This window comes from Malania oleifera, chromosome 8, assembly GCF_029873635.1.
Source record: "Malania oleifera isolate guangnan ecotype guangnan chromosome 8, ASM2987363v1, whole genome shotgun sequence".
Classification (NCBI taxonomy): Eukaryota; Viridiplantae; Streptophyta; class Magnoliopsida; order Santalales; family Ximeniaceae; genus Malania; species Malania oleifera.
Genome location: NC_080424.1, coordinates 107,408,532 through 107,480,620, shown reverse-complemented (window position 1 = coordinate 107,480,620; position 72,089 = coordinate 107,408,532). Strand labels below are relative to the sequence as shown.

The following is a 72,089-nucleotide window of genomic DNA, read 5'->3' as shown; positions in this document are numbered from 1 at the left end:
GCTTTGTTTTGCTTGAACTTGTAATGTAACGACCCGAATAATAATGGGATTTAAATAATAAAGAGGAAGGGAAATGGAGACAGTTACAGAAGGAGGAAGTCGACTTCGTCGACGAATACAGGGAATTCGTCAATGAAGGTATTAGAGAATTCGTCGACGAATACAGGGGACTCATCAACGAAGAAATACCGAGAGAGGTTTGAGCCGACTGAATTTCGTGGATGAAATCATTGAAGGATTCGTCGACAAATGACGTGGCTCGTCGACAAAATCCCCTGTCTATAAATATCAAAAATCCAATTTTTTTAACTTCTTTAAGAAGCCAACTCTCTCCTCTCTCTCTCTCTCCCCTTCGGTTCTCTCTCTCTCTCTCTCTCTCTCTCTCTCTCTCTCTCTCTCTCTCTTTCGTCGATTTCAGGCCAGATCTTCGCTAGATCGACAATCCGAAATCACCACGACGCTCCTAGGGAAATTCTCTCCAAATCTGTTGGAGCGGATCGTTGGTGAAAGTGAGGTGGAAACCATCCCAAATCCAGGGTAAGAATTTCTACTCAATATTTGGATTTTTGACAGTTGAGGAAAGTGTTATACGCTTAGAAATACTGAACTTTAATTCTGGGAAATGTTGTTTCCAGAGTATTGAGTTGCGAACCCTGCGTGTACAAGACAAATTTTCTTAGGGGCTTTTCAGGAATCAAGTAAGGGGATAAATTAAGCTAGTTCCTTTTGAGAAAATGTATGTATATATAGTATTTGATTTCTAGAAAGTAAATATGTTTATATATATATGATTTATATTTGGGAAAATACTGTTTAAATGATGATATGTTGAATACGTGAAAAATCTGTTCAGTGTGGCATGAGTATAAAACGTTGTGAAATACTATTTTCTGGAATGGGATTATGATACGGATTTTTATAATTGGGAAAACCAGTGTATGGGCCGAGATTTATATATATATATTTGCTAGCGTACGAGCTATGCTATGATGTGATTTGCCAGCATACGAGGCTGTGCAATGATATGTTTGCTGGCGTACGGGCCAAGCTATGATAAAATGTGTAATATCGGCGTACGAGCCGATGATTTTTATGACACACACACACACACACACACACACACACATATATATATATATATATATATATATATATATATATATATATATATATATATATGAAAAATGATATGATTGATGTGAAAATTTATGATATGAGATATCCATGTATCACAGTTTCAGTATATACTATATGATATCAGAATCTGGTTGGCTTGGTTTAGACTAGTACTTGCACGGTACCGATGCTATGTGTCCATGGTCTTTGTGATCATGATATTTGTGTTAATGCCGCTGTACAAAGTGGTGTGAGATTGGATGGTCAATGTGATTTTTAAGAAGTGTGTGTGATCGTCCCTGATGTACGGACCAGGTCAGGCAGACCCATCGGATTTACAGACTGTACGTTTGACTTGGCAGTGGTCGACCAACCATTGTCAGGTCCCGCCTTCGGGTCACACAACCCATTCATGTGGGGGTAATACATGACAACTGCCAGCTAACCTACCAGGGATGTTTTTATGTTATTATTATGATATGAGATGAGATATGTTATGAAAATGCAGTATGTTCTGCCATGTTATGATATATATATATGTTTTCCCAGATTTGACAAAACAGTTACTGAATATGTTATGTATGATATGTGTATAACACGGAATACTCATGTTGCCACACACTATTATTAGTTTATTTCCCTTACTGAGAGGTGTCTCACCCCTAAATTTTATAAATTTTTTAGGAGCCCCTGATAGGAGAGCGGGAAAAGCCTCGCTGATCTAGAGTTGTTGTCTGCCCTTTTTGAAGGGTGAGTTTTTGTAAGGACAATTAGATTTTGTGGGAAATATCCCTAGATCTTATTTTTGGGATGTATATACTAGATTACAGTGGATATAGTGACTCTGATATTTGTGATAATGAGATGGATGTTTTTGTATTTATAATATTTTTTTTTGTATTTATAATATTGAGATTATATCTTGCTTACTATTTAGGCTTCCGTTTTGTGTTCTGATATATCTCTGGTACCCATGGGTCCAGGTAGATTATGGTCTGCTGAGTTGGAATATGTGATATGGATTTTGATATTGTATTTTTTTTTTAAATGTGAAAATTAAGCAAGTCGTCACATGTAACCCTGTTTTTTTGGCTGGATGTTGGTGTTGTTTTTTGGGAAACCTTTAATGTTTTGTCTTTTGTTTCTCCCATTGATTGTCTTGTAACCACGACATTCCTCCACAAAGAGTGAGAGTTTATCAATAAATAAATGAAGGTCCCATCCTTCTTTAAAAAAAAAAAAAAAAAGCCACACACTATGAAAAATAGGAAGGGGATGAATCAAATAATAAACTACTATAATAAGGAGAAGGACCCAAGGCGCATTATAGCTCTAGTTGTTGGGCGCATTTTAATACGATCATACAGGTCTTACATGTTTGCACATTTTTTTTGTCTTTTTGTCAGCCCAAGATTAAATTTTTAAAAAGCGCGAAAAGTTCCAAACGGAGTCTTAAGAATTACTAGCTTTTTATTAGTCTTCATGGTTAATTAACTATTGATTAATTGTGATTTATGTATTTACTAATACATTATGGAAAACAGGAAGGAGATGAATTAAATAATAAATTATTATAAGAAGGAGAAGTTCCCTCGGCGCATTATAGCGCCGGTCGTTATCTAGGGCGCATTCTAGCACGATCATACGGGTCCTGCGCGTTTGAAATATTTTTTTGTCTTTTTGGCAGCCCGAGATTAGATTTTTAAAAAGCGCGAAAAGTTCCAATATCGCGCGAGGCATGCGTGGGCCTGTTCGTGGGTCCTATAACGCGTATTTTATGGGTCTGGAAAGCACGGCCCAGGACAACGGGAATGACGAGGTGAGGTGGGCCTACCTGGCCCACTATCGGGCCCACCGACGAAATTCTCCCACTGCTCGTTGACGCCTCGTCGGCCAATTTTAAAGGTGCACTAGATCCGCGTGATCCCCTAAAATATTTTCTTCGCTCTCATGTGGTGCGTTAGTAGTCTCTTTAAGACTTTTAGGTACTCCACGTGGCAAATTTTCACTGGCCTGTACAACAATTAACAACTACAATGATTATTTATTTTTTTAATAGATAAGATAGTAAATACGAAATAATTATTAATACTAAAAAAACTGTTTTCAGGTTATATAGATTATATTTTTTTTTATAAAAATAAACTAAAATGAGACATTTATATCTGTTTATGGACATTGCAATGTAACATTTTTTAAGATTACAAAAGAAATACCGATTTTAATTATTTGAGATATTTAATTCAAATCTCTTTTGCTATTTAAAATTTGATTTCCCTTACACTTTTTTAGATTTTGAAATGCTACTTTTGAAGCTATCTTTAAGGCTTGACTTTTGGCATTACTAAGTCCACGATTTACAATGTGAATTAATTAGTAAAGTTGTGTAAGTGTACTTTTTTATGGATCGACATAACGAACAAGACGTATTAATAAGGAAATTCAGTCATGACAGCTAAATAAAAGAGAAAAATCATTCTAATTACGTAACATTGTAATAATATAATATGATAAATTCTTTTTGTTCTATATTATATTATAAAGTGTTTTATTTATTTGTATATGCGTTTTTTTTTTTTTTTTGTTTTAAGTACATCTCGAGAATGAATATTCTTCCCAAAAAAGAGAGAATTATTGGCCACGAATAAAAACTAAGCAACGTGCAGGACATCTATTTTTGGTTCACAGTTATTATAATTGACTTTGTTTCATAAATAACTATTTTAGATTTTGATTCAAATAGTTTTTCAATTAACCCGTGTTTTATCTCCTCCTCTCTCCCTCGATCAAAACGGTATGAATTGAATATAAACAATTTAGACTATATTTACATCTAAAATACAAAAACGAGCTTAGATCTTGTGTGATAAAAGACCTAAATGGTAGATTGAAACTTGGTCAAGTTTTTACACTAGGGTTGTCGGTGAGCTTAGAAAACGAGTCAATTATTTTTTTTTATTGATTTAGGGATTCAACATGAACACTTACATCATGGTAGTATTCTTTAATTCAATTAATCAGTGCTACATTTTTCAAGTAAAAAAAAATAGTGCATATTTTACAAACATTATTCAATTTTCAATATTAATTTCATTAAATTGTTATAAGCCTCTGATTTGAGGGTCCAATGGTTCATTTCATCTCCTTCAAGTGAAAATTTTAAAATTTTGTGCATTGTATTTGGGAGTTTGAACAAAAAATAAGTTGATAGACCCTTTGGATACTTAATTAGTTCACCGGCATCACAAGCTTGTCTTTCTTTTTATTTTTCGACTTAAATCCAATATTTAATTTTACCTGTAAATGTTGAACTTGAAATGTAAATTGAACTTTATTCATCTCAAAATTATTGAATTCGAGGTCAAACTCGATTTTGTTGTAAGTTCTTAAAACTCAAGCGTCGACTCAATTAAGTTAGTGTTAAAATAATAATAATTAGAAAGCTCGTTAGACTTTCTAGTAGTATTATAAAACTCGAACTTGACTCGTTATGCTAAATTTGTTTCGAATTCGAGTAGAATCAAGTCAAATTGAGTCCTAACAAATTGTGAGTTGGCTTAACTCACTTACTGTTGGAGTTTTTAAGATTTCGATTATAATATAAGGTTGTCCCAACTCAGAAGTTTGAAAGTAGTGGAAATGGGTTCATAAAACATTTCCTATTTTCTTGATTTGCATTTGCAAGCTTGGTACTTTTTAAGACCTATAATCAGGAATTACTCTTTTTTGAATTTTATAATTAATTTTTTAAAATAATTGGTGGCTACGAATAACTAATATTTTAAAATGCAATTTAAAATTTAAATGAAGTAGTCATATCTATTTAAAAGACACAAATTTTGGGTCTCGTTTGGAATTCAGAAAATGTTAAGGAAAGGAAAGGAAAATATCAAGTAATCATCATTTTCATGTTAGGCTATCAAGGAAAATGAGAAAGAAAATAAAAAATATATCAAATTTATAAAAAAATTTTTTGATTATACACATCACTAATATTTAGTTTTTCATAATTTTTAATCATATTAAAACAAATGTTCATTTTTTATAATATATAATAGAGAAGGAAAATGAGTTTTTCACTTTATTTTACTTTTCTCACGTAAATTCTTTGATCCAAACAGACCCTTAGAAAACTTAAATCTAGATTTACACACATATTTTACATAAATTTGAAATTTGAAATTTGAAACTTATTTTTGTTTAAAAACTCATTCGGTTCGGTTTGATTTTTATTTTCGTTGATATTCGATTTTTCAGTTTGCTTTTTGAGTTTAATATATTTGGTTAACCGATTCAACCAAATAGTGTAAATTAATAATTAATAATTAAATATTTTATATACTAAAATTATATATATTTACATATTATATAAATAAAATTTGTATATGTATATTATTCATATTTTTATATATTAAAATATTAAATTAGTTAAAATCGGTTAACTAATTTAACTGAAATTCAATTTGGTCGTTTTTAAGTTCGGTTAATATGAAATTTCAATTTAGTTCGGTCAATGAAATTTTTTAACAAAAAAATAAAATAAAATTAATTAACCAATTTAACTAAAATTCAATTCGATTAATTTTGAGAGGGGTAAAATCTCAATTAGCCCGATTTAGAATTACGTGCCGCCAATGAATTCTTATAAGTATTTTTTTCTTAGGGCAACACGTAGAAGCTAACCTAGGAAAAAATACACGTCGAAACTAAAATTGAACAATTAGGCACACGTAGAAGGTATGAATCATGAACCCTAAATTGTTGACTAATAAGCGTTTTCCTTGTTAACGTAACTGAACGAGGGAAGAGTGAGAGCGTACACAACTCTAGGAGTCTAGGGAGCGCACTGAGTGCACTGCGCACCCGCCCCACCACCCCCACACAATATGGCGATAATCATGACCCGCCGAAGTCGAGAAACGGACGTTTCTATCCATATATCGCCCATTTCCAAACGTATCATGCAGCTTAAACACTTTGTCCTGGCCAATTATAAGGCGCCAGGTGGAAGAAGCTGGTGCGGGGTGAGCAAGATCGGAATAATTTAATTACTGAAACACCACTATATCTTTTGCTAAGCGTCGGCCAGGAATTTTATTTTTTTAAATAAATAATCTTTTGAAAGGTCTGTCTTTTACCTTTAATTTTAATATAAAAAATTAAAACATTAGATACAGGAAAAATAAATATTTATTTTAATTTTATATTTACCTGATGACTAAGTTTCAATTAAGACATAAATGAGGATAACCACAGTATAACTCCGTCAAAAGTAATGGTATATTAATAAATAAATGGAGGTGTTGTCCTTTTTTAATAAAAAAAAAAAAAGAGGAGAGAAACATAAAAAATGAATTCAAGGATGTTCAATTTGTAAAATTCTTAGGTATTGTAAGTAATGGGCATAGAACACTAGTAACTGATTCAGTGTAGGCATGCTTAAATAAAAAATTATTAAAAAGATACTTCCTTGAGGTTTAGTCAATATTAACCTCTCTTAATTCTTGAGATTTCAAAAATGTCACAAATCTCTTATTATTTGTCAAAAAGACGTAACTTTTCACTCTAAAATTATCTTTTTATAAAATATAAGGTGAGATTTGTGTTTTTTTGAACAATCCCAAATTTCTTGAAACTTTATAAGAGCTTTTTGAAAATTTTGAAATTTCAAAAGAGATGAGTATCTTTTTGTCAAATTTTAGGAGAAAATTGTTGGCTTATATAGGTTTCATCCCGTTTTGATAATGACAAATTAAAACATCTAATTGTGCTATTAAGTGTATACATAGATATTAATGCATTAAGCACAATACAAGATGCAAATTGGAAAGCATGAAATACACGAGACGATGTTATTTGGCTATAGACATGAAGCATATTAAGACCAAACTTGAAGACTATGACGATATTTTTGGAGCTTATGAAGTCCAAACTTGAAGAATTTAAAGAATTTATTTCATGTATTTTGCAAATAGGACCTATGTGAGTATATTATCATTGATTATATGAATAAACTCATAGGTGACCTTAGTTGGACCCTAGACACTCTATATTTCATTGAAAATCATTTTATAAATGTGTAAAAATTATTCAAAGTGTTAAAATCATTTTTGGAATGAAAAACCTCAAAACAAGATTCTCTAAATCTACCCATTTTTATTTTTTTTCAATTTTTTTTTTCTACCGCCACATCAATGAGAGATTTTATCCATCAATAACTTATTATCTTCAAAAGTGTTCAACATGAAAATTGTGAGATTTTTTTTTAGTTTTCTTTTGATACCTAGATCATCCATTTTGAAGTTTTATAGCAAAAGTTATACCCTAAATACTAAAGGGTATTTGCAGCTGAAATTTCCCAGAAAGTCGAGCGACCAACCAGAAGTTCGGGTGACCGAACCAATAGTTCAGTCAACCGAACCAGCACTTCAGTCAAACGAAGTGCTACTGACTTTCAGAATTTCCATCTCCAGGTGGTTTGGGCGACCAAACGTTTAGTTTAGTCGATCGAACATCGCGGCAGAAAGCCGCAACAGTTAGAAAACAACTAGTTTTTTAAATAATAAAGTATCTTTTAAAGTCCAACATCCATAAAACGGCTAGTTGACCTTCTTGCCTATAAATACAAGTTTCTAAACTGGTTTTGATTGATGAGAAAAGAGGAATATACATTTATCACACAAATCATTCTATTCAAGCACTTTGCTATTTCTAGTTCATTTTTTAAGTACAAACTTACTCTCTTGCTCAAAATCATTCTTGAAAAACCTTCTAGATACTCATCGACCTTCACTCATATTCGTTCGAGAGTGTATTAGTTTGATATTTCTTATTGTACCCATTCGCTCAAATGAGGAGCACTCTTTGTACACAAATCTAGTTGATTCCATTTGTAAAAGCATCTTTGTCTGTTGAAGGAGAGAAGTGACTCGGCCTAGTGAAGGAGTGAGGTGATCCGCCCAAAAAAATGAAAGAGGTAACTTCACCTACGTAAAGAAGAGAGGCGACTCCGCCTATTGAATGAATTTTGTAAAAAGTATCTCCACCTATTGAAGGATCGTGAAATCCTCAAAACGGAGTTGCTTGAGACAGGGACGTAGACACTGATCGTCGAACATTGTAAAAATCTAGTGTCACTCTTTCCCTTAACTCTTTTATATTTAAGCTTATTGATATTGATATTTAACTGCTAGGAATGCTGCGAATATTATATTCATTGTGTTGTTTGGTCACTCGCTGAAATCATTTTAAATACATTGTTATAGTTAAGCATATTTATATCAATATTAATCTGCTATGAATATTGTCAGTATTGGTTAGTCTGATCACTTAATGAATCATAGCATAAAGCCTTTCATAAGTTAAACATATTTATTTTGACATATACCATTGTTATGCATACTGTTGTTATTGAGTAATTAGATAACTTGTGAAAATCAAAATAAAAATTAATTAAACTTCCGCAAACATTTTCAACAAAAATGTCCGTGTCTTTTGACCTTAAAAATAAACAATGTACTTATGTTACATTTTGAATAATTTATTACATTTTAAAAATTAAATGTTTTTTTAGCAACGTTATGAGGCACACCCGAAAATTCATTTGAAAATTTTGGTCGGAAGTATTGCTGGCAATGTCTGTCATGTTTCATATGCCCTTCTTTAGTCCTTTTTAAATTTTTATTTTATTTTAATTCAAAAAACACATATTTGAAGTCATTTACAATTGTTGTCCGTACGATGTGAGATTTCACATTTTTCGAGAAATTTGATTCATGTCCTTCGATTGAAAAGAGAAGAAGAAAAAAACAAAGAGGGGTAAAAGTGGAAGTGAAAATGAGAGTAAAAGTGAACCCCCCCATTCATCCAAATTTAATCCTAGTTTGACCGGCAAAGAACCCAAAAAAAAAAAAAAGTTTAATCCTATTTTTGTAATTATCATCATAGTAAATTACCCATGTGAGTAAATAATTACCACTACCCTCATGATGTTATCATTATTACCGGGCATTACAGGATATTCTAAAGGTTAGAGCATGAAATTATTATATTAGTAAAAAACATTTTTGTAGTTTAAGTTTGGAATTTTCATTTCACATGTCTTAACTTCGAGTTTTAGAAATAGTGAAAGAAGATCTTAGTGGAAAATATATTTTCCCTCGTTTCAACTTTTAAATTAGGTTTAGATGTGATGACGAGAGGTTGACTTTTTTTTCTTGATGAATCGTAAGGTTAATCCTGTGCCTCTCTCTCTCTCTCTCTCTCTCTCTCTCTCTCTCTCTCCAACAATAAAATAAAAGCACATAAAATGCAATTAAAACAAAATAATAAATGAGCTATCACGAGTTAAGTTTGTTCAGGACATTACACTTGTTTGTAACCGTCTGTTTGTATACAGAGAATGAATAACCAACATGTAAATAGTAATGTGACATTCTTAATCCTATTTCTTGGTTGGAGGAATAATGTGATATTCTTTGTCCTTTATGTGTGAACTGTGAGATTGAATTATTAATATTATTATTAATTCTAATAGGCATAATTACACGATGTAGGATATTATTATGTACTTAATCATGAAATTTGAACTCGAGACCTCCACTGACCATGTATATGAATATTATTTTATGATTGTGTTACGTAATTTTTCATTGACTTTACATTGAGAATTCTACAATGATTTTTTTTGGGGGTGCAAATGAAGACTGTGAATTAAATATATTAACTTGCTGATGTCAGACAAATGATAAGATTTAAATCAAAGCTCTTTTCCCCATCATTATAAGATTTAAATTTGAGATCTTTAATTGGTATAGAGGTCTCGTCCTCAAATTGTCGTGATGACCCTCATATGAGAAAATAATTATTATTTATAAATAAAATGTTAATTAAAACCCTGATTTTGGGCATCAAAGTTTAAATAACTTAAAAATAAATGCAATTAAATTTAAAAAAATTCCAAGCTAAGTCAAAATAATACAAAAAATGAATGGCAAAACCATCATTAATTATGTAAGCTAATTATCCACTTTCTTTGACCCTCTTCATTATTTTTCTCTACTTTATTTCGACTCTCTTTTGAGTAACTACCCACTAAACTTCTTTTAAACACTTTTCAAACTTGTCATTAATGTGCAATTCATTATCTCAAGTTATTAAAAAAGCTATAATAACAACAATAATTTATCTATATTATTACTCAAAGGAACTTATGAAAATTTTCAAACTGTATTTTTTTTTTAACGTTTTTCTTAAAATGCCCCTCCTTTTATAAATTTAAAATTAAGATAAAAATTTCAACTAACAGGCAACTTGATAAATTAATATTCCTAAAAAACTACGTAAAACCCTAATACCCTCTCTTTATCACAATTTTTGTATCATTTTTCTAAATTTAAAACAGTAGAGCATACGCCGACTACTACTCCCATGAAAATACAAACGTCAAACATAATTTACAACACTCAAGTCCAGTAGTATGTTAATTTTCTATTACAAGTAGGATCCACTTATACCCATGTTTTGTGCGAGTAGGACCCACACTCCTGATTCCATTTGTATTAAAAATTGGGAAACCATTAACTTCCCTAAGTTGAAATCTAGTTATGTTTAGGGGTGAGCATAATTTGGGTTTAACCGATCGAGTTCGATTGGTTCGGTTTGGTTAATATAGAGGTTCGGTTCGGTTCAGTTACAAATTTGGATAATTACGAGTATTTGATTTTTGGTTCGGTTAGAGATTATTGTTAACTAAATATTTCGGTTAATTAACCGAATTTGACCGAACTGACCATTTGCACACCCCTAGTTATGTCCCATGTGAAGCCCACTCTGTGAGTAATTGGAATAGGATGTTGTTTCGATCTCGAAAAATAGAGCACAGACCTAAAAGGATATTAATGTAAAATGAGAGACAAGTACATTAATAAAAATTTTACGTGATAGTCTCGTGATGTGTAAGTTCATATATGGTTGCCTAATTTCCCAACCCCACAAAATTAGAAAGATACATCAAATCTTTATTAAGGATACGCTTACCTAATTAATACGTGTGAATTAGAATTTCAGATATTTGAATTTCTGAAGACATTGGAGGTGTCTTTGTCATTGTGATCACTAATAAAGAGAGCATAGTGTGAGATGTAATTTCTCATCTAAAGTGCATGCATCCCTAAATCCCTAATCTACCATATATGCCCTAGTTGAACATGCATGCCATTTGGCTGCAGCCTTTTCTTTGTCTTTTTTGTGGAAATTTGTGAGTGCCCAATCTCTAAAAGAGATTGGGTTTTATTTCATATTTAAAATTTATTGTTATATATATTAATTAAATAAACAATAATGATAATGTAAAAATACTAAAGGCCTATGCACTTGTGAAAAATAAACAATAATTTTAAAATAATATTTATTCAATAATTATAAATATTTTTTTTATTTTCAAATATTTATTTAAACTTATAAATAAAAAATAATATAGTGAACGAAAAAATGAAAATATACAGAAGCGGTGAAAGAATTTGGCAAGAGAATTAGAGTTTTATGTGTCTGTTAGGTTTCTTATCGTTTAAATTTTTGTGAGAGATAAAAATGGGAAAATAACCTCCAATTTTGATTTGATAGACAAATTTAAGACATATAAAAATAATTACCGAAAACTCAAATGTGTAATTCACTTATTTAGTGAATTGATTTAGATATATAATTTCTATTCAGATGCTATTTAGACCAACCAAACGTTTCTTTAGTCATATCTACTTTGCAATATATAATAGTTCATATAACACGTTGAAATATTTAATTAATTAAATTGTAGAGTAGACATGAATAATTAAATATAAAAAACTAGTAATTTATGAAAGATTAAGTAAATATACATGAAACATGAATTATGTGTGGAGGTTCGAAGGATTCGATCACTTTTTTGTTTATCTTTTACTTCAAAAATTATTTTATATGAGTATAAGTTGAATATGACGAAAAATATTAGGTAGGTAACCCTAGACTATTAACATATAAATATCCTACAACTAACACAAACATACTTTTTATATATATATACGTACACAAATTTTAAATTTTAATATAAAAAATTATTGTTGGATAATAATATTTGCTAAAGACTTCCAATAATCCATAGTACGTTAAAAATGATTCATTCTTTTAGGGTCCATTTGAAATTCAAAAAGTATTAGGGAATTGAAATTAAGGAAAATATCAAAAAATCCACATTTTCATGTTTGACTATTAAGAAAAATAAGAAAGAAAATAAAAAGCACACTAAATTTATAAATAATAATTTGATTTTACACATAATTAACATTTAATTTTTTCTATTTTTTAGTCATATCAAAATGATATTTAATTTTTGATAGCATTTAATAGGGAAGGAAAATATAAAATAAAATGAATTTCCTCCTTATTTTCCTTCCCTTTCCTTTTCTCACATAAAATACTTGATCCAAATAAACCCTTACAAAACTTGAATTTAGATTTGCACACATATTTTACATTAATTTGCCATATCCCAAAATTTAAAAATTTCTAGTAGCATTATAAAATAAACAACATAGACAATAAAAAATAGTCATCTTTATTTAAAAAAATTAAATGAAAATGAATACTCCATTCACAAATATAATAGAATTATTTTAGTGGGAAATGATACAACTTGCTGTTTGAAGATTCTTCTTAATTGAAAATAGAATGAATTATTGATGAACATGCAATGCAAGATTGGTTAATTAATCATGAAACCGCGTAGAATAGCTTACTAACAATAATTTTATCATTAATTATATATACCTTTCAAAAATATAACATTACTTTTATACATACATATATATATATATATATATATATATATATATATATTAAAAAATAAGATAAAATATTAGGTGCGCGAGCACACAAGATTAGATTAATTAGTATAAGCGCGTTTGACAAGTACTCATGCTGGCCATGCATTTCCTACCCCTTGCTCCCTCCATGCATGCACCTAAATAATAATAATAATAATAATAATAATAATAATGTCTCAAGGGTTGGCCAAGGTTCGGGTCTTTGAGAATACGATTTTTCATTTTAGATAATATTTTGATATTTAAGTAGACAAGGTAGAAAAACGGATCCATAATCCCAATGAATTAGTCAAATATCAAAATAGTCTCAAACACCATCTTCCAAAATAATAATAATTATTATTATTAGATTATCACTTTACCTAAAAGTTTAAACTATTAGATTGTGGGCCAACAATATATTTCAAGTTTTAACACTCCCCCGCACATGCAGCCTGACAATACGTAGAGAGATAAACACACGATAAATATCGCCCATTATAGGAAACATAATAATTGTTTTAAATACCACATAATAAATGCGGACAATATCACTATTACTTAGGACTTCCTAGAAATTAACTCTGATATCATACTAGATTATCATTTTAGTTAAAAACTTAAGTTGTTAGATTGTGGGCCTGCGTATATCAAACTTTAATAGTAATAATAATAATAATAATAATAATTATTATTATTATTATTATTATTATTACAACAACAACAGGAGAAGAAGAAGGAGAAATTAAACAAAATAGAATGAGGTAAGAATGGGGTAAATCTTATATCTTTGTTAATTTTAACCCTAGTCCAAATAAAGGACACTTCAAGTCAAAGTGTGTCTAAAAAGTGTTATCAGATTTATTAATTTTATGGATTAAAATAAAAGAAATGTATAATTTAACATTATATAATTTATCCTAAAAATTAGTGTATTTGCAATTATGTACCCATAATTCGACTCATTTAACAAGTGGTTCGATTATAAGTTAAACAGGGTCGGATTTGGTTTAGCCTCATTCATTAAACAAGTTAAATATGAAAGTTCGAACGAGATTGAGTTTGACTCATGTTTATTTGTGTAAGAACCCGAATCGTGATAACTGGGTTTAAATATATAAGAGAGGGGCAAATTGGGAAATTGGCATATTTCGTTGATAAAGCCAGAATTCGTCGATGAAACCTTTGTTCTTCTCGTCGACGAAATTCAGAGAGTCGTCGATGAGGAGAAGCCAATGAGTCTCGAAAAAACCGGTGATCTCATATTCGTCGACGAGGCCACCGATTCGTCGACAAAGTCAATGAAAGATTCGTCGACGAGAACACCATTTCGTCGACGAATTGGGCCGGGTCAAAAGGGTTATAAATATAATATTCTTTACTTTCAAGTTAAGAAACTTCAAATATCTCTCTCTCTCCTCTCTCTCCTCTCTCTCTCTCGCTTTATCTCTCTCTCTCTCTGTCACTCTCCCTACTCTCTCTCTTTAGATTTCTTCGTCGATCGTTAATGGAATCGTGAATTTGAAGTTATCACGAGGATCATGGAAGGATTCACTACAACTTCTACTGATTAGAATCTCGTTTCAGAGATTTTTGGGTTTTGGCAAAAAATCGAGGTAAGGCTCAGTTTTCATTTCTGATCTGGTAGTTTAGTAGAGAACGGTCTTGTGAGTATATTATGTATTGTGATTTGTAAGTTTTGAAACTCGGTTCACTGTTTAGGGGCCTTGGATTTCGGGATTTGGTATTCAAGGAAAAGGTAAGGGGAACTATGTTTATATTGGTTATTTTTGACCACTCGGCTCCGTGCACCGTGTTGGTCACTGTCTGTAGTGTTTTGGTACTCATTTGGAGGCTCACGAGGAAAGGAAAACTATGGAGGTGTCTTATTACAATTTTGGAAAAAAGGGGGGCGAGGGCTTTGTGCATCCCCTGGTTGTGTTGAACACCGAGGGTCCGGGTATAGTTCATTTATCCTCTGTTCTTGGGTGTCGTTGTCTTTTTGATTAGTTAAACTGTATTTGTTTGGAAAAACCCTGATTTAGATTGCTTTGCTTACCACCTGGGTTGGGTGTTTGTTTGGTATCTGTGCATGCATATGTGTGTGATATGTTGAAATGTTAGTAGGCAGGGTTTTTCGAACTGATCCAGGTATTGAGGTGGCCGGCTCTATATCCGAGGGAGGGGCGTTTGGTTGTTCGTTATAGCTTGCGCCAGTAGGCAAAGTGTCCGAACTTTATATCTGAGGGCATGAGGCCTTAACCGGAAATTCAGGCCGAAAGTTGTGGGAGAAATCAGTTAGCGATTGCGTTACGATGCCATGGGAGTCGGAGGGACTAGACAGTGGTGCCGGTGGCGCTGTGCTTCGAGGGTGGCTAAGGGCCACGATGGATTGTCGTGACCGGCTCGGGCCAGAAGGGTGTTTTTTGTGACAACATCGCGATGCTGTCAGGTGTGTTGTGTTGCGTGTATGCACGTGTAAAATAGACTGGATTACATTCAACTTACGTGTATGTTTTGCATCCTGATAACCCTCAAATGCACCCACGATAACCTGTGTTAGTCCTTACTGAGATGTGTTCACCCCTATGACGTACATTTTTAAGGTCCTTGTAAGTAACCAGAACTAGCGGTCCTGGCGTTAGGGAGCATAGTGGCCGGTGTGTTGTTACTGGTGTAGCGCTTTTGTTGAGTAAGTGTTAGGATTGATTTTGATGAGTTTTGTGCCATTTGGATGTGTTGGGCCCCCGTTGTAGTTTTGATAGAAACCAGATTCAGCCGTGGAGAGACTCTGGTACAGGTACTATATCATTGGTATTATATAGAATGACTTTTTCCGCTTGCGTATTTAGTGTGTGTTTGTGATGTGTTGAGATGTCTAGGAAACCCCACTAGGTCGGACACTCTCCATTATCTTCTCTTTGGACTGTTTCGGATACAGGGGCCGTGTTGTGTACATTTCTCATCCTTGATCCCTTCGGGTTCGGGGCGTGACAATTTGTGTATAGGCTTATGTTATATATTATAGAAGCTTGTGAGTGGACTCACTTAAAGGTGTTAATTGAAGTGGTGATAAAAATGTCACTTTACAACTTAACTTAATCTACTTCTCTTTTAGTTTTGATGTTTTCCCCTTTTTCGATTCTTAAATTTCCAATATGACAAACTAAATCTTAATTTTTTAATTTTCTACTATGAATGCTTGGAGTTATTATCTCTGGCAAAGGATGATGACATAATAATAGTATCATTGCACCACTCTATGTTTAAAATTATTTATGTTATTTCATAAATTTATCAAATAAGCCTAAAGAATTTAAGTGAATAAGTATATTGAAGTTCAATTTAAGCTTAACTTGATTTCAAGAACTTATACTAAATCTATCTAAAATCTGGTCCGTTAATTATAAGTTCGTTACTACTTGTGATTTCATAATGTCTGCGTGTGGCACCAAAATTTATATTTAATGTACCATGTTAGGTTAAGTTATTCTTATTAAATATTTCAACTCGGCATTTTTAAAATTACAAATAACCCAATATATTAATATTATGTTATTTGAAATTAACTCAAAAAATACTACGGAATTCATACTTTTATGTTCGGTTATCAAGGAAAGTGAGAAAGAAAATAAAAAATATATCAATCTATGAACAAAATTTGATTTTATACATCATTACTATTTAATTTTTCCTAATTTTTAGACATATTAAAATAAATTTTTATTTTTATCAGTATTTAATAAAAAAGGAAAATACAAGGGAATACGAGTTCCCTCGCTATTTTCTTTTCCTTTCCTTTCCCCAACTAAAATCCTTAATCCACCTGATCTGCTTCAAGGTTTAAAAATGTTTCAAAACATCGTCTAGATTTAATCACAAAGACATACAAACTTTCGACATAAAATACGCATTTTTAATTTTGAAGAAAACCAATAGAATTTTTGAAATTTCAGGAAATATTAATGTCTTTTTTAACAAATTTTAGGAAGGTACTAAAAATTATTATTTTAATAATTTTTATTCATCAATTTATAAATCATAACTATAAACTTATCTATCTCATATCTGTTTTTTTTTTTATTATTACATATGAACTCTAACCACTAATGAGCCCTTCGAACCCCCTGGTACGACACCAAACCTATGGATCAACGTTCTCTGCCCCTAGGTCTCGTTTATCAAGATAAAGTTCGGATGTGGATACGACTTCTGTATATCAGTTGGACGTTCGGCCAACCCGATCCTTGGAACATATCTTCATTACCATCCACGGTCCCCGTTGGCTTACAGAGAACTTTCACCATTTACGGTCCCCGTTGACTTACAGAGCGAACTCTCACCATCCACAGTTCTCGCTGACTCACAGAGTAAACTCTCCCTATCCACAAGTATCGTTGATTCCGTGAGTGTATTAACCTGAAATTGAACCCCCGATGTTCCTTCTTACTTACTGATGCATTTTCATCGCGCCATGCCGTGGAAGCTCATATCTGCGTTTTTAACTCTATGCTATGTTCATGTTGTTTCAAAAATTAATGGTGAATATATGACATTCCATGTCTACCCTCCAAAGGGATAAAAGTAAATCTAAAAAAATTACTAAACAGTAAACTTTGACAAATGAATGGGCGCATATTCCTTTTGCCCTCGAATTTACCCACCCCAACAAGAGAATGAGAAAAAAAAATAGAAATGAAATAGGGTAGGTGTACCTAAAAAGATAAGACAGTGGGCTCCATTCAACCTCCCCTGAGCCCCAGCGCCCTACCTTTAACGGATAACAACGGACACCGTACCCTATATCCCTTGTTTGCAACACACGCCACGCACCCTTCAATTTCACTTTAATTTAATCTTACCCCCCACTTAACTACTTAATTGATTGGTGGGCCCCGAAAGTTTCATGTGCTATGAAACTTACCCTCTGCCGGGGCCTCTTCTCTATTAGGGTCCCTCTCCCTCGTGGGCCCACCCAACATTGGCAAAAATTAAAAATTAAAAAAATTAAAATACGAGATTAATTCAATGGAATAATGTTTTTTTACGTACAATCGTAATTATCATAGACCCACACCCGCTAAAAAAAAGTTGAGGAAGTAAAGAAGGTAGAGAGGAATTTGGGATTAATAATAAGTTAACTTCATTTTATAGCTCGGTTTAATAGACCCGACTCATGCCTTTTATTACAGAATATCATGAGTTATGTGACATGTTTTTATTTGTGATCTATTGGAATTAGTGTATTTTTTTTTATAATAAATTTTGACAAATCATGTGATGCCACATCACTCAATAAGGTGGCGTTTAGGATTTTTTTAGTACTTAGACCTACCCTTAACCTTTAAAATAACTCCTAAGCACTTTTAAGTACACTTATTTACCTTCTTTAAAATAAGTAAAATAAAATAATTTTATTTTAAAAATTTTCAAACATTTTCTCTTGTTACACGTGTAACGGTTTGTACGTATGAATGTCGTGACTCTATAAATATAAATAACTATTTATGTTCAACTTTGTGCAATTTAATGTCTTTTGAATTTTGAGTAGCTCTATGTAAAAAAAATTATTTACTAAAATAGAGTTGTCAGAAAGTAAATAACTTAGTTAAAGTTTTTAAATGTGCATTCCTCTCATTCATCAATAACCTACCCGACGAACCAAGGTGGAAGACCGTTGCATGTGTCCCTTGGCTGGATTGACCAAAATTTCCAATCGGTTGATTTGAATCTGTGACAACATCCGATTAACCTGCCCGGCAAACTAGGGGGGAAGGCTGCCGACTCGTGAGGTTGGTGCCACATCGGGGGGTCCAAAGAATGGCTCGTCAATGGCTGGAGTCCTCATGATAATAAAAAATAATAAATAATAATAACATCTCAAGATAGTGTTATTATTTATGCTCACTGAAAGAACCTTTTGGTAATTAAAACCTATTGAATCTTTGACTTTCATATCTAGTTTTTAATTTTTTTTAGAAAAAAAAAATGATTAAAACGTTTTCATTTACGAGAGACGAGATTAACATGCTTTCGAAATAAAAAAAATAAAAGTGTTTATTAATTTATTACAAACCTAACTAATAAAATTTTATACTTAAAAAAGATTAATGAGAGCAAATGCAAACTACTTCTTCTGACTTTGCTTATTAAAGCTATTGCCCAAGACAATCATTAAGGAAGTTTCACCAACCCATTGGAGCCCTAATGATCTCATTCTTTCCTTCTGACTTTGTGAAGGGTGGAACTTTGAACTAAGTCAACAAAAATTTAAACTCTAAAGTAATACAATTAGTTAGCAATTCAAATGATCTTATTCTATTTGTCAACCAAAAAAGAATGGAGGTGGTGTGCATACTCCATTGACTTTGCAAATAAAATGATGAAAACAATGAGCAAATTGCTTTTTTTATTTTTCAAAATTCTATTATAATCGACATGTTACTAATTATGATACATAGTCAATTTTACGAACGCATCATTAATTCCTTTGATTTTTTTGGCAATTTAAAAAAAAAAAATTTCAGAATTTTAACATGTATTTTTTTTTTTTATATTTCATAAAAAATTTTGAAAAAAAAAATTATGACCAATAAGATACCATAATCAATAATAAAAAAAAAGGAATAACCATAATGTTTTTTTAAAAAAATTACAATAAACTTGTTGACATTTTTTTATGAAAAAAGTAATATAATACATTTTTTTTTAGCAAAACACGCCGATCTCTCCTAAGGTTTGACAAAAATATAAAAGCTTTTCATGAGCACGTGCAGCCCGACAACACGTGAAGAGATAAACACATGATAAATAGTATCCATAATAAGGAAGTTAGAACCCAGAACCTCCTGTAACCAACTCTGATACCATGTTAGATTACTACTTTATCTAAAAGTTTAAGCTATTAGGTTATGGGTCAACAATGAATATCAAGCTTTAACATGCCTTGAGGATTCAAAAATGTCACAGACCTCTTACAAATTTCAATGGAGGTCCATGAAATACTTGAAATATTAGGGGAGGTTCTTAGAATTCTTGAAATCTCAGAAATCTATCTTTTTGTTAAACTTCAAGTGAAGTCAGTGTATTTTTGCTCAATATTTTAAAAAAATAAATACAGAAACATCCACATATATATATATATATATATAATTTAATTTATTAATGTGTTTCCTTATATTTTAAATTTTTTTTCCTCTTCTACTCATAGGGATGGACAAAAAATGTTTTTTCAAAATGTTTAAGTGAAGAATAATGCTGTGATGGTGATTCCTGACGGATCTGCAAGCCCATTCTTTTATACTTGGGCTGGATCTGGCTACTATAAGTTGGGCTTCAACCAGTCCAGTATTTTGTTACGAAAAGAAATACGACAGCCCAAGTGGAAGTCGGCCCAAATTCATGCTGAATAAGTGAATATTGTTTCTAGAAGTTTCAAGCCCAATAAATCCTGGCCCCAAGACCACGAGAAACATAAAAATTAAAAATATTTTATACCAAATATATATATATATATATATATATATATATATATATGTATGTATTAAAGTTCATTATAATTTATCATTAACTAACGTAGCAAATGGTAATGTATGACAGCAAGAAATGGTTAAGGATTTATTTAGTATTATTGTAAAAAATTATGAAAAATAAAAATTAATAATAAAATATAAAAATTAGAAGCAGAAATTAAATTCTTGTTTGAATTATTTTCAATAGTTAAAAAAATTAAAAATCTGACCAAACACATGAGTTTGATAAAACTTAAAATAGAAAATGAAATGAAAAACGGAAAACAACATTTTATTATAATCCTAGTTCTAAAATCCTTTCTATAATTACTATAACTTCACTTGGAACTTGAAAAATATTATTAACAAATATTAAAAATAATTCACATACATATATATATATATATGACTATCAAGAAAAGTGAGGGAAAAAAATTAAAAATACTAACTCAATAAACAAAAACTTGATTTGATTTTTAATAGTATTTAATTTAGAGTAAAAGTATAATGAAAAATAATTTTTTTTATTTTTTTTTATTTTCTAAATCAAGAAAAATTCATAATTGAAACAGACTATAAATATAATTTTTAGACTTGAGGCCTCATTCTATAAAATACATCTCACAAAATTGAAACTTAAAGTATGTTTGAATGTTCAAATTTCTTCGATACACATCAAATGGGAAACCATGATATTATACTATTCTTATAATGAATGCATTCATTCAAAATAGAGTAAAAGACACTAACCTCTCATGAGTTTTGATAAAAAGACAATGACCTCACATGAAATTTCAAATTTTCAAAAACTTCATTGGGGTTTCAACAATCTCAAGGACCTCCCTGAGGTTTGTCAAAAAGATATAAATTTTCTTTTATATTTTGATAAAAAAATAAGTTTTTTTTATGAGAGATTTGTATCTTTTTGGCAAACCTTATGAAATGTTTGTGATATTTTTGAAATCTCAGAGTAGATTTGTATCATTTTTGACAAACCTCAAGGGTGGTCCATGATATTTTTGAAACCTCAAGTTAAGTCTATGTCTTTTTGTCAAACCTCATGTGAGCCTCTTTTACCCTTAAAAATTGTCGCGACGTCCCGCACCCTACTAGAGAAACACTCTCTGACAAAAATGTGGGTACGACTACGAACTGGGCAAAATGGATGTGTATTTTGAAAAATATATTTTCGTGAAAAAGCAATGTGTGATGGAGTCGCCACTAACCTTTTGTAGTGCGGTTAGAACACTTAATTGCTACCCCTACCCTGTTAGGGGTAGAATCGGTCGTCGTCACCAGAGTCAGGTTTGGGAGTACGGTTACACAAGGAGAAGGTATTAGCACTCCCTAGGCGCCCGTTCTTACAAACGGTATCAGATTAACCAAAAATTATCCCAAAAATAAATATAATAAGCCTTTCGAAATTACTCCCCTTCAAAAATCGAAAGAATGAAAATATTATATAGGTATTCCCTTATAACAGGAACAATTCAATACTCTGAAGAGTCCATGCCCTTTGTTGCAATCATCGAGATGGAAAATCAAGAAAATAGGATACAAAATACGCACCCGGGGGTTTTGAAATCTGTAGGTTTTTCTAAATAGGAAAATACTATTCTGAGAGGTTTTTGAAGTTTGTTCGAGATGAAAATGATTTTCTGGGCTTAAAAATATTTTTGTGATTTTTTCCAAGTATGAAAACATTTTTTGTGATTTTTCAATATTTATCCTGAACTTAAAAATAGTGCAAATAAAAATCATGGAAATCGAAGTATGAAAATATTTTTTGAGATTTTCTGAAAATTTTGTTATTTTTGTGAATTTTCTGGGTATCTAAATAATAATATACAAGTGAAATGGAGAAAATCAGCGTGAACCGGTCAAACATTGACCAGTCCAGCGAGAAAACCAGTTTAAGGTCTTGGTCGAGATCATTGGGTTCAGAATATGACTTATGGACGCAAACATTGATGTTGAGCACACGGACGTGTGAATGTGTATATGTATGCATATGAGTTGTGTATAGATTTGGGTGTGAGTGCACGCGTGGATGAATTCATGCATGAACGTGCGTGTGCACGAATGAGTATGTGCATGCATGAATGTGTACGTGCATGTGGGTGGTGTGCATTTGTATGTGCATGTGGGTGGCGTGAGTGCAGGTTCATGTACGAAGGTATGAATGTAGCATGCATGTGCATGAGTGTGCGGATGTATATGTTGCATGCATGTTCGTGCATGAGCATGTGAATGTGTGCGTATGACTATGGTGTACATACATGAGTGCATGGATATGTGAGTATGTGTATGTGAGTGCATGAAAGTGTTGCATGGTAACATGCTTACATGTATGGGTATTAGTGGATGTTAGTGCGTGTGAACAGCGCGTGAGTTAGTGGGTGCATGAGGTGCGTGCAGGTGTGTGAGTGAATGTGAACAGTGTGTGTTTTTTAGTGTGCAGGTGTGTACAGGTGTATGTGAACTATGTGTGTTTTTTAGTGTGTGTAGGTGTGTATAGGTGTGTGTGAACACTGCGTGAGTTGGTGTGTGCATGAGGTGTGCGCGGGTGTGTGAGTGAATGTGAACAGTGTGTGTTTTTTAGTGTGTGCAAGTGTGTGTGAGTAGGAAACATAAATTTGATAACTCACTGACAGGAATGTAACAAGCCAACAGAGATTAGATCATTCAAAACCCATACTCACATAAAAGAACTGTTGGAGATAATCCTGGAGCAATAATCACACACGAAGAAAGAAGCAAACACATTCACACTGGAACACTGAATTTACGTGGTTCGGTCGAATCGACCTACGTCCACGGGAGCACACACCACTGCACTATACTGGGAGAAAAATTATAGAAGAGTAGCCACACTGTTCTACTCAACCCTCTCTCTCTCTCACTCCTCAACTCTCTGCACTGCACAACACTCTGCGCTTACAGCACTCACACTACATACACATCTCTCACAACACACAACTGCACACACACGCACATATATATATACATAGGGAGGGGAAAAATTCAAAGACGGTTGCTGCAATTTCAGCAAAGTCTGTAGAGTAGGTGGCTGCCGGTCTTCAATGTCCAAGTTAGCGACTAGGCTGGTGCGGCTCTTGGCGACTCCACACCTACAATCTCAACAATCTCCCACTTGAAGACGGAGACAGCGTCTCAACTAGTGTATAGGCAAATAATGTGCTCATGTCTGTCTTCAAGCATGAAGACCAACTGAAGTTGAGCACAACTTCAACTTCTCTGTAGTCACCACTTTCGTCAACATGTTAGCTGGATTTCTGCTACCTTGAATCTTTTCAAGTGTCAGTACTTCATCTTCTAATAAAGATCTAATGAAATGATAGCGCAATCCGATATGTTTGGTTCTAGAATAAAATGTCGAGTTCTTTTCTAGATATATCGCACTCTGACTGTCGTTGTACAAAACATTCCTCTCCTGCTTTAATACAAGCTCTGTCAACAAACCCTGAAGCCAAATCATCTCTTTGCTGGCTTTTGTCACTGCTATGTACTCAGCTTCTGTAGTGGATAAGGCAACAATCTTTTGTATCTTTGACATCCAACTAACAGCTATTGTGCTAACAGTGAACACGTATTCGGTGGTGCTCCTGCGGTGATCAATTTCACAGCAAAATTGGCATCTACATACCCTTTGACTTTCAAGTCTCCTTTGCCGAAACATAAACACTTATCAATAGTACCTCTGAGGTACCTAAAGATCCACTTCATTGCTTCCCAGTGAGTCTGTAACGACCCTAAATTTCCTTAACATAAAATGTAATATAATGAATGGAAAAGTCCACCCGAACCTGTGGGTAATAGGGACACCTGTCAATCACAGTGGAAACCTAAGCAGCAACATTCATAAAATTTAAATCATCCATCCATCAAGCATAATACCAGAGTTTACTACAATCATCATGATACTGTATTTATATACATCCCCCAAAATATCAAAATAACTCTAGGATCAAACATAAAATACTCATGTTCCTAGTACAAAATCTTACCCTCCTAACAGGGTAATAACTAACTCCATGCGGCCACGACCCGCCGATCACTCAGGGTCTCCTGAAAAATTAATTAATGTTGGGGGTGAGACACATCTCAGTAAGGGAAAATAAATTAAATACAGTTGTGTGGCAACATAAATATTAAAGACATTTATACATATACAGTACATTTCATATTTCTGTAAACATTCATCATATCATACTGAATAAGCACATACTTTCATATTTACTAAATAATCATATCGTACATAAAACATCTGTGATAACTGTAATCCTGAAAATATACCCAGGATGAATAGCTAGCTAATGTCATGTATTACCCCCCATGACGGGTTGTACAGCCTGAAGGCAGGACCCGACAATGGCTAGCCGACCACTGCCGAGTCAAATATGTCTATAAGTACGATGAGCCCGCCACACCCTGGTTCGGACTGCCAGGTGGATGTCCACACTCTACTAAAAGCCACATCGACTATCCATCTCCCATCCCCTCGTGGGATGGTTAGCACTAATCTAACGTAGATATCTGATCTACATATAGTTACGGTACCGAGCTCCTGAACTGAACTAAACTAACATCTGGGTTTTGATAACATATAGTACATGATAATATAATATTTTTCATAATTATGGCCTCGTGCCGAACATATCATAATTACAGCCTCGCGCCAATAACATAAATACGGCCTCGTGCCGATAACATAAATACATGGTCTTGCGCCAGAATCGTTTCAGGTATATACATTCTGAAAATAAATCATTTATTATATATTCGTCAAAATCATCACAACATAACTCATCTTTTCATAATACCTAAAAACATGCTTTGCTCGTAAAATATTTCATATCATCATACATTTCACGTAAAATAATATTCATGTCACACATGGGCTGTTTAAAGTCATACTTTATATTCTGATATCGTGATTTTCTGGCATCTCATACATACATATACATTTTAACATCATAGTAGTATTTTCCCAATCATACATTTCATTTGTAATAAACAAATATAACCTATGCTTTTCTAAAAATAGATTTACTCATAATTAACAATAATTTGCATGGAAAATAACTACTTTAGTTTATTCCCTTACCTGACTACTGAGAAAGCCCCTAAAATATCCTAACCTGACCCCCGTAGGATTTTCTGATCAGTATCCTGAAACTGAAAATTTCTAGTATTAAACTTCAGTATTTTTACGTGTACATCGTTTCTTATAACTATCGTAAGACCAAATTGGGCTTAAAAAGTCTTACCTCAACTCAGGGATGATTTCCAACTTTCACCAACGATCTGTTCTGGCAGATTTAGAGAGAACTTCCCAGGAGCGTCGTGGTGACTTCGGATTGTCGATTCGGCGTAAATCAGGCCCAAAAATGATGAGAGAGAGAGAGAGCCGAAGGGGAGAGAGAGAGGGTGAAGTTATCTTAACAATGAAGTTAAAATTTTGATTTTTCCATATTTATAGAATTGAATTCGTTGACGAGCCACGTCCTTCATCGACGAAATTCAACCGACTCAAAACGCCTCTCGGTATTTCTTCGTCGACGAAACCCTGTGTTCGTCGACGAAATCCTTAAAGCCTTCATTGACGAAGTCTACAGCCTTCTTCTGTTTCTATTTCTATTTCCTTCTCTCTTTATTATTTATATTCCATTATTATTTGGGTTGTCACAGAGTCTTCCCTGGATTAGACATGAATCTACTGATTGCTCCCACTGCTTGGCCAATGTCCGGTCTGGTACAAACCCTAACGTACATGAGACTTCCAATGGTTGAGGCGTAAGGTACCTTAGCCATGAAGTCCTTTTCTTCATCTATCTGGGGAACCTGATCCTTGGAGAGGCGAAAGTGTCTTACCAAAGGTGTATTTACTGCTTTGGCGTTGCTCATGTTAAACCTCTATAGAACACGACTAATGTACTCCGATTGAGATAACTGCAATGTTCCCTATTGCTTATCTCTGAAGATCCGCATCCCAAGTATCTACTTCGCTGAGCCTAAGTCCTTCATGTCAAATTCCATTGATAATTGCTGCTTCAATTTCCTGATCTCTTCTATATCTGGTCCTGCGATCAACATGTCATCTACATATAACAACAGAATGATATAGCTATACTGATACCTCTTGAAGTAGCAACAGTGGTTGGCGTTACACTTTAGAAAATCATTCTTGTACATAAAGCCATCAAATTTCTGGTACCATTGTCTGGGAGCTTGTTTAAGACCGTACAAGCTCTTCTTTAACCTGCACACCAGATTCTCTTTACCTTTCTCTGAGAATCCTTCTGGTTGATGCATGTAGATTTCCTCATCAAGATCACTGTGAAGAAACGCCGTCTTCACACCTAACTACTCAAGATGTAAACCCTCTGAGGCAACAATACTCAGAACAGATCTGATGGTTGTCAATTTCACAACTGGTGCAAAAATGTCGGTGTAGTCAATTCCTTCCTTCTGCTCAAAGTCTTTAACTACCAACCGAGCCTTGTATCTTCTCGAGCCGTCATACTCCTCTTTGATTCTATAAACCCACTTGTTGTGAAGGGCCTTCTTACCTTTGGGCAACTCAGCTAGTTCCCATGTTCTGTTGGAGGTGAGGGATTTCATCTCATCCTTCATTGCAAGCTCCCACTTGCTCGCATCTCCTGCCTAACATGCTTCATCATAGCATTCGGGCTTTCCTCCATCTGTAAGAAGTAAATAATCTATATACCTTCTATTTTTTACATGGGGCCGAGTAGATCTCCTAAGCTCCGGAGCTGGATTAGGAGGCGGTGGTGCGACGATCTGCTCCACTAGTTCTTTCGCCTGAGGATTCTGGACATTCTGCTATTGTGTCTCGACACATTCTGGTACATCATCCATATTTACATAGGTTGATTCTCTCTGAACTAGTTTGGTGGATTCTACTTGTGTGCCTGTCTTTGTACATCACCTTTTCATCAAAAATCACATCTCTGCTTCTGATCACCTTTTTATTTTCATCATCCCAAATGCGGTATCCAAATTCATCTCCACCATAACTGATGAAAGTGCATTTTTGGGATTTCGGATCCAGCTTATCCCTGACATGATCATTGATATGTACATATGCAACACAACAAAAAACTTTCAAATGTGAAAGTTTTATCTCTTTGTTACTCCAAACTTCTTCTAGTAGACTATAGTCCAATGGTACTGAAGGACTTCTATTAATCAAATAAGTTGCTGTGTTGACTGCATCTACCTAAAACATCTTTGGCAAGCCTAACTGCATACGCATGCTTCCGGCTTTTTTTGTCAACGTTCTGTTCATCCGCTCAGTTACGCTGTTGTGTTGAGGCGTACCTGACACAGTCCTTTCCATTCTGATACCATGCTCAAAGCAGAATTTCTTGAACTCAGTGTCAACATACTCTCCACCGTTATCTGTTCTCAGCTTCCAGTTTCGTTTTCTACCATCGCTTTCCAATTTTTAAAAGCATAAAAAACATCAGATTTATACTTTAGGAAGTAAACCCATACCTTCCGTGAATAATCATCAATAAACATGACGAAGTAATGCTTTCCTCCTGTAGACAAAATGGTTGTTGGTCCCCATACATCTGAATGGACTAGCTCAAGTCTCTCCTTTTTCGGGGTACTGATGTTTGTTTGGAAACTGACTCTCTTCTGTTTTCCAAATATGCAATCCTCACATGTGTCGATCTTCACTGGCTGTAAATCACTCAACTTACCCTTTGAGTGCATCACCCGGAGTCCCTTCTCACTCAGGTGTCCGAGTCGTTGATGTCATAGGTTGCTATCATCATTTTCGGTAGCAACTGTAATAGACATACATGCATCAAGAGTTACATAAAGAGTACCACTTTTCTTACCTCGAGCAATTGTCAATGCACCCTTCGAAATCTTCCATTCATCACCAATGAAAGATGTGTTATAACCTTCATCTGCCAATTGACCGACTGAGATCATATTCTTCCTCAGGTCAGGAATATACCTGACATCTTTCAGTTTCCATACTGACCCATTCATTTTGATCTTCACTGTCCCTTTACCGGTAATGTCGCAAGGTTGATCATTGCCCAGATATACTTTATTGAAATTATCTGATGTATACTCCTCCAGGAAATCTCTACTGCAAGTGACATGGAATGAAGCTCCAGAGTCTAACACCCAAGATTCCCTTTTGCTCTCCAAAGAGCATATCAACAAATCATCATTTTCGGAAGCAATATTTGCTTCCGTCTTTGCCCTCGTCTCTTTCTTCTAACTTTTGCACTGGTTCTTGTAATGACCAGTTTTTCCACAGTTCCAACACTCAATAACTTTTGTGCTTTGGGAACCTGTGTCCTGAGTACCTATGGGATTTCTAGATTTAGACTGCCTAGGCCTAGATCTGCCGCGGTTGTTTGATCGTCCATGCCTGTTTCCTCTACCTCGACTCTCCATGTTCAAGGCTGAACTCGAAGTGGACCCATGTTTGACTGCATTCTGATTTCCTCCGTCAAAATCATGCTGACAACCTCATCGTATACAAGTTTCGATTTTCCTGCAGAGCTATTGATGGCAGTAACAACACCATTCCAACTTTCAGGCAACTGACTGAGAATTAATAAAGCCCGAATCTCATTATCAAACTTTATCTCGACTGAGGCGAGTTGATCCGACAACTCGTTGAAATTATTCAAATGTTTGCTGAAACTTTCACCTGCAAACATGCTCATCGTAAATAGTCTTTTCATGAGATGTACCTTGTTTGCATCTAAAGGCTGCTCATACATATTAGAGAGCGCATTCATCAGAGACTTGGTGGATGTTATATGCTTGATATTGAACGCCACAAACTTTGACAATGTCATTCTAATGGCTCCGAGGGATTTTCAGTCAAGCAACTCCCACTCACTCTCTTTCATGGATTCTGGCTTCTTCATCAGTGGTAAGTGCAACTCTTTACCAAACAAATAGTCTTCAATCTGCATTTTCCAGAACCGAAGTTCGTGCCGTCAAACATCTCGATCTCAGAGCTCTTTTAGTTTGACATCTCAATTCACTGATCTAGAGATGGAATTAGCTCAATTAGACAGCACGGTTGGATCTGGAACGGCCAAAAACCCTAGAAATGGTTTAAGTCGTTAGAAAAACGGACCCGAAATGGCTTCCAAAAACCCGGTCAAACGCTCGGTCAAAAGGTCAACTCTGGTCAACTGCACTGACGTGGCAATGATGACGTGGCAGTGGGGCCCACTTTCTGAAGTGGCAGTGGGGTCCATCGCTGACGTGGCAGTACAGGCCGATGACGTGGCTCTGACGCAGCAGCGTTGACGTGGCTCCGAGATCTAGAACAGTTCGGGTTGATCCGATCTGAGAGCTTCTCCGGGTCGGGTCGGGTGGAGTCCGGGTCAGGTTGAGACTCTCCGGGCAAGGAGGACGCGTGGGCGCATGTGCGACACGTGACAAGTAGGAACCGACGCGTTAACGGCGCGTGGGGAGGCGTTTTTCTCCGACGTGGCGTGTGGTGGCACATGCGGCATCATCTAAGCTCTGTTCGAGCTCCGGTTACAGCCGTGTGCTTCGTCTCGATGAGAGGAGTTTGATGGTAGCCTCAAAATTAAATTTTGAGCTACTAGATAGAGGCTCAAAATCCAGGAATTTTTCTCCGATCTAGCGATTCTACTCCAACCAAGCTTTGATACCAATTTTTGGGGATAATCTTAGAGCAATAATCACACACGAAGAAAGAAACAAACACATTCACACTAGAAAACCGGATTTACATGGTTCGGTCAAATTGACCTACGTCCACGGGAGCACACACCACTGCACTATATTGGGAGAAAAATTAGAGAGGAGTAGCCACACTGCTCTACTCAACTTTCTCTCTCTCTCACTCCTTAACTCTCTGCACTGCACAACACTCTACACTTACAGCACTCACACTACATACACATCTCTCACACCTCTCACAACACACAACTGCACACATATGCACATATATACACAGGGAGGGGAAAAATTCAAACACGGTGGCTGCAGTTTCAGCAAAGTCTGCAAAGTAGGAGGTCGCCGGTCTTCAATGTCCAAGTTAGCAACTGGGCTGGTGCGACTGTCGGTGACTCAACACCTACAATATCAACAAGAACTAATATGAAATGGGGGAAAACTTCAATCCGAGAGAGGCCACTAAGATCACAGGTGAGAGGTTACCTCTCTTCAAGAAGGTTCTGAGTCCCTAATCCTCCAATGGAGGTCGTTGACGAAGGGATGAGTCGTGGAGATCGGTATGCATTATCCTAGCACGAACCAATGTTTGGTTGAAAGGTGCACAATTAGTCCACTGGAGGACAAGATCGACGATCTGATCAAAGAATTTGAGTCTTGGAAGTGATGAGCAGAGATGTTTTTGGCAGTAGAAACGTCAGAACAGCTATAGGCGATGGGCGAGCACAAAGAAAACAAGCTTGATGACTTTTACAGAAGAAGCAAAAGAAGCTCGTGAGGTTGCATTTTGCATTCGTGAAACGGCTACTCAAATGCCGAGAGGACTGACAGCCGGGACTCGAATCCCATGGTATCGGGAGAAAGCAATGCAGAGAGAGAGAAGGAGAGGAATAAGAGGTGATGAAAATGGGAGGATATATTCTGGTGCGAGTGAGGGAACGGAGAGAGTGCGGAGCTATGGGGATGGAGACCGAGAGAGTGGAAGGTGGTAACAGCGATGTTCAACACTAGTGGAAGATGTGTGATGAGAGGTCGTTGGTGCTAGGTGATGTGGTCAATGGTGGTGGTGATAGGAGAAAGGCATCGTGGGGGGTTGAGGGAGACGAGGGAGAGAACAAGAAGCAAGAGGGTGATGGAGGAGCGTGGATGGATCCGAGAGGCTCTATGAGGTGGAACTCTTGTGTTAGGCGTGGTCATGGAGATGGTGAGGGTGGTTCAGTTCACTGATGTAGCTGGGAATGAAGGAGAGTCAGGTCGGGGCTTGGGCTAAGATAGCTTGGGTTGTGGGGCTGCGAGAGGGATGAGTGTTGGGTTGTGAGGTGATGGTGGTGGTGATGGATCTAGTCATGGGGGACAGAGATGATGGTGGAGTTGGGCGTGTTCACGGCCGAAGTTGATGTGGTTTGGAGGGTGCGGTAGTGTGACCGTGAGGAATGGAAATGATGGAGACAAAGGCAAAGAGGGATGGGAGGTTAGGATGAACAGTATGGCCTCTGCGTGCTACCAATAAGGAAATGAATAGTGAAAAAAAGAAAATATCCTCCCAGTGACCCCCGATCCCTCTAGTGGGACTGTAGTGACCCGAAGAATGATATTATTTAAATAATAAGAGGGAGAGAAATAGAAACAGAAATAGAAGGAGGCCATAGACTTCATCGACGACATTGCATTTTGGGGGATAATAATAATTTCAAGGAAATTGCCAGGACTCGTCAACGAATACAGGGGTTCATCGACGAGTGCATAAGGAAATTCATCGACGAAGGCAAGATTTCATCGACGAGAAAATACCGAGCGAGGTTTTTAGTTGCTCTGAATTTTTTCGATGAATACAAGGTTTCATCAACGAATTTAATGAAGGACTTTTCGATGAGGTGACGTGTCTCGTCGACGAATCTAGCCCTATAAATAGCTAAAAACCGGATTTTTATTCACTTTCAACGCTTCTCTCTCTCTCTACGTCACTCTCTCCCTTCTCTCTTCGATTTCGGCCCCTCCAGTAGCTAGATCGACGATTTAAAGCCACCATGACGCTCCTGACGAAGTTCTCTACAAGTCTGCCGGAGCAGATCGTTGGGGAAACGAAGTAGGATTTCATCCCAAATTCAGGGTAAGGCCTTTTAACCTATTTTTGGCCTTATGGTAGTTATAAGAAATGATGTAGGTGGAGAAATACTGATATTATGTTCTGAAAAATATTATTTTCAGGGTGTTTTGTAGGAGGCCCTGTGGGTGTTAATCTCGTATACCATAAGGGCTTTCCAGTAGTCAAGTAAGGGAAATATGCTATGCTAGGTATTTTTAAAATATTAGATAAATTATTAAATGATGAAAATTATGTATTATAGTATCGTGTGGCTTGTGAATATGAATATAGTACGAAAATATGTTTTACAATATTTTAGTATTCTGATTTTACGATATTTCAGTACCATGATTTTATGAATCTCAGTACCATGATTATACGAATATCAGTATTATGATTATGCAGTTTCAGTGTTATGATTATACAGTTCTCAGTATTACGACGTATGAATTACAGTACAGTTTATGCAACATCATGGTTATTTCGATTATTTCAGAATCATGGTAAATCAGATAGTTGTATATAGAAATACATTATATAGTATCAGACCTTATTGGACTTTGCAGTTACAGAGCACGGTACCGTTGCTATAGATATTATGTTACTTTATGAGTGCAACCATCTATTTAGATAATACGTGGTAATAGGTCGATCACCTAGATCCTTGACGAGGACAGGCTCCCCATTTAGATATGGGTTGAGGTGGGCAGATCGACTGATGGAGTATAGTGATTTATTCCTGGTTGGCCAGCCAGGGTAAATCCCGCCTACGGGCCACACAACCCTGTCATGAGGGGGTAAGTCATGACACACAGATATCCACAAGGAACATTTTCAGTTATTATTAGGAAATGTATAGATTTGTTGAAACAAGGAACATACTTACTTATACTAGAAGTATTTTGAATAATAATCTCCAATACTGTCATGTTAAGCAATAAGGACAGGGGTGGTGGATTTTATCACTTATACTTTATTTATGTATTTAGTTATATATGTTTATTTGAAAATAGATTTTCATGATATAGTAGCTCATTTGCCACACACTAGTAATAGCATATATCGTCTTACTGAGCGTTGACTCATCCCAGTGTTGAATCATTTTTCAGGTGATCCAGGTAAGCGACCAGATTAGGCTCGCAAATAGAGGGGCTTCAGCGGTGCCCTGTCAGAGAGTGAGTATGTTTTGGGAGAATTTTTGTATACTGTAGCTAGTTGAGGGTATTTTGGGAAAAACAGTGATATGTGTCTATTTTGGGAAACATATAGTACTCTGGTATTGAGTGATATTGGTTTTTGTATTATGTATATATTTTCATATGGTTATGTCTATGTGATTTATGCTTCTCGCTGCTTAGGTTTATGGTTGGGTTTATCCCAGTATGGTATCAGAGCATGTAGATTATCATAGTATAAATAAATAAAAAATCCATTTATTAAGCAAGTCGTTACAGGGACCCTCTCTTTTTAGAGAGTTCATTGGAGCGAGGATGACTCTTCACGATCGGTTACAACTGAAATTAGCTTCCCCAACTATTCTCCTCCTTTATTCCCAGGGTTTGGAGGTTCAAGTAGGAGGGAATATGGGGCGGTCTGATATGCACAAGTCATTTTATTTTTTTCTTTTATAACTGTTTTCTCATTTCCGAACCTTTATTTTTCTTTCTGATGGAACAGGAGCCTCTAGAACATGCTGTTGAGGACTTTAAACTGATCTTCCTTTCTATTTCGTTTGTCTTTCCTGTATCTTTTTTGTTTTTTTTTTCTTTTATGTATTTTTTTTTTTTTGGCCTAAAAAAGACTTGATTTCCGAACACCCGAGGACCCAAACTCGGAAAGATGACTCGATAAAAATTGTTCCCCAAAAATTCATTTTAGAAATTAAAACGACTCGACTCCGAAATGTAAGAACCTAAACCGTGATATAAGGAATTAATTAATTAAGAGAAGGGTAAATTGGTAATTAAGCAAGCTTCATCGACAAAGCCAGAGTTCGTTGATGAAGTCTTTGTAGTTCTCAGTGACGAAGTGCAGAGTCTCGTCGACGAGGAGTAGCTGGGTCAAAGGGTTTTAAATAGATATTTTCATTACTTCTCAGTTAAGATAACTCAAATTCTCTCTTCATCTCTCTCTAAAAACTTAACCTACTCTCTATCTCTCTAGTTTTCTTCCCCGTATGTAGCGGGAATCGTGCATCCGACGTTACCATGAGGATCAGGGAAGGATTCTCTACAAGTTCTATGGATTGGATTTTCGTTTCGAGCATTCTCGGGTTTTGGCCCAAAAAGAGTTAAGGCTCGGTTTGCAATTCTAATTCGGTAGTCTTGTAGGTAACAGAGTTGTGAGCGAGTTTTGTACTGTGGGTTGTAGGTTTTGGAACTCGGTTTGCGATTTAGGGGCCTTGGAGTTCGGGATTTGTTATTCAGGAAAAGGTAAGGGGATTCAGTTTATGTCGGTTATTTTTTAAATTGGACTTGGTAAAACTATGGTTCACGGTCCTACATGCGTTTTGGTTACTCATTTGGGGAAATCTAACGGGTAAAATTGTGGATTTTTCATGTAACATTTTTGGGAAAAAGAGGGTACTGGGCTACATTCCCTGGTTTTGTTGGAAAACCTTTGGTATACTGTGTTATGTATTGTGTTGGGGATGGTCGTGCCTTGACTTTATTAAACTGTGTACGTTTGGAAAATAATGATTTATAGATTATCAAATGGGTGTGGGTTGTTTGGTTATATGAGCATGCATGGTTGTGTTTTTTATGAAATGCAATAGGAACTGGGTTCCAAGTTGTTCCAGGTACTGAAAGAGTGTCTGGCTCTATATCCGTGGGCGTGTGTTTATCAACTGCCATGTTTGACAAGAGTGTCCGACTCTATATTCGAGGGCGTGAGCCTTACTGGTTGATCACCGAAGGATGTGGATCCACCAGTTTGTATCAGTATGATGCCATGGGAGCCTGGGGTTCGCCATGTGCTGGGGACGCCGTTTATCGCGGGCCGACGTCGAGTATTGCGGGTTGACTTCGGGCTGAAGGTTGTGACAACACCAGGTTATTTGATCATGTGTGTGTGCGTGTATGCACTGTTTTGAAACTGTTTGTGGAAGTACTAGAAATTGCATTTAACTGTGTATATTTTACTGTCATGATAACACTCAAATGCCACATACCGATATAACTTGTATCTGCCCTTACTGAAAGGTGTCTCACCCCTACTGTACGTACATATTTTTCAGGTCTTTCGAGTAATCGAAACTAACGTCCTGGTGTTGGGAGCATAGTGGTCGGTGTACTACGAGAGGTACTTAAGTAAGTACTAAGACTGTATCGGGTTGAATTTTGTGGTTATGGTTGTCACTCGAGTTGTGTTGTATTTTTGTGAAGTTTGACTTCTTTGTATAGACTCTGGTATGGTACATATTGTGTATAAAAAGACTTATCTTCCGCTGTGTTTCTATTGTGTATGTGAATGTGTATAGGGTGTCTGGGAATCCCATAGGGTCGGACCCTCATTCATTGTACTGTATCTTGATTTTGGTGATACAGGGACAAGTTAGGTTACTTTTTCACCCTCGGGTCCAATTATTAGGTTCGAGGCGTGACACGAAAAATTTGAAAATTAGGAAAAACTCAATTTAAAAATTTATTTTAAAATAAAAAAGACTTATTTCATGAAAATACCGGGACTCGACTTAAAAATATTATGACTCATTTTTGAATTATTATTATTATTATTATTACTTTTTAAAAAACAACCTGGACACATTTTTTGAAAATAACCGGAATGGGACTCAATTCTAAAACAGGACTCTAATTTAAGATAAAATTTGAAAACTCGAGACTAAATTAAAAAATACTGGGACTCGATTAAAGGCATTGGGACTCCATTTAGAAAATCAAACTTTTCAAAAAGGATCCTTCGATTCTCAGGATTTGAAGTCAACTTTTATTACACCAGGTCTCCTCATGAAGGGCCGGTAAAATAGGGTTGTCTACAACACTCATGGGCTGGATTGTGAAATAAAAATAGAAAAGGAAAGAATGATGAAAATGGAAAATAAAAGAGTGTGAGTTTAATAATCTAAATAATTAAGCGAAGTAAAACTCTCCGCCTGAGGGCTTACTAAGTAAGGTGAGTGCCTTGATAGGTATCAGATATAGTCATATCTGGCTGCATAACGTATTAAAGTAGAGGGAAGCTACTTGTATGGGCGAGTAGACTTCCCTATTCTCGGGAACTTTGCTGATAAACTTGGTTTGCATGCGAATGAGATTGGAAATTGAATTAAAATGTCACGCCTCGAACCCGATAATGGGACCTAAGGGTAAATTAGTAATCTAACCTATCCTTGTATCATACAAATAGCCAAAGATACAATACCAAATGAATGAGGGTCCCACCCCGTGGGGTTTCCAGGCACCCTATACATGTCCATACACACTATAGATACACAGCGGAAAAAAGGTTTTTCTATACATATACAGTACCATACCAGAGTCTATACAAAAGGAATCCAGGTTCCAAAATACAAAATACCAATTCGGGCGTCAACCGTTTCCCAAAAGACATCCCGATACAGTCGTAGTACTTACCTAGGTACTTCCCGTAGTACATCGACCACTACGCGCCAAACTCAAGGACTCTAGTTCCGGTTACTCGAAAGACCTAAAAAATATATACATAGAGTATGGGTGAGGCACCTCTCAGTAAGACAGATATAAGTTATATCGATGTGTGACATTTGAGTTTTATCATGACACAAAACATACACAGTTAAATGCAATTCCAGTATTTTCACAAAACAATTTCAGTACAGTGCATTCACGCACACACACATGATCAAGTAACGCAGTGTCGTCATACCCTTCGGCCCAAAGCCGGCCTGCATTACACGGCATCCCCGACACATGGCATAGTCCTAGACTCCCATGGCATCGTACCTATACAACTATTGGATCCACACCCTTCGGTGATTAGCCGATAAGGCTCACGCTCTCGGATATAGAGCCGAACACTCTTGTCAAACATGGAAGGCGATTACTCATGCACTCAGATATTGAGCCGGACACTCTTTCAGTATCTGGAACAATTCAGAACCTAGTTCCTATTGCATTTCAACAAAATACAACCATGCATGATCATATGACCAAACAAACCACACTCATTTGGTAATCTAAAATCATGATTTTCCAAACATAAACATTTTAAACATATCAAGGCACGGCCATCCCTATAACACAATATATATCACAATACATTTACGATTTTCTAACAAAACCAGGGATGCAACTCGTCGCTCCCTTTTCCCAAAACTTTAAAATGAAAAACCCATAATTTTACACATTAGATTTACCCAAATGAGTAACCAAACACACACATACGACCATGAATCACAGTTCTATCGAATCCGATTTAAAAAATAACTGACATAAATTGAATCCCCAAACAACAAATCTCAAACTCTACGGCCCCTAAACAGCCAATCGAGTTCCCAAAACCTATAAAGTACAGTACAAAAAATACTCACAATCCTATTCTCTACATAACTACCAGATCAGAATTGAAAACCGAGCCTTACCTCGATTTTGAGCAAAAACCTGAAAATGCCTGGAACGAAGATCCGATTCGTAGATCTTGTAGAGAATCCTTCCCTGATCCTCGTGGTAACGTCGAATCAACGATTCCAGCAATGTACGACGAAGAAATCTAGAGAGAAAGAGTATTTTAAGTTTCTAGAGAGATAGAGAGAGGGTTTGAGATTTCTTAACTGAGAAGTAATGAAAATAGATATTTATAGCCCTTTGACTCGGCCGCCCTTGTCGACAAGATGGCGCCTTCATCGACGAGGTACTAAAGATAATTTTTCGACGATACGGTGACCTTATTGTCGAGCCTGAGAGTTCTGGATTCCCAAAACCTCTCAACTTCTCCTCATCGACGAGCTCCTGCATTTCGTCGCCAAGTAATAAAGGGCCTTCGTCGATGAACTCTAGCTTCGTCAACGAAGCCTGCTTAATTACCATTTTACCCTTCTTTTATTAATTAATTCCATATATCACGGTTCAAGTTCTTACATCCTCCCCTCCTTACAAAAATTTCGTCCTCAAAATTTATAATCTCTCATTCACGAACTCATTCATACACTCAAACACACATTCAACTCTAGAAAGAATCGGCGGCTATTACAACGAAGCCCCATCACTATACATATACATACCCCCAATTATGGCGAAGGAATACCGTGGTTACATACATAAACCGTCTCAGGAGTTCACAACAACCCACACTCCCCAAGACTAACCACCTATTCCATAGAAGGTAGGGTAATACACATACATACTCAAAACAACTGTAGATACTTTCGACGCATTTCTGCTTCCAATTCCCAAGAAGTTTCCTCAATCTCATGATTCTGCCACAATACCTTCAACAACGGTATGTCCTTGGTACGTAACTTCTGAACTTTACGGTCCAGAACCCGAGCAGGTACTTCTTCGTACGCTAAAGTATCCCCAATTTCCAAATCCTCGTAACTGATAACATGTGATAGATCCAGCACGTACCTCCTCAACATGGATACGTGAAACACATCATGGATCCTCGAGAGTGCTGAGGGCAGTGCAATCCTATAGGCTACCGGACCCACTCGCTCAAGAATCTCGAACGGTCCGATATACCTCGGGTTCAGCTTGCCCTTCTTCCCAAATCTCATCACCCCTTTCATCGGAGCGATTTTCAGAAATACCTTACCCTCCCCACCTCGAACTCCAACTCACGGCGGCGAACATATCCATCCTTACTATTAATAAAACTTTACTGTAGTGTATAATTGAATGGGCAGCTTTAATAAAATAGTTTTATTATTATTATTATTATATATGACGAAGGCACGTAAGTGGGTATAAGCTTTAAATAAAAATTATTATTTTATTTGTGGTAGTGTGTGGAAGTAAGTGATTGATTATATCTATTTTTGGGGTCATTACATAAAGTATGCTTGTATGTTCAAATTTCTTTGTTACACATCAAATGGGAAACCATGGCATTATGCTTTACCCACAATGAAAGCATGCATTCAAAATAGAGCAAAAGACACTAACATCTCCTATGTTTTGACAAAAAGAAAATGGCCTTCCATGAAATTTCAATATTTCAGAAACCGTCATTGAGGTTTCAAAAATCTAAAGGATCTTCCCTTAGATTTGTCAAAAAGACATAAAATTTTTCTTATATTTTGAAAAAAAATATATGAGAGATCTGTGTTTTTTTTGACAAAACTTTGGAAAGGTCTGTGATATTTTTGAAATTTTATAGGAGGCTTGTATCATTTTTGACAAACCTCAGGGATGGTTCGTGAGATTTTTGAAATTTCAAGTAAAGTCTATATCTTTTTGTCAAATCTCATGTGAATGTCTTTTATCCTTTAAAATAAAAAAATAATACCCATTGTAATTTTTTTTTCAAAATAGAACTAAAGTGGAAAGTTTTCCACATAAATAAATAAATAAAACTAAAAAAGCCTCCCACGTGCAAGACTTTCAATACTCACTTTTAACAAATCGTTTCATTGTTCTAGACATAGTCAATAGACACCTACCCCACACACACACACACCCAGCTCGCTGCTGCACATACGTACAAGCCACGGCCAATTCTACATCTTACCCAATTCCCAATTACACCCACACATCTTCAACATGAGATGCTGGGGTTGGTGGCTTCCGCCGCCATAGGCCTACCCCACACACACACACACACACAAACAAGAAGCATAATCCATTCTTTCGATCAAAAGAGACAGCAAAAGTAGGAAGAGGAAATGGAGAGAACACCAGCACCGCCCCTTCATTCTCCTCACAAGATGGGAAATTTCCACCTCTCTCACAGGTATTTAACTTCTCCACTTTCTTTATTTTCCTTTTTCTCATCAAAAGAATGCTACTTTGTAATAATTTTTCGAGAAAACATATGAGCAACATCGAATCGCGTGCGATGTGTCACTGGTTTTTTTTTTTTTTTTTTTTATATCTCTTTTTTTTGTCTGTTTCTTCTTTTTTTTTTTTTTTTTTTTTATGTTGGCAAGATGACCGTTGTCCGTAATTTCCTCTCATAATTTCTTTTGAATTGAAAAAAAAAATAAAAAATAAGAGGTTTAGTTTTTAACTATTTTTGGGTAAATTATGTCATAATAAGCTTTTTGAATTTCATTAGGTTTTACTTATTTTCCCGATCATCACGTGGGAAATCACGGGTGATAGGTTCTCGGATTTTTCTCTTTTATTTGTTCATTTATTTTTTTTCATTTTTTTAGGATAAAAAAATCTCCTGAATCAAAAATTTTAGAGATGTCCCCTAAAATTTGTCAAAATAATACAGACTTTCCCTTGTATTTGAGAGGAAGTTTGTGTTTTATTGACAAATTAAATTCTTGAAATCTTAAATATCTGTTTGGAACTTGGAAAATCTTTGAGAAGGTAGAAAAAAAATATGAAGAAATCCATTTTTTCATATTTGGTTATCAAAGAAAGTAAAAACAACAACAAATATATATATATATATATATATATATATATATACACCAAATTAATCAGTAAAAATATGATTTTACACACCTTCTATATTTGAATTCCTTCACTTTTAATCATATTAAAATAAATTTTCATTTTTAGTAGCATTTGGTTCTGAGAAAAAAAATAATGAAACATAAATTTCCTTCTTATTTTCCTTTTCTTTTCTTTTCTTTTCTTTACTTTTCCCAATCAAAATTTTTTATCTAAACAAGCCCAAGAACAAGTTTGTGGAGTTTTTGAAATCTCTGGAGAGGTCCGTATCTTTTACCTCTTTTTTTATTTGCTTGTTAACTGTGATTTTCTCCTAAATTTTGTTTAAGATATTAAAAAATGGATAAAATAGAGGTTGTAATTTTGAAATATTTTTTTGGGTAAATTATTTTATAAGCATTTGAATTTTCTTTAAATTTTGTTAAAAAATAAAAATATTTGTGGCAATTATTGTGTTTGGGTCTTGCAGGATGGTGTTAGCGCCGTTGTCAAGAATGAGATCTTACGACTCTGTTGCTCAGCCACATGCCATTCTCTATTACTCCCAGAGATCATCAGCGGGTGGACTACTGATTGGGGAAGCTTCTGTAATTTCCGACACTGCCCAAGGGTAAATATGTCATTTTATTTTCTTTTCTTCTTTTTCTCCGTCAATATAAAGAAAACGAAGCTAACAAAAATTTTAGGAAATGCAACAGAAATGATTTTGTAAGAGTATTATACTTCTGTTTGATTAATATTAGTATAAACTATATAACCCTACTTTGATATAATGAAATTTAGTTGTGGTTCGCTTCTATGGATATAGACATATCACCGAATAATGATTTTTATTATTTTATTTATCTTTATATTTTTTCATACTATTTATCATAATTATCGTACATTTTAGAGCGGCTCATAAATCTCATGTAAAATTATTATTTTGTGCATAAAGAGGCCCAAATAGCCCTGGCATTTGGACAAGAGAGCAAGTGGAAGCATGGAGGCCAATTGTGAATGCTGTTCACGAGAAGGGGGGAATTTTCTTTTGCCAGCTTTGGCATGCAGGGAGAGTTTCCAACTACGGTGATTTTCTTCCTTTCCAAACAACAGATTTCCATGCTAACCAAACACCTCCTTACCCCTGGGAAAATTTTAGGTGGTTTGAATAATTGCGAGCATGTTTAATATCGTTTTTTTTTTCTATTTTCTACTTCTATTTCTACAAAATGAACAAACGAATTACGAAAATATGTCAATTTTCTGTTAAAGTAAAAAATGAAATAGGAAGAATCAATGCTATTTTTATTGTAATAATTGAATGGTGAACACCAAGTGCATAAAAACTAAGAAAGACATTAACTGGGGTATTTAAACAAGTTTACAAGATATAGTTAACAATAAAGGAGATATCATAAATTTCATGAATTTTAAGATAAAATTTGCGTTGTTAACATATATGCTCTTTTAATTTTTTTGAATCAGTAGGCTCTGATTTGTTAGCATAATCGGCAAATAATTGACTTTGAATCTTTGACGCTTCTCAGACTTTATTGTGATGATTTGTCTCAAATCTTTGATATTTAAATTTGTAACAGATAAAACCATCGACTGCATCACTATTATTGAGTGTGCCGAGTTTTGATGCATTGTTAATATCTATTTCTATTATTAACGTTCAATTGTTCAGAGAAAAAAAAAAACAATTTTATGTTTTTCATTTATTTTGAAAATATGTTGCCAGAAATTTTAATGTCCAAAAATAGTTATTTTGAATTAAATCATTCATTTTATACACTTTTAAATTAAAATTAAATTATCATATAAATTTAAATATAATTAAAATAAAAATATGCATAAATTTTTAAAAATAGTAATAAAACCAATTACAAAAATATTTTTTATTATTTTCCAATTTTCTTACCCAATAAAATTTTCATTCTAAATTAAAATTTGAAATTATAACAGTTAAGTAAAATAATTCTAATAACTTTTATTTCTATTATAGTTTTTCTTAATGTGTATTATTTTGTAATTTTATTATTTTAATCAGATTTTTATAATATTATTTTATTTAAAGATGAAAATTATCATTTTTCTAATTAGATCTTAAATTTATTTTATTTTAATAGGTATTAACCAAACAAATTGCTAATTTTTTATTTTTTATTTTTATTTTTATAATTTTGATAGTGATACCAAACAATCCCTAAGTTAACGCACTTGTTTAGTCTGTGTGGACCCCTCAAAAAATAAGCCTCATCATTTACATATCCAAACAATATAGTAATATTGCTCATGAACAATGTTATTGGAATATTATTATTGTCAGAATGCTTGTTAATCTGTTTAATTATTTTATAAATATAATTATTGTCATAGCGTATCAACCAAATGGTCAGCCTCCAGTCTCCTGCACTGACAAGCGAATCACAGTTCAACACCACATTGATGGGTCTGGTGGAGCAGATTTCTCCCCTCCTCGACGGCTCTCTCCCCACGAAATCTCTCTCGTCGTTAATGACTTCAGAGTCGCAGCGAAAAATGCCATGGAAGCAGGTGCTTAATTAATTAATATTTCAATTAATTAATCTCTAATCAATTCATTTAATCCTTTTTAACAAGCAATACATATACTGTTTAACTCTTAACATGTGGATTGGGCATGGTAAGAGTGTTCAATAACCCAACCAATCTGCTCAACCCGATCCATCCATATCAAGTCGATACAAAAAATTGATTTCAAATGGTTTATAGACTATGGCAATTTTCTATTTTACATTATCTGATTTTATGGATTAGTTTACAAGTTTCGTATTTAATTCACTCAATCGGTCTCTCTCTCTCTCTCTCTCTCTCTCTCTATATATATATATATATATATATATATTATGGGGCCAAATATTTCACATTTTTGTGAATGGTTGTACGGCACTAACTAAAATATTCTTGTTTAACTAGTTAATCTCCCGTTTACCACAATTCACCAATAAAACACTTCTATAATCATTAAGATAAGTATAAGCGAACACAGTAAATAACTTTTAGAAGTAAGGGCACGCAAGCAGTAAGCATTGAAGTAATATAATTCATTAATCAACACCTTTGTCAATAATATGTGTCTAGCGAGGGAGATAATTAGGGTAAACACGTTTACAATAGTCAATAATTTTTACAAGTTGATAAACACTTATCCTCTCCTAAAGAACTTTGTATGTTATTATAACTCTAACACTAGAAAACTTCAATATGATCAAAAAGTAGCTTATGGAAAAATTATTTTTGAAAAAATAACTTTCACTAATATTTACATAATGAAAATTCATCCCAAACGCATAAGACAAAAGGTCATGAGTAAGCATAATGCTCTCAACAAGCTCGACTCGTAACACACACACATACCTACAATTGTATGAGACTTATGAATGTCTATATAAAAATGGGTTATGGGATAACACATGCATTTTATGTTATTATATTTTACAATAATGTTTATGGATATAATATTTTAATTATTTTAAAAGGAAATAAGCATATTTTGCTTTTTTTAAAACTTCATGTTATCAATGGTATGTGTGTTAGAAAATAAATATATTTTTTTTTTATTAATTTCAGAAGCTTCTTTATATTGAATTATCAACATAAAATTTAAATTTGAAAAGTACTTGCATTGTATTTTGAACTTAAATTTATGTAACTTTGAACAAATTTCAACTTAATTTTATATTACATCTTATCCAAATTTATTACAACTTCAAAGTTAAGACATCTCTAAACATAATAAATTTAGTGTGTTACTCATATTGTTACATTAATACTATCATTTTTTTAATAAGAACACTACTAATTTAACATTTTTAACTTGAATGACATTAGTTTAAGCAGTATTTTCAACACATCATATGTTATTATGTTTGGTAAAATTTCTCGTTCATATTCCTTTTGTGTTAAATTGTCAATTGAACCAACCCACTTAATATTGAAGCTAACACAAATTGACTTAAATTGAATCTTCATCGATTCGATTTAGGATCTGCTTCTTATTCAATTGACAAGATCAAATCAATTGAAACCAAATCCGGCCATAAACACCTCTAGGGCATGGTCTTGAAATGCATTTTAGACATGAATTTCGAATCTCAAATTTAGATTTGAATTTTAGATTTGAGTATATTTAAACAAATTTTAATATAATTTTCTATTATATTTTATTCAAATCAATGCAAACCAAATTCAAGACCTCCCCAAGCATAGGATTGTGCTCCTAATTTTTTTTACAAATTTTATTTTAATTATTGAAAATGTTTAATATTTTTTTTATAATCTGAATACATGTAATATTACAAATTTATTATATTAAAATTTTAATAATTTAGAAAAAGTACTAAAACGATAATAATTTAAAGTATACATGCGGTCACATCAATTTTAAAAAAAAAATTAGTGGTTAAAAGCGTATTTAATTCTAAAAGTCATATTTAGAATTTAAAAAGTACAAGATAGAAAAGAATAATATGAAGAAAAAAACCTTTTGGTGATCAAGGAATGTGAACATGTGTGTGTGTGTGTAATTTTGATTGTATATGCCATTTGCCTTTAATATATTTTTAAAAAATTTATTCTTATTTAAACATATTTTTATTTTTATTGTACATAAAAAAATACAAGGAAAAAATTGACTTCACTTTTATTTTTCCATGTATCAAATAGAATTCTTAATCAAAATATAATGTAAATAGAAATATAAGTGAGTCAAGCTTACTCGTGAGCTATTTGGATTTGACTTGTTCCCTAATTCAACTCGACTAGATATTGAGCCAAGTTTAAGTTTAATAATAATACTTAAATTGAGTTTTGAGTCTAACCAAACTTTAAATTTTATTATTATATTTTATATATATCATATAATATATATTTTATAAATATATTTAAATATTATGTATGCGTTATATATACTTATATATATTTAATATTAATTTGTAATTGATACCAATAATTTATGAAATTGAATTTGAGTTTAAGAATTATGAAATTAATTGAGTTCCCAGCTAAAAATTTTTTAGTCAAAGTTGAAGTCCAATATTTTATTGCATGGGCTCAACTCAACTCAAATACATGCAAGCACAAAGGAACAGACAGGCCTCTTTCTCTGTTATGTATTTTCTGTGCTGCGGAATTGCACTTCACTGAATATCAAAATTAAACAGTTTAATTTTCATTTGATCTTTTGTGAGGCAAAATATTTTGTTAGGAAAATTTTGATAAAGTTCACCAAAAATTTGCCTTAAATTAAACATTGAAGTTTCTTCTTCCAAAATAATTTAGTTCAAAAAGAAGTTTAAATTTTCAAATCTAAACGTGAGTGTTGTTATTGTAAGCATCCAATTTATACATCATCAACACAACTTGCAGGCTTCGACGGAGTAGAGATCCACGGGGCGAACGGCTACCTCCTCGATCAATTCATGAAAGACAAAGTCAACGACAGAACAGACGAGTACGGTGGCAGCCAGGAGAACCGGTGCCGATTCCCTCTCGAAGTGATTAAAGCCGTCGCTGACGAGATCGGCGCTGATAAGGTCGGAATCAGACTCTCTCCTTTCGCCGATTACAACGATTGCGTCGACTCGGACCCCGAGTCTCTCGCGCTCCACATGGCCGAGTCGCTGAACCAGCTCGGAATCCTTTACTGTCACGCGATCGAGCCACGAATGGCAACGCAGTTCGAGGAGAGCGAAACGAGGTTTAGTCTGCTGCCGATGAGAAAGGCTTTCAAAGGGACGTTCATCGTCGCCGGCGGATACGACAGGAAGCGCGGGGGCGAAGCGGTCGCGAGCGGTGGCGCCGATCTGGTTGCGTTTGGACGCTTGTTTTTGGCTAACCCGGACCTGCCCAGGAGATTCGGTGTTGGGGCTGTCCTGAATAAGTATGACAGAAGCACGTTTTACTCCTCCGACCCGGTCCTTGGGTACACGGACTACCCATTTCTTGAACCCGACATTTAGGACACATCTAATTTTAGAAAAAAATATATTTATTTCTAAAAGAAATATACAATTTCTTCTTATTTTTGAAAATTTCACAACTTGTTTGGAATATTTTTATGTATTTAATATTAATATGCAAATATTTCATAATTAATTCATAATTATTTATAATTCTTTGTTTGATGCACACTTTTTATTAATCCTAAGATTTTTGTATATAAATATTAGTTGAATAATAACAATTACAATATAGAAAAATATTGCAATCCCGTAATTTGCATGTTTTTGTATTCTTCTCTGAAGGACTACTTACACTCCTACAAAATCTAAGTTGGTTTTTTATGATCAAAATTGAATTCGCCTTTTAATTAGTAATCAAGTGTATTATTAATAATTCAAACTTCTAATTCGAATAGAGCTAGCGTTACATCTTTATGGAAAATGAACTCGAGATTTTATTAATTTCTTCATTTTTTTTTCTTAATCTCCTTTTTGGAACTAAAAAAATATTAAGAAAAGGTAAATATCAATAAATCCACATTTTCATATTTGATGATCAAAAAAATAAAAAATAAATAAAAATATATCAAATTTATCAACAAAATTTTAATTTTACACATCATTAAATAATTTTTTATTAGAATAAATCCCTAAAAAAGTTGATATCAACAAAACATGTCATTTTCTGAGATGGCAAAACTATGAGGGTGACATAACTTCTTTTATAAATACTAAATGAAGATATAATGTATGTGCCCAATGGCTAAAGCCTAAATGGAGAACATCCTTCTTTTTTGTGTTTTTTTTTTTTTTTTTGGGATGCATGTTATAGAATTACTAGGCTCCATTTGAAACTCAAAAAATATTGAGGAAAGGAAAATATCAAATAATTCACATTTTCATTTTTGGTTATCGGTAAATATATATATATATATATATGTCAAATCCATAAACAAAATTTCGATTTTACATATCATTAATGTTTAGTTTTTCTTAATTTTTAATCATATTAAAAGAAACTTTTATTTTTAATAATATTTAATAGAGAAGGAAAATATAAGGGAGAATGAGTTCCCTCCTTATTTTCCTTTCCTTTCCTTTCCTTTCCTAAAAACAAATATTTGATCCAAACTAGCCCTTAAGAAAAGGGAGAAAGAGTAGACAAGGTAGTTTTTTTAAATAAAAAAAAAAAATGGCAACATGTGTAAGGTACTTAAAAATTGTGATTATTTGTCTATTGCCAATTAATTCGAATAAAAAAAAAGAGATTAAAATATTTATTTAAAAAAAAAATAGATTGTGATTAAGATTAAAAGCATGCTGTCTTAGGGCCTATTTACCATCGTTAATGTTTTTAGTTTTTTGTTTCTATTTCTCCACAATGAAAATACAAATATAAAAATGCATTTGCTTTTGTTGTCAATTTTCAACTGCTTTTCAAAAAATTGAAAATCATATTTTATGATTTCCAATTGTTTTAACAACCTATTGTCAACAATTTTAATATCCAAAAAGAAAATTTAGATTAAATTATTCATTTTATACACATTAAAATTAAAATCTAAATCAAATGATCATATGAATTTAAATATAATTAAAAGAAATATATATATATATATCAAAAAATAATAATAAAGTTAATTACAAAATAACTTTACTATTTTTCAATTGTCATGTTCAATAAATTTTCTACTGTAAATTAAATTTTAAAAGTAAAACAAATAAGTAAAATAATCATAATAAATTTTATTTTTATTATAATAAATTTTTTAATATGAATTGTTTATAATTTTATAATTTTAGTCATATTTCTATAATATTTTGATTTAAAGATGAAAATGAACATTTTTTTAATTAAATTTTAAATTTGCATTAGTTTCATAAATTTTAACCAAACAAGTTGTTGGTTTTTAATTTTTAATTTTTGTCTGAAGCTTTTAATTCTCATTCCTAATTTTCATTTTTCGACAATGATACCAAACAATTACTTACTTTTCAAGGGTTTGATCATCAATTTCATCTATGTTTATATTGTAACTTATGTGCAAGGATGGCTGTATGTAAGAAGATCATTAAAAAAATTTCTTATTTGATGGCTTCTCCCACTTGCTCCAATTTTCTTATATATTTGTTTTTTCACTAAAATCTGCAAACATTCTCAAGCTAATATTGTTAAATTTAACTCTTTTTGTTGATACATTAAAATTCTCTCTCTCTCTCTCTCTCTCTCTCTCTCTCTCTCTCTCTCTCTCTCTCTCTCTCTCTCTCTCTCTCTCTCTCGTATTTAACTAATCTTCATTAGAATTAGAATTTTGCTTGCCACTCTCTACACATTAATAAAGAGTGGATTTTAACAATGTAAACTTGTGAAGCAGATTCAAGAATCTGATGCTCATGAAAAAATTGATCTCTTTTAATAAAAAGTTAACTTTAACAATATAAACTCGTGACAAGAACCAGATTCGAGAGAAAGATCACCTCCAAACCAATCATCAAAAATCAATATTCAAGGGAAATTAAAGAAGACTATGTAAAGGCGCTTAGGAGTTGCATTGCTTTGAATGAGAACTCATACAAAGAGGAATCTTAAACACAGGGTAGACACCATAGCAAGAATAAATATGATGGGCAAAAGAACGAAACGTATAATTCATTTCCTCAGCTTTTACGCCTTATGCCACATTTTAACATACAGATAAGAAAGCCCAGATTAGAACTTTGCCTAAGAGGATAAAGGCTCCTCTAATAAAATTAAGGTTCAAAATTAAAAACCAAAAACTGAAGAAAATGTATTCTGAAGAAAGCCTTTCTTTCCTCATTTCCTTTTTCAAAACCTTTGGCCTTGCAAGTGACCATTGAGCTTACCCATATGGACAAAAAACAATTTATCTACAAAACACAGCACTTGCATATATTCATTCTTATATAACATTGTCTTCACCTATAAAACATTTAGTGGTTTCAAAAACTTTTATAAAACATATATCAATTATTTCTTGATCAAGATCAATCCATGTTAACAAGTTTGTCCAAAAGAAGACAACATTACTCGGTAGTTGCCACCAACTCTCAATCGCACAAATGAAGGGAGTCGATGTTGCCACTAATCCTCAACGCTCTAAAATATCAAGTGCGTTGTCTTTTCATAGTTCAAAAACTCTTCTTTAACTTTCAAAAATTATTCAAAACAAACCACTTTCCCCATTTTTAACTAGTAAAAATTCAATGACCACAGTATCTGGCTTAATGAGCTGTACAGATGCCAATACTAACTATTTGAAACGAAAATATAACAGCCCAATAACAACACAAACTAGAAGGTCAAGCGCAGAATTCACTTGATGACGAACTCAATCGCTGCCACTAAATATTATTCTACATATGAAAAATAAGAGTTTATTTTATTTCAACAAACACTTAATAATATATGTAGAGAATTTATAGAAAATTTATTTTGAATTATTCCATATTAATCAAAATCATACCACCGTATTCAAAATTATCCGCCTCAATTGGAGCAATAATATTACTTTGTACGTTGTCATCCACACTAGAAGGGTCCAACCACTAGCAACAAATCATCACAAACCCAACTTGGAAACGAAGGTGTAACATCAATCGAAATGCCTTCCAATTCACGCTGTGCATTAGATTTTACATCCAACGGAAAAAATTTTACTCCGCGAGATTTCAGATCCAACAGAAGGAATTTATGGTTTCATAAAGATATGAAGCAAAAATCATTTTTCAAACGCAAGATTTGCCTAAAGCTCAACTAAAGGACTATGAGCGATACCTGAAGAACATGAATCCTTCAACCATCACCATCGATTCAGAATGGAATCCAAACAGACCATCTTCTGCCTGTTCTAAGAACAGCAGTCGTACATTTCGAGCTACCTATGCAAAACTAGGCAGAGCTGACTTTCTACCCTAGGATTTCCATTTGAAATAGTGACTCCTACACCTAATTTGCCTATAATTCCACTCCAGTTCGGGTATGGATATGGAAAATGATGGAACCAAACTGAACCAAGAAGTACCCACGAACAGCAAGGAAGAACACAAATTCTACTACTGTACCAATTATATAATGGCAATTACATACTAGTTTTGGGTCAGTTTGAGAGAGAAGAACCTCTTTCCCTACCCCTTCATCCCAGCCAAAAGAATGACAAAAACAAAAAAGCAAAACACTAGATGTCGAAAGCCAAGCAAGCTAAGGATGCATGCTACATGTAAACGAAAGATTCAATTCTATGATATACTAATTCTGTAAGCATGGAAAACAAAGGAAATAGGTCACATTATATGCCGAAAAATAGAATTAGCATAAAATTTCCAGCCACTGTAACATGTTGCCAATAAGGATTAACATAATACCACCAACCAGCAAAAGAGGGAAAATTTTCCCCAAAAATATAAAGAAAAAAACCTACATGATGATATCTATCTTTGTTGCCCAAAGATTACTCATCATCATCCTCCTGCAACAGAAGCAAATAATCCATTCTCAATAAAACAAAACGTGGGTTAAAATTGTATCCAACTAATTAAAAATCGTAGGATTGTTACAAACCTCTCCACTTCCCTCCTCATCCTCATCATCTTCATCATCATTAACCTCTGACCTAGACTTGTCAGAATCCTCATCTTCCTCCACAGCCTTCGGTGCTTCAGCCTGGTTTTTTCAGTTTTTAAAAGCAAAGGGTATCACAGTCAATTATTATAGATGTGCTTTCGCTGCTTGGGGCTTCAGATTTGGATTAGAAAAAACTGAATACAATTTCTCGTCAAATTTTGTCCAAATTTCTACAACTCCAAATCTACACTTCTCTCAAGCATAGGCTAAAATAAATTAAAAGAAACCAAAATGTTACCTGTTTCTTGTTGTAGGCCTTCATGGTTTTCTCGTAATCAGCTTTACGCTTCTCAGCCTTTGATATATAGGGAGCCTTTTCCTACATATTTTTCAAACAGCTTTAATTCCTCGCTATTGATGAAATACAAATTTGTGAAGAAAATCATATTAAAAATTGTTTACTATTATTATGGTCAATATTAATGGCTTACATCGTCAGTCAAGGACTTCCATTTATCACCGCCAGCTTTGCCCACCTGATTTTCGTAAAATAAAAATAGGCATGTAATCAGGCATCAACAGTAGCAGCATAAGCAAAAGCAAAAGCAACAACAGCAGCATTTAAGTTACTTACAACCGCAACTGATTTATTACTCGGGTGTTTCTCTTTGTAATGCTTCCTAAATTCTTCCCTGTGATTAAAAAATCTTCTTTAAAAATTTTACATCAAATCCAAACAATTATATCGCATATAACCAAGAGGGGGTTGAAATCGCGAGCGCGAAAGCTCACATGAAAACGAAAAAGGCACTGGGAGGCCTCTTGGGCTTGTTAGGGTCCTTCGCGGCCTTCTTCGCCGCTTTAGTAGTGGCGGCACCTTTCCTCTTCACGGCGAGCCTGTTGCCAAACACGGAGAAGATCGCGAACAGTAAAGCGTAATCATTAGGTCTCAGGTCTAAGGTGTTAGATCTGAATCGCGATGAGCAAAAAACTGCCAAAACATCGAAATGAATCCCAAAAAAAAATAAGCATCGAAATTAGCAACACTTACTTGTTGTCCCCTTTCTTGGAGTTCGATTTACCTCCCTTCATGGCTAATCCTGCAATTAAGCAGCCGGAACAACGACGAACACAGCTGAAATCGATGCAGATGCGTCGAATTACAGTAAAAGATAGAATGTAAGAGATGAAATAAATGCTTACCTCCTTCGATCGCGAGGGATAGGGTTAGGGTTTCGGAGAGATACGAAGAGGAATGCGAAGGAAGAGTTGACGCGCCGAAAGAGGGAGATAATGAGTGGGGGAAATTGAAATTCAATTGCGGGTGAAATGAAGTCCGGGCTTTGGGCGGGGATTCGAATTTCATGCCACGTCATGGATCCGTGCGCTATCGCGCTATTCGCTTCCATAGGCTCCAAAACTATGAGTATTTTCCTATTTCACTATTTGTGTTTCCTTTGTGTTTGTTTCTCTTTTCTTTTTCTTTTTTTTTTTTTTTGCACTCTTGTGAAATATAAGTTTAAAATAAAAGGTTAGCTTTAGATTTTTTTGAATAAAATTGTTAGGTTAGTGAATTTTACGTAAAATTACTTCAAGCAAAAAATAAATTGACTTTTTTTTTCACACATTGAAAGTTTTTTTTCTTAAATTTTTTATGTACCGATGTGTAAGAATAATTTAATAAACTTTTTTTAGAAAAAAAAAATAGCCTGCTTTTACATTAAATAATATAGTAAAAGAGAAAATTTATTTAAAAGGAGGAAGAGAAATAAAGAAATAGAATACACAAATATCTTCTTTTGAATGATATTTCTTCTTTTTTTGGCGATTATAAGCAGATATTATGCGTAAAATATATTAGGAATGTAGTTCTCGAGATTTGAATTTGAAAACTATAATATGGAATTTCCAAGCTTTAAATGTTTCGGTGTCTCTTGAGACACGCCATTAAATATTTTCAAATAAGTTATCAGTGTTATAAGTATGAACCATCCAACGGTTACAATTTAAATTTACTATGAATGCAAAAGATCTTGGACAGTTCACCTATATATTACTAACATTTTCTTCCTAAAAACATACAATTATGCCAAATTATTCGTTGTTGATTTACGAACAAACTTGTGAGGATATAGTAATCTAACAAGCATAATTGCCTTTAATGTAAGACTAATACACCCTTGCTATTTATCCCTACAATGTACGATAATATACCAATTAAACTCAATAATTGATTTTATTTCTTTAAAAAATAAGCACCTGATCGTATACTAATGCGATTGTTATGTGATCATTCGAAAGTTCCTATCATGAAAAGTGATTTACCCGTGCTAGATAACTCACCATGAGTTTTATATCAAGAATTTTGTTTATTAACACAAAATCTATCACTCGCAATTATGTTATTACCTTTTTTTTTTTCTCTATTTTTGTTTTTGGGAGAGGGAGTGGAATCTTACAGCTATGAATCCAGTGAAAGCATTGAGTGTTATGTTGATACTGAATTGTAAAGAAAGCGAGTATCTAATACTAATGTGATGGCGATACATGAGACAAAAGTCTTGAGCAAACTATCGTTCAACGAGTGCATTGGTCTCTAATTAAGCATGGAGTTACAGTGAACAAAATAATCAAAGACCCATTGAATGATATATACACCATTGCTTTAAGGATATTAAACAAAGTATTCCTTAATCAATGTAAGTTCATATGTCAAGGATCTAAACTAAGGTTACTTAGTCATCAATAGCAAGCCTTAAAAGTAATAAATAAAAGAGATACTCTGTATGAAGAGTATTGTCTATGAGAAATGGGTGATGGCATGTGCTATGGGTGTATAAAATCAAAGATATCTCTTGTAAAATTGTCCAAGTAAGAAAATGAAGCCAACAAACAATAAAAAAAAAAGTCATGACAAACACTAGAGTAGTGTCGCGAAGGACAAATTGAAAGTAAACTCTTTAATGTATGCACGGGAACAAGAAAACGAGTTAAGTGATTCTTTTAAATAAAATATATATATTTGACCAAAAAGATAGCCTCTATTTTCTTGTTTACCTTTTAGGTTTTAAATACTTGTTACGCGTTAATTAGATGATTGAATACTCCTGGTAATTTCATAAAAGGAAACAATCAAATTTCAAAGTAACGTACATTTGTAAAAGGTGTAAATTTCGTAAATAGAATAAAAAATATAACGTTAAAATTCAATTGAGTAAACAAATTAATATTTTTAGTATAACTATAACGACCGTAAAATTTTCATTCTTGTGTATTTAAGTGTGAAGTATCTAGAGAGGGTTTATTAAGTGTGACCAATATTTTATTTATTTTCCTTACATTATATATATATTTACATTGGGCAAAAAAAAAACAAAAGGGAGAGTAAGATTGCGTAGGGATATAATATTCTACTAGTAAAACCAACCTGCGCTTCGTATTGGGCATATATATGTACTTCGATAATTTGTTTTAACTATAACATTTAATTTTAACACATTATTTAATGTCAATTGTTCAACAAAATTGTCAAATATTGATAAAATTAGATGAAAAGTATAATATTTATAAAAATTACATATAGTACATAAAATTTTAAGAATGTTAGGGACATGTACAGATGATATAAATTTATTTGCAGCAGACCAATTTAAATATAAAATTGACACAGAAAAATAAAATACAAATATAAACCATACTAATATTGAATAAGAATTTAATGATGAGTTGCAATGGAGATGGTGCCAACTTTGTTGAGCTGCAGTGGTTCCTCTTGTATTTTCTCCCAATTTTAGTGAAGATCAGTGTGCTCCGTGGACGTAGGTCAGTTTAGGCCAAATCACGTTAAATCTTGGTGTTTGTTTGCTTTATTTGTGGCATGATTGTTTCTTCTAGATCCCCAACAATTGGTATCAGAGCCAGATTGAAGCAAAACCACCGTCGTCTAGAAATTCAAGTTGCTCAAAATCAAGTTTTGAGCACACCAAAGTGTTCCTCTCGACAAAATGAATCCAACGGAGCAAATCGGAGCTCAAACGGAGACTCCACGAGCCCACACACGCTTCCAGCAGTCCGCAGTCGTCGCCACGCGTCACCAGATCACTGGCATGTGACCTCAGGCGTTGTAACGCCCCGAACCCGCCAAGTGGGGACCGGGGTGTTATGTGTTCCATTCACCTATCTCCGATACCATAAATATCATCCAAGCAGCGGAATATAATTAAACATTCTCAATTAAAGTATGAGAGTTCTATACCATACATCCAAAAGTGTATCCATTCACTTCATATTACATAACCATGAATTAAACATAACTTTACTTATTTCAGTTCTCACAACTACTCACGGTTACAAAAACTAACCCTGCCCTGGAGCTGCTAAGCTTTATCGCCAGAAGGTCCTGAAAAAAAATTAATAATTCGTTGAGGTGAAACACTTCTCGGTAAAGGCGGAATAAATTATTATCGATGTGCAGCTATCATGAGTTTTAGTGTACATAAAATATAACCTTTTGTTAATCAACAACAACTGAGAAGACACATGCAGACTCAACTTACACATACATAATCATTATTTATAAGCAAGAGCTTCTGAGGATTAGGGAAATTACACGCTCATACATGTAACGCCCCTTTACTCTGATACTATTTGTAATTTTGCCCTTTTAATTTGGGCATGACTACAACTGATACTTATCAGGACATTCATCTTACTTAGCAAACTCTCTGGCAGAGAGTCTTACCTCGCCATAATCATTAATGTATTTTAATTCACATACATGTTGTAGAGACCCAAAAAATTTAAATAATAAGAAAAACAAAGAAAAGATGGAAGATTGTTTGATGTAGACCAAACAGTCAACGGTTTGGTGGGAGGCCAGAAAATCGTCGACGATTTTGTGTAACCGCAGCCCAGTAATGGTAAAACAATGAAAAATGGAGGGGTTAAAATCCCAAACCGTCGACGGTTTTGTTTGGTAGTGTTTAATAAAATAGATCATACAGCCTTGTTTTAAAGTAATCAAAATATAAACCCCTCTCTCTCTCTAAAACCTAAGGAAATCCTCTCCCTTCTCTATTTGATTTATCTTCGATTTCAACATGATTCGACAATCAGACGCCACCACGGGGTCCTAAGAGTGACCCATAGTAAGTTAATTGGAGCAGTTTTATGTTTTAGGGTTTCCAGACACCACTCCAAAGTTGAGGTGAGGGTGATGAATGTGTTAAATGTTTGGAATTTAATTGATTAAATGGAGTGTAGAGGCCTAGGGATGTTTAAATGATTATAATTTTGGGGTTGAGTTGATTGAATTGGGGCCAATGTGATTTCAAGGTTTTGAACTCTGATCGCTGCAGACATCGATTTAAGGATCCTAGCAGGCATTGTAATGTCCTAAACCCAAAATTGGGGTCTGAAGAGTTATTTAAAATAAATTTCTGATACCATATAACAAAACAGCGGAAGATCTCCATAATAATTACTAGAGCACTAAAAATTAACATTTATTACAATAAAAGTCCCAATGCAAAAATAAAGTTATGAGGTCATCAAAAACATAAATAAAATTGTAACGGCCTACTTAATAAATTGTTTTTTTTTTATAATTTATACTATGACATATAACATGCTCTGATACCATTATGGGAATAAACCCATACATTAACCTAAGCAGCAAAAAGCATAAATCATATGGACATTATCATTTGTACATATATATACAATACCAATACCAGAGTACTACCATGTTTCCCCAAAATATACACATACAACTATTTTCCCAAAATACCTTCAACTATGCTGGGATATACAAAAAAAATCCTTACAATACTCACTTCACTGACAGGGCACTACTGAAGCCCCTCTATTTGCGAGTCTGGTCTACTCGCCTACCCGGATCACCTGAAAAATGATTCAACACTGAGATGAGTTAACGCTCAATAAGACGAAATATGCTATTACTAGTGTGTGGCAAATGAGTTATTATATCATGAAAATCTGTTTACAAATAAACATGTATAACTGAATATATAAATAAAGTATAAGTGATAAAATCCACCACCCCTGTCCCTATTGCTTAACATGACAGTATTGGATATTATTATTCAAAATACTTCTAGTATAAGTAAGTATGTTCCCTATTTCTACAAATCTATACATACGTAATAATAATAATTGAAAATGTTCCCCGTGGGTACCTATGTGTCATGACTTACCTCCTCATGACAGGGTTGTGCGGCCCGTAGGCAGGATTTATCCTGGCTGGCCAACCAGGAATAAATCACTATACTCCATCGGTCTGATCTGCCCACCTCAACCCATATCTGATGGGGAGTTTGTCCTCGTCAAGGGCCTAGGTGATCGACCTACTACTAGGGGTGAGCATAATTCGGGGAAAACCGAATTAACCGACCGAAATTGGTCGGTTCGGTTCGGTTAAAAAATTCGGTTCGGTCTGTTCGGTTATGTTTTCCAATATTTCGGTTAATCGGGTTTCGGTTCGGTTAATGGAGAATATTAATTCGGTTAACCGATTAACCGATTTACGAATTAATTAAATTTTAAATATAAATTAATAAATTAAAATCTGATTTCACTCATTCCCGAATCCCTCTCATACTCTCAGTCTCACACTCTCACTGCGATCAGTCTCACAGAAGTCAGAACATGTAAGTCCCTCACTGCCTTTCGCCGTCGTCGTTGCCGTTGCCATCGCCGTCGCCATCGCCGTCGCCGTCGCCGGCCATCATCACCAACACAGTCACTGCTCTCTGAAGTCAGAAGCCATCGTCGTCGCCTTTCTCTCGCTCACCCGAGCTCCTCTGCACCACCAGGCACCATCTTCACGCGATGCCTTCATCTGTGTCCATCGCCGTCACCGTCGCCGGCCATCATCAGTTCATCACCAACACTGCAACGCAGTAACTGCTCTTTGAAGTGAGAAGTCAGAAGCCCTCACTGAGTCACTGCCTCTCTCTCGCTCACCTGAGCTCACTTCCGCACCACGGCACCACCATCTTCACGTGATGCCATCGCCGTCGCCACTGGCCAGCCATCGTCACCGAGAACCACCCCCGACTCCTCATCGTCATCGGCGTCAAGCTCACCCGAGCTCAATCATCTCCCCCGACTCCTTCCTGACTTCCCCCTTCCCTTGTTCGGATTTACCTTCCCAATTCCCCCTTCCCTCATATTTCTCGGTTAAATTAGGTTAACCGAATTACCCGAAAATAAATTCGGTCGGGTTCGGTGAGGTGAGGTCCAATGGTTCGGTCGGTTCGGTTAACACTATTCTTTAACCAAAATTTTCGGTTAATTCGGTTAATTAACCAAATTTGGCCGAACCGACCGTTTGCTCACCCCTACCTACTACTACGTATTATCTAAATAGGTGATTGTACTCATAACGTAACATAATATCTGTAGCAACGGTATCGTGCTCTGCTGTATGATCCAATAGGGTCTGATACTATATAATGTATTTCTATATACAATTATCTGATTTACCATGATTTTGAAATAATCATAATAACCATGATGCTGCATAAACTGTACTGTAATTCTGAGAACTGTATAGTCATAACACTGTAACTGCATAATCATAATACTGATATTCGTATAATTATGGTACTGAGATTCATAAAATCATGGTACTGAAATATTGTAAAATCAAGATACTGAAATATCGTAAAACATATATTCGTACTATATTCTTATTCACAAGTCACACAATACTTTAATACATAATTTTCGTAATTTAATAAACTATATAACATTTAAAAAAAATACCTAACATAGCATATTTCCCTTAGTTGACCACTGGAAAGCCCCATTGGGATACTAGCCTAACACCCGCAGGGTCTCCTATAAAACACCCTAAAAACAATATTTGCCAAAACAGAATATCAGTATTTATCCGCCTATATCATTTTCTATAACTGTCATAAGGCCAAAAATAGGCTAAAAGACCTTACCCTGAATTTGGAATGAAATCCAATTTCATTTCCCCAGCGATCAGCTCCGGCAAACTTGCAGAGAACTTCGCCGGGAGCATTGTGGTAGCCTTAAATCTTCAATATAATGACTAATGAGGCCAGAATCGAAGAGAGAACGGAGAGAGTTCGTAGTAGAGAGAGAGGGGCACTGAAATGTGATAAAAATATGATTTTTCTCTGCTTATAGGGCCAGATTCGTCGACGAGACATGTCACCTCGTCGACGAGTCCTTCATTAAATTCGTCGACGAAACCCTGTATTCGTCAACGAAATTCTGAACGGCCCATTCCTCACTTGGTATTTTCTCGTCAATGAAAACCTGTATTCGTCGACGAATTTCCTTATGCACTCGTCGACGAATCCAGACAATTTCCTTAAAATTATTATTATCCCTCAAAATGCAATGTCGTCGACGAAGTCAACAGCCTCCTTATGTTTCTGTTTCTATTTCTTTCCCTCTTATTATTTAAATACTATTATTTTTTTCCGAGTCACTACAAAAATACTAACAATTCTAACCAATGACCTTCTATCCCACTCATACTTCCACTGCGCACTTTGATTACTGTCATTTCCACATGGTATCTGAAAAATGTTAGATATGTATAGGATGAGACACCTTTCAGTAAGGATGAAATAAATTATTATCAGTGTATGACCAATGAGTTTTAGTGTATCATATATATGTATAACATTTAATACTGTAACATTCATGTTTACATATAAAACAACTAAAGAGTTACATAAACCAATATTTCTACCTTCTCATTCCCTAGATCATGTTTACATATAAGTAATTCTATCTTTCGATGACCACATCTGATGCATACTCAAGCACTCGCTATTAGGCGTTACATCTCGCCGTCCCTTACCAGCAAGCCCTCAACTAAGTCCTGAGGATCAAGGTCCCATAATCAAGATCGCATCCCCCTTTGCCTTGATATCACCAAACATATCCCTCCGATATACAATTGCACAATACCATGGTACCATATTCATAAAAGGTCGTGTGAGTATAATAATATAAATAAGTAAGGTAAAGTAAAACTCTTCGCCTGAGAGCTTACTGAGTAAGGTGAGTACCCTGATTAGTATCAATTGTAGTCGTACCCGAGTTAATCAGGCAAGGTTACAAACGATATCAGAGTAGATGGAAGCTACATATATGGGCGTGTAATCTCCCCTATCATCGGGGAACTTTCGCTGATAAACATGGGTTGCTTGAGAATGAGTTGAAAAATGGAATTAAAGCTTTTAAAAGTATGTGTTTTATATCTATATGATTATGAGTTTCAATGGTATATTTTTCTCAGTTGGTATTATCACTAAAATGAAAATATTATGATATAACGAAACTCTTATTACCACACACTGTAAATAATTTATTCCGTCTTGCTGAAATGTGTCTCCCCCAAATATCTAAATATTTTAGGGAATTGTGACAGACTAGGAGATAAAGCTCCAAGATAGAAGGGAGCTTACACCCTGATAGACAGGGCGAGTGTTTGAGTTAGGGATATATGTTACCCTTAGGGTGTTTTGCTGTTTTGGAAATGGGTTAGACTTGCATATATACATATATGTATATATATATATATATGTATATGTATATTACTCTGGTTATTTGTATTCCAAATGGGTATAAATATTGACTTCCGCTATTAGGGTTGTTTGTATGACTGATTACCCGGTACCCGCTTCGGGTCAGGTTATGTTTAAATAGTATCAGGGTTACTGACGTGATCGATATTTGAGTATTGTCGATTAATATTTATTTATTGGAAAAAAATGGTATGAAAATCGAGGCGTCACAATTATGTAGTTGAATTCCTTGCATCTCCTCAACAATGAGACAAGTATTAGAAACCTAACTCGATTATGACAATATTTCGAAATAGGGAGGTGATAGATTTTTTGAGATCGAGTAATGAAGTGAGAAAATGAGACAAGCACAAGGGGATTCAAAACTAATATAACTTTCACATTGAGGCTATATTTGTCTCATTTATTTGTTTTTAAGTGATATATTTTTTTTGCAGATGCATTTAAATCAAAATCATAATGAATTTTGCTCAACATGCACTGAGACATAAGGATAAGGTAAATTTGGTAAATTTATGTATCAACATCACAAAAAAAAAATTATGGTGATTTTTATCATTCATAGGTACTCTATAATTATCAAGCACTTGTCCACTTAACCACCACACCGATATTCTATACCTTGTGTGTGTTTAACAATCACTACAATAATCATATATAAATTTAATGGTTATTCACATATTATTTTAGGTTTGAGTTGAGACTTTTACGATGGAGGCATGAAATTCAATTCTCGAGAAATTAAAAAAGGAGAACGGGATAAAAGATGTACCATTGCCATATTATTGTACAACCCACACCAAGCTCAATATCCAAATCAACAAAATCATCGTGCTATTTTTTTAAGGAATAGTGATCATCTCAAATTACTCATGTTTCGATGCGTAAGTATGCAATGTTATTTCTCAGAGAACCGAAAAGAAAACCCAATATATACACATTTAAAGATAAGAGATTCCATATCAAAATATTGATTAGATGACAATGTCATAGTGTACGATCACCTAACAATTTCTCATTTTTAGACATGTCTTGTGGCATGGCTTGAATTTTTCATTAATTTATATAAAAAAATATATTTTTAAACCAATAATCCACAAAAATAAGCAAATTAAACAAAAAATGACATTTGAAAGTGAAAGATTGAAGCTAGTTGTTAACATGGCCAAGATCAACGGTGGTACGATACTGGGCGGGGCCATATGCAATAAAGGTTGGTTTTCCAAAATATAACGTTGGGCCCCCACAGTCTTAAATCCCATTCAATTCTGATGTGAGCCCCCACAGCCCAGCCCAGGCCAGCCCAGCCCGGCCCAGCCTAGCCAACGGAAGCCGAGGCGATGAATTGCAGCCCTACAACTACCACTCGGCAGTCGCCTCTCAGCTCCGCCCCTCTACGACTCTGTTGACTGCTTATATTTCTCACTTCGCCGCTCTCCGTCTCTCGTCATCCGTAGCCCGCAGGAGCCCAGCGGCAGCGCAGACGCAGGCGCGCAGCTCCTCAGCCACGCGATTGGGGTAACTTTCTCCTCCGAGATCTTCTTACAACTATCTCAATCTCTGCTATCGTTTGTTCTGTTTTTTTGAATATTTATCTGAGTTTATGGACTCATTTTTTCACAATAAGGTGAACTAAAGCTTAAAGGACACTATAAAAGTGCCTAGGGTTGAACCTGATCCAAGCATCATACTCATACAGTTGCTTCATAAACATGGCAGGATGAGTTATGCCTTCTGAGTTCTGAAACATATTCTTTGTGGGACTATTATCAGAACCTGGAAATTCACTGATTTCTGGTTGCATGGGTAACAAGAAATACTGTGAACAAATCAGATCCAGGTTTTTTTATACAACAAAAAACAAATTAATTATGCATGCTTATGTTACATTGTTAAATCTCAACAGTATCTAATTTTGTTTATTAGTTAAAGAATTATACTCATTGTTTATTGCTCTCATTGCTTGGCTTTGCCTGATTATATCATAAGAAATGAACATAGTTTAAGTTTCTAAAAAGGTTCACAGAATGTTCTTTATTTTATTTTTTCTGCATTGAAATATTAAAACTAGATGAACAAGCTTTAATGATTTAATTAGTTTCTTTGCGGCAGCAGCTTTGAATCATTTGTGATTTTGGGTGATTGATTGATAGTAATTAACACGTTTTTAAGTGGTAAATTAGTAATATGTTGATTCATATTTAATTATTGTTTTGCATTTTCTAAATTATTAGGTTTAAGAAATCTGCTTTATATTTAGATAAAACTATATGATGATACATGTTTATTTTTGTTTTCTGTGAGCCGAGCCCGAGCGAATGATTTTAGTCCTGGGCCAAGCTCGAGCTTGACTTCCTGAGCTTGAACCGAGCTGAGAACCGAGCTCTGATTCTACCGAATCGAGCATGAACATGCTGAAGCTCGGTTCAGCTCGGCTCGGCTCGGCTTGTTTTGCAGCCCAAGCGATGATATATCATAATATCATTGGACGGTCTTGATCTTTTCTTGCTGCTGCTCAGAGGATCTGCCCTAAGGTGATACAGACTTTTCGAGGAAGAAGGTCATTTTCCTTTTTTTTTTTCTCTCTTGACGGATTTTAATCTGTAGAACCCTATTATTTTCTGTCAGTAAGTAGGGTTTTGGTTTATTTTACGGTTCATTGCTTGAAATTTTTTTCTAAACTACTAGCGTCCAAATTTGTCTTGCGCTTGGTGTTGGCGAAAAAAAGAGGAAAAGAAATTGGGAGCTATATACATTCTTTTTTTCAGCTTTTATGCAAATTTTGTTTAGGTTTTAAGCAAATTTTGACCTGATATGCCATTGATTTTGCGTCTGGGAACACGATTTCAGGGTTGCGAATTCAAAATTGGAGGTGTTTGGATGAGAATTCGTACAATTTTGTATTGAAATTTGTTGATATTCACCAATGACAAACTGGTATTTCCAAATTCAGTGTTACCAAATGCAGCTCAAATAAATTTCACTCCATTAGTATTTTGAATTGGAGTGGCAGAAAGATAAATGCTCAGTTTCCTTGTTTGGTTTTGTACTGTCCGGTTTCTCCAAAACCAAACAGGGCAAGGTAAAGCTTCATAGGTACATACTGAGTTCAGGTGATGAGCATTTCAGACACCACTATAAGATCCAGATGAATACGTAAGGCAGATTTTGCTTATGGTCAGAATCATAAGCAAAGACTTGCAATATTATTTATGGAGAACAATTTAGGTTAAGTTCCACAGGTACATTTTTCCATTCCACTTGTCTATGATCGATAGTTTTTCAAACTCCCCCCCCCCCTCATTTGGTATGCTTAATGGACATTCTTTTTTGAATTTGAACTTGTTATTTTGTGATAGATTTTCCCCTTTATAATTTTATTATTATTTACTATTTGTTGATTCTGGGGCCTATGCCTGGTGAAATGGCATCTCCATTCATTATTTATTATTTTACTTCTTTGTTGGTTATGGGTACTGCCTAGTGCAGTGGCAGAAGTCATTAGCTATCAAGCGCAAATGTGTATGTTCAAGACTTGAGAGTGGCATTTCATGCCTTGAAAATGTTGAAAACTAGGCGGTATCCAAACCACCTTTCCTATGTACTTGCTTTTTTGGTGGAACTACCATCCACTTTTGTATTTTTTTTTTGTTAAATATTTTTCCAAGTTTCAATGCTTTTATGAATTTTTTTTGTTGCAAAGATAGTCTATATGTTTGGTTTGAGTGATGAAAATATTCAGTTCATTATTTTTATATCATTGCTTGTTTTGTATATTGGTGCAAAGTTGGTGCATATGATGGCTTACACTTGATCTCTGAACTTCAGGTAAGTTCACTTGTTGACAAGTTCACATACTGATGCTGTAGCTTTGTGCTTTTTGTTTTGAAATATATATAAATATCATATAATCATGTGTGTATGTCTGTGTATTTATGTTAAGTAATGACGAAACTTGATTAATTTATATTTATAGAATTGATTTGTATGCAGGTGGAAAGTGGGTGTGTGCTTAACTGCGTATGTGTTTTAACTTATGACATATTTGATTTATTATATTTATTCATTGTTTGTTTTGCATGTTGGTGCAAAGTTTGTGCATATTTATCTTTATTCATTGCTTGTTTTGTATGTTGGTGCAAAGTTGGTGCATATGATGGCTTACACTTGATCTCTGAACTACAGGTAAGTAAACTTGTTGACAAGTTCACATACTGATGCTCTTGCTTTGCACTTTTCTTACTTGAAATTCACGCACACACGCACACAAAAAGTCCTAATAGCCCTGCTAAGGGTGGCGAATAAGTCAAATTATTTGTTAAGAGTTTGGTGGCTTGATTTGGTTTGTGCTTAAAATGAGCTATTCCCTAGTCTAACTTTGAGATTTGTTTATTTTATTTTATTTTTATAGCAAGAGGTTGTTTATTAAACAAGACGAGCATGAACAAGCCTGGGTCTCAACACATTTAGTGTCAATGGCCCATTTTTTAGCATAGTTCATTTTGTGCTTTTTATAGGATAGTTAGTTCATTTTAGATGACCAAATATGAGTGGGGGCAAATATATGTTATTTAAAAAAACCTACCAAAGGTGTGCAAATGACTATTCATGTATAGCTTGCCATTTGGCGATTCCCAAGCCTAACTTTTAGGTTTGTGGCTTGTTTAATCATCTGGTTGCTAAAATAAGCTATTCCCAAGCCTAACTTTGAGGTTTGTTTATTTTTTTGATAGCATGAAGTTGTTTATTAAACAAGATAAGCATGAACAAGCCTGGGGCTCAACTCATAGGCTCATGAATGGCCTATTCATTGGCGAAGTTCATTATGTGCTTTTTATAAACTCCATTTTGGCCCATTTAGAAGCTCATTAGTGGGTTGATTTTAGAGGACCAAATAGGAGTGGGGGCAAATATGTTATTTGAAATCTACCTAAGGTGCAAATGCCTGTTCATGAAGAGCTCTTGTCATTTGTCTTGTGTATGTTTGTGAACAGTCTGATTTAGGCGCTTGTCTTATAATGTATATGTGTGAGTGCATGCATGTTCTTTTGTTTCCATTATGGGATGCTTTTTGTGATGTTTTCTAAAGCACTATAAAGTTTTTTAAACATCATCTAAGGGACATCTGATTAGCATGTGTTTTTCATATTCATAAGTATTTTAAACGTGTGGGAGTAACAGGAAATTTGAACCTCCAGGTTTTTAAAACAGCCCCTCTAGTTTGCATCAAACTGAACAACTTGTCATGTATAGTGTGGATAAATCATAGGCTTGACCATTAATTAACATTCATTGGATGCACTTTTTTTTTTTGCCTTCTTTAATTACATTTAAGTTCGCTATTTTGGTTTGGCTTTTGGAAGTCGCACACTTATCAAAAGCCTCAATGTTTTTGGCTTAAATGACTATGCAGATTGAAAAATGTTTTCCAGTAAGGAATCATGTTATGCTGGTCCACAGAAATTTGAAAACACTCTCTTCATATTATTTTTAAAAAATCAATAGGGATAGTTCTGATTTCAAGAATTGCATTCATGCAAGCTGGGGGTGATGCCTAGCTAACAAGACAAAGTGAGAACTGGCTTTGGCAATACCATAAGTTTTTAATGCCTTAGAAGAGCAGCTAATTTACATATTCAAGGCTGTATGTATGTGCATGCATAAATTGTAATTTTAATGAAGCAAATTTTTTTCTTTGTTATACATTGTTATTTTCTTCTTTCATTTATTTGAGTATTCTTTTCTTATACTTCTATTTTTGTTTTCGTCTAAATTTAAAAAGTTGCTTTTTTAGTTCAAATTTTGATAGATTTTTTTTACATAATTTAGGCTTAATTTCATTTTTTTTTTTTTTTTTTGTGTTTGGTGCCAAGTCTGTCATGGCTCACACTTGATCTCCATACCCAGGTAAGTCCGTCAGTTAACAAGCGTGTACATAGATGAAATGCCTGTGCAATGTTCATTACTTTATTTGCTCTTCCGAGAAATATCCTGCATTCTCTTTTTGGGGAACACCTGATTTCTGCATTTCTGTATCTAGCAAGGATCCAATTTGAGGGCATAGAGTCCATGATTGTTTCCATTGTGCAATATCCAGCAACAGCAATTCGAATTTCTCTACCCCAGGCATTCAGCCTATCAACATGTGGACGGAAATTTTCTAATGCTAGCAGGATGATGTTCATGGTGCAGTTTGGTACCAGAGTTTACTGCAGGAAACTACCCAAAAATCTTTGCCATCCTCAACAGAGCAAGCTTCCCCCAGATCCTGGGGTCAATATATTCTTGAAAAATAGAGGCACTAGTATTGACCCAACCGCAACAGATTTAGTTGGTACTGAAAGTCTTGATTTAGTTGATGGATGTCTCGATGGTTATGAAGAGGAAGAGGAAGAAGAGGAAGAGGATGATGGAAAAAAGGAAGATAATGTCTGGGAATCGGACGAAATTGATGCAATTTCATCCCTTTTTCAAGGGAGAGTACCTCAAAAACCTGGAAAATTGAGTAGAGTAAGGCCTCTTCCACTATCACTGCCTCACAAGCTTCGACCAGTAGGACTTCCTACATCAAAGAGACGTGTGAGAGTGGCTTCTTCATCAGCATTCTGTTTAGGGGCATCTCTTTCGAAGAAACTTTACAAAAATCCAGATTTTCTTATTGGTCTAGCCCGAGAGATTAGAAGCCTTCCTGAGGAACAAGATGTGTCTAAATTTCTCAACAAATGGGTTCATGTCCTGCAAAAGGGATCCTTGTCATTAACAATTCGGGAATTGGGTCACATGGGTCTTCCTGAGCGAGCTCTGCAGACCTTCTGTTGGGTGCAGAAGCAACCCCAGCTCTTCCCAGATGACAGGGTACTTGCTTCAACTGTTGAGGTTCTGGCAGGGACGCGTCACTTAAAGTTGCCATTCAACCTGGCCAGGGTGGCTAGTTTGGCCAGTGGAAGCGTAATAGAGGCAATGGTGAGGGGCTTCATCAGAGGGAGAAACTTGAATCTTGCTTGGAAGCTTCTAATGATTGCCAAGGATGGTAATAAAATGTTGGACTCCAGCATTTATGCTAAGCTAATATTAGAACTTGGAAAGAACCCAGATAAACAAATGCTTGTACTGTCCTTGCTTGATGAGCTTGGGGAAAGAGAAGATTTGCAATTGAGCCAGCAAGACTGTACGTCTGTGATGAAAGTTTGCGCAAGGCTTGGGAGATATAACGTTGTGGAGAGTCTTTTCAACTGGTATAAACAATCTGGGCACAATCCAAGCGTGGTTATGTACACTAATGTCATTCAGAGTCGCTATCTTGAGAGAAAATATCGGGAGGCACTGGCGTTGGTTTGGGAAATGGAGGCTTTGAACTATCTCTTTGATCTTCCAGCCTATCGTGTGGTTATAAAGCTTTTTGTTGCTCTGAATGATCTGCCTAGGACCGTGAGGTATTTCTCAAAACTTAAGGAAGCAGGTTTCTCTCCAACCTACGACATATACAGGGATGTGATCAAAATTTACATGGTTTCGGGAAGGTTGGCAAAGTGCAAGGAAGTTTGCAAGGAGGTAGAGGCAGCAGGTTTCAAGTTGGAGAAACAGTTAAGAGTTGGAATTATTGAGACTTGAAAGAGAGGTCAAGTGAGGAACAGGAACTCGAAATTCAGGCATTTGTTCTTTTCTCTCTAGGGGAATTAGCTCAAATCTCTTCATTCATTCTTTGGTTGGTTTCAGGTATTCCTCCGCTCTTACCATGTTAATATTCTCAAATTTTTCATAATTTTGGATTCCCCGAACTCTGTGAAAAATATAGGATAACCTTTGTAATTTATTGTATTGTATAATGAGATTGTAGTTGGCTCCTGGACTTTCCTAAGGTTACGTTTGGTTTGTGTAATGTTTATTTCAAGAATATATTAGTTTTAGTAGGTTAGTTACAATTAGTTATACAAGAAATTATGTTACTATTATAATGTAAATAACAATGTGAACATTTTACGAGTGCATAATGAGGAATAGATAAGATAAACTATTTTCAAATTTATTATAGAAATGTCTATTCCTTTCTTATTACATGTTAAATGAAATATTAGAAATATATAAGAATAAATATATCCTTGATTTTCAAAATTTAAATTATATTTTATTTTATTCCAATGAATAGCTTTTTTGTTGAACCAAATAAGCCGTAAATTCTTAAATAACAAATTAGCCCATTCTTGTATGCTTTATATTTTTGAAATAGGCACAATTTCACTAGGTTTCAAAAATCCTACAAAACTTTCTTGACATTTGATTTTCTAGACTAGCGTACTCCATCTCTAGACTTGTCTATATGATTTTAGGTTTCCAAAACTACAAGTACTTTCCGTAACATTTGAAATTTAAGACACTTGTATTTCTTAATTTGGTTTTTCCTTTTGGGAGCATTAGATGTTCACATCACTTTTTGTCAAATCTTGGGAAGTTCATCAAAATTTTGGAGCTCGAGTTGAGGTTAGATTTCTGTCTTTTTGTAAAGTCTCGTCAGTGTCTTTTTCCCTCATTTTCCAAATTCATTCCAAATTCAAGGGAATTTTGCATCTATTTGTTAAATCTCATGGAAGTAAATCTTCAACGGAGATTTGCTTCTTTTTGTCAAACCCCAAGTGTGATTTGTGGATCTGACATTCCCGTTTATTCACCAAAATTCAATAAGTTTTATCATTTTTATAAGCACCAACTTAATTATGTTTAGTTCATGTGACCTTTGTTTGTAGAAAGGTCTAATAGAAGGGTTTCATTGGTTGGTTTTGTTGTTGTTATAAGAATATATTGTGAGATAGTGGACTAAAAGAATATATATATATATATATATCACCATTACATGAAACTCAAAAGGTTTAGGATTAATATAGTTAAAGATGTTCAAACCTTATAATAATTTAATATTAACATTAAATATTGAACAAATTATTTGAGAATGAACTCATCTTATGTTTGGAGAACCTATAGATTTGGATTTGGATTTGGATTTGTATTGAATTTTAATAAAATGTAATATAAAATTATATTGAAATTTGTTCAAATTCATTGAAATCTAAATCCAATGTCCGAAATTTATGTTTCCACACACAACGTCAAGCTAGTAAAAGAGCAAACCACTATGCATTATTTAAATCAACTGTCTCAATGTCATCGAAAATTTTCCATTTGACTAATTATAATTATACAAACTTGATCTTTAACCCATATTTCTTAATTCATTTAACAAATATTTGAGCCAGTTCCTATTTGCGGTTGAATAAAGACTACAATGTCCATTTTGTGCTTATTATTTTGGTATTATTATTTGACCTTGCAAAATAAAATCTCACGGGAAAGAAATATCAAGGAATCCTCCTTCAAGGAAAATGATAAAAAAAATAAAAAAATATTAAATTTATAATTTTTTTTGATTTTATACATCACTAATATTTAATTTTTTTCATAATTTTTAGTAATATTAAAATAAAATTTTATTTTTTAAGAAGGAAAATAAAAGGAAAAATGGGTTTCCTCTTCTTCTTTTTTGTATTATTTTATTTTATTTTATTTTTTTCTAGGTTCAAGGACTAATAACTTGTGGGATGTGTTATTCTATAAAACATGGCACACAGGGTGCCCTTTAGTTCCAAATATTTGTCATAGATTTTTTTTAAAATTTTTTTAATTACCTCAATCCTTTTGAATCGATACAAGTAATTAGTTTGAAAACATTATATAATTTCTTTCTCCTTGGAACATGTTATATTTTTCTGTACCATGATTTGACCTATTCTTACTAACGTTGGTCATCTTATCCTAGTTAACTTCGTTCCATTCGTATAATTACATAAACATCTTAGCCCATTCTTGTATGTTTTATATTTTTGTGCACAACTGAGGTTTCAAAAATCTTACAAAACTTTCTTGACATTTGATTTTCTAGACAAGGGTACTCCCTCTCTAGACTTGTCTTTTAGCCCAAGGACTAAAGAAAGAGAAACTTATATGATTTTAGGTTTCCAAAACTACAAGGACTTTCCACAACATTTGACCTTTAAGACACTTGTATTTCCTAATTTGGTTTGCCCTTTTGCGAATGATAGATGATCACATCGAGTTGAGGTTAGGTTCGTGTCTTTTTGTAAAGTCTCGTCCGTATTTTTTTTTGCCCATTTTCCAAATTCAAGGGAATTTTGCATCTGTTTGTTAAATCTCAAGAAAGTAAATCTTCAATGGAGATTTGCTTCTTTTTGTCAAATCCCAAGTGTAATTTGTGGATCCTTTAAAACACGACATTCCCGTTTATTCACTAAAATTCAATAGCTTTTATCCTTTTAATAATTCGGCACCAACTTAGTTATGTTTAGTTCATGTGACCTTTATTCGTAGAAAGGTTGTAATAAAAGGGTTTGATTGCTTAGAAAGAAAAGATGTTTTCTTATCATAAAGCGAATGATAATGTATTTCTTTTTTGTTTTTAAAATTCGTAGTATGAAATAGGGTAAGAATAATTATTTTTAAATTTCATCATAAGAATGCTTATTTATATTTTTTCCATAAAATAAAATAAGATTTGAATGATTTGGATAAAACATTCTTTTTGGGACATTTCACAAACAGAACACAATAAGAGTTCTAATCTTCACCGAATTTGGATAAAACATAATTTAAAATTGTGTTGAATTTTTTTAAAAAATTTATATAAATTTAAATTTAAGTTTCAAAATATATATTCCCAAATAATCTTTTGTTAGGGAAAGATTTTGAATTTAAATTTGAATAAAATGTTATGTAAAATTATATTAATTTTTTATTTTAATTTGTATAAATTTAAAATCAAAATTCATACAAAGTATGAAATTTGAGCCTTTAATCAATGACTCCCATGCATTCTTCGTGCTTTAAAATTATATTTTATTTTTTGGTAGGCAAGACACCAACCAGACACGGCACAAAGCAAACAGAAAATAAAAAATAATTATTGAAGCATGATTGAAAATTAAGAAAAAAAAAGTTTTAATGCCACGTGAAAAAATTGTGTTAATTAATTTGTTATATATATTTTTTATTTATTAAACAAGAAAAAAGTATGGGAAACA

General features: G+C 34.2%; 3 protein-coding genes and 2 non-coding genes across 24 annotated transcripts; 4 read left to right on the top strand and 1 right to left on the bottom strand.

The window, feature by feature from the left end:
- Positions 1-39,952: 39,952 nt before the first annotated feature.
- LOC131162216 (putative 12-oxophytodienoate reductase 11) lies at positions 39,953-46,995 on the top strand. The gene is made up of 5 exons (XM_058118469.1): positions 39,953-40,181; positions 41,325-41,465; positions 41,793-41,923; positions 43,220-43,396; positions 46,250-46,995. The coding sequence occupies exons 1-5, from the start codon at positions 40,114-40,116 to the stop codon at positions 46,840-46,842; spliced, it is 1,110 nt and encodes a 369-aa protein (XP_057974452.1). The 5' UTR covers positions 39,953-40,113; the 3' UTR covers positions 46,843-46,995.
- Positions 46,996-51,136: 4,141 nt separating this feature from the next.
- Positions 51,137-52,815, bottom strand: LOC131162215 (HMG1/2-like protein). 4 transcript variants are annotated; one of them, XM_058118468.1, is made up of 8 exons: positions 52,610-52,815; positions 52,458-52,506; positions 52,199-52,303; positions 52,041-52,098; positions 51,898-51,942; positions 51,705-51,785; positions 51,404-51,505; positions 51,137-51,311 (listed from the first exon to the last, which is right to left on the bottom strand). In XM_058118468.1, the coding sequence occupies exons 1-8, from the start codon at positions 52,770-52,772 to the stop codon at positions 51,294-51,296; spliced, it is 621 nt and encodes a 206-aa protein (XP_057974451.1). In that variant the 5' UTR covers positions 52,773-52,815; the 3' UTR covers positions 51,137-51,293. The 4 variants fall into 4 exon arrangements, with proteins under 4 accessions (XP_057974451.1, XP_057974449.1, XP_057974448.1 ...); XM_058118466.1 differs by having other exon boundaries at positions 52,458-52,541; positions 52,610-52,786; XM_058118465.1 differs by having other exon boundaries at positions 51,137-51,505; positions 52,458-52,541; positions 52,610-52,786.
- A 9,483-nt stretch (positions 52,816-62,298) lies between these two features.
- LOC131162214 (pentatricopeptide repeat-containing protein At2g01860) lies at positions 62,299-68,847 on the top strand. Of its 17 annotated transcripts, none has more exons than XM_058118456.1 (5): positions 62,312-62,520; positions 64,790-64,830; positions 64,996-65,022; positions 65,147-65,187; positions 66,876-68,847. In XM_058118456.1, exon 5 carries the CDS (start codon positions 66,958-66,960, stop codon positions 68,611-68,613), a length of 1,656 nt encoding a protein of 551 aa, XP_057974439.1. In that variant the 5' UTR covers positions 62,312-62,520; positions 64,790-64,830; positions 64,996-65,022; positions 65,147-65,187; positions 66,876-66,957; the 3' UTR covers positions 68,614-68,847. The 17 variants fall into 17 exon arrangements, 16 of the variants coding, with proteins under 16 accessions (XP_057974440.1, XP_057974446.1, XP_057974431.1 ...); XM_058118460.1 differs by lacking the exon at positions 64,790-64,830 and having other exon boundaries at positions 62,313-62,520; positions 66,876-66,909; positions 67,043-68,847; XM_058118462.1 differs by lacking the exon at positions 64,996-65,022 and having other exon boundaries at positions 62,313-62,520; positions 66,876-66,909; positions 67,043-68,847.
- Positions 64,804-64,867, top strand: LOC131163239 (small nucleolar RNA snoR101). Its single transcript, XR_009139014.1, has one exon. It is a non-coding gene; the product is annotated as a small nucleolar RNA snoR101 (small nucleolar RNA).
- LOC131163241 (small nucleolar RNA snoR101) lies at positions 65,161-65,224 on the top strand. Its single transcript, XR_009139016.1, has one exon. It is a non-coding gene; the product is annotated as a small nucleolar RNA snoR101 (small nucleolar RNA).
- Positions 68,848-72,089: the final 3,242 nt, after the last annotated feature.

Bases quoted from the DNA above. Each gene is read 5' to 3' on its own strand.
- LOC131162216 (XM_058118469.1), top strand. From the start codon at position 40,114: ATGGAGAGAACACCAGCACCGCCCCTTCATTCTCCTCACAAGATGGGA. The intron at 40,182-41,324 runs GTATTTAACTTC...TGGGTCTTGCAG, and splicing joins AATTTCCACCTCTCTCACAG to GATGGTGTTAGCGCCGTTGT. The intron at 41,466-41,792 runs GTAAATATGTCA...TTGTGCATAAAG, and splicing joins ATTTCCGACACTGCCCAAGG to AGGCCCAAATAGCCCTGGCA.
- LOC131162215 (XM_058118465.1), bottom strand. From the start codon at position 52,782: ATGACGTGGCATGAAATTCGAATCCCCGCCCAAAGCCCGGACTTCATT. The intron at 52,099-52,198 runs GTGAGCTTTCGC...TTTTAATCACAG, and splicing joins AGTGCCTTTTTCGTTTTCAT to GGAAGAATTTAGGAAGCATT. The intron at 51,786-51,897 runs GTAAGCCATTAA...AAAAATATGTAG, and splicing joins GGAAGTCCTTGACTGACGAT to GAAAAGGCTCCCTATATATC.
- LOC131162214 (XM_058118448.1), top strand. From the start codon at position 66,958: ATGTTCATTACTTTATTTGCTCTTCCGAGAAATATCCTGCATTCTCTT.